This window comes from Bos grunniens, chromosome 18, assembly GCF_055505025.1.
Source record: "Bos grunniens cultivar Pamir isolate PY7600 chromosome 18, Bosgru_T2T1.0, whole genome shotgun sequence".
Taxonomy (NCBI): Eukaryota; Metazoa; Chordata; class Mammalia; order Artiodactyla; family Bovidae; genus Bos; species Bos grunniens.
In genome coordinates, this window is record NC_141182.1 from 28089678 (window position 1) to 28161766 (window position 72089).

Sequence of the window (72089 nt, forward strand, 5' to 3'; positions counted from 1 at the left end):
TTCAAATCTGGTTGTGGAGTCATTCTATTTCCAATTAAGCAGTGGGGGGATTCAATTACAAGCTGTGGGAAGCAAAGAGTTTGTGTCAATAAACCAGCAGTGGTATTAAGGGTGTCTGTCTGGTTTGCAAACATGAACAGCTTGAAACCTAAAGGCGTATGCTTTTGAAATTATCTGACTCTTGCTTCTCATATAGATGGGATTAAGAATACCTGAAAGAAACCCAGCCCTGGATTTCCCTGAAAAACATTGTCCCTTCTGGAACTCACAGCAACTTTGGGCATTAAGGTAGTATATGAAAGGGCTCATTGGGAGCTTGTTAATGAGGTGAAAGCAATTAGGAAAAAAAAAAAAAAAAAGTGTCAGAAAGCTATCCAGAAGAAGACAAAACAATTGGTTGCAGGTCTGGTTAGGGAGGAAAGGAGAAGATTCACTTAAAATAGAAAATTGTTCACTTAAAATAGAAGATTATTCCCCTGCAGGTCAGTGGTTAGGACTCTGTAGTCCCTATACAGAAGGCACAGGTTTGATCCCTGATTGGGGAACTAAGATCCCACATGCTATTATAACCCCCAAAACAAAAAAGCTCCAAAAAACAACAAAAAAAACAAACTGTATGAAAAGAATAGAAAATTGTTAGATATGAAAGGGCTTTTGGAAATGCATATATTAGATACAAAACAGGAAAGGTAAACGCATTAACAAAGACCTGTCAACTAACTAGGAAGATAAAATGGAGACCAGACTTGAAAAGTCCCTGGGCCAGATAAAACCATTTAAACCCCATAAGCAAAACTAAATCTAGCTTATTTTATGAATGCAAGTGAAATCTAAACTGTTTCTGATAATCGTGAATGAAACTTAAGTCATCTTCCTTGAATGATGTAAGATAATCAGTTTTAACCAATCTCCTGCCTTCTGGAAACACCGTTAAAAAACAGTCATGTTAAAGGTTAAACAAGTTTCTCATTTTTACTCCTTAAGCCATCCCATAATGTCGTGGCTCTGGACTTCACACCCGTTTAGGTTTGGAGTCTATGAACAGTTTGTTTCTTACCCAATGAAATAGTCCCATCAAGTAAAGCTCTCTGAATTATCTTTCAATTTAATTGACAGGCATAAAGTGCCTACTGTGCGTTCAGTCCACTGCATCAGATGCACAAAGAGAATAAGCCTTAATATCTCACCTTAAGGAATTTTTTTTTCTTTAGTTCTCTTAACTAACCTGAAACATGCAGGTCCCTGTGCCAAACAAGTTAATCTTCCCAATATTTCCATACTCTACTTTGTCACCTTTTTGGACGCCTTCTTTCACTGTTTTCCTACTTGGCAATACAACAATTTTAAATTGTTTCATTATAGTTGGCTTTGAAAGAAAATTTTCATTTCAAAGGACTCACAGGACTGGCTGAGAGGATTTAGACTTTATGTCATCCCTTTTGGGAAGAAAGTTTCCCTCTTAGAACGGGACAATTCCCCCCAGCCAATCTGAATTGTTTCCAAAGTGAGGGTTTTATCCATTTAATTCTCCATGAAGCTGAAAGTAATTTCAGCCTCTCCCAAATTACCACTCACTCTTCCCTCAGGGAAGAGATGCCATAATCCATCTGATGAGTGACTTCAGGAGAGAAAACCAGGGACACCCAACACATACGTGCATGTTAAGTCACTTCAGTCAAGTCTGGCTGTTTGCGACCCTATGGACTATAGCCCACCAGGCTCCTCTGTGCATGGTATTCTCCAGGCAAAGATACAGGAGGAGGTTGCCATGCCCTCTTCCAGTGGATCTTCCCAATCCAGGAATCAAACTCACATCTCTTATATCTCCTGCACTGCAGGCAGGTTCTTTATCATTAGCACTATCTGGGAAGCCCCATGCCCAATACACACAGCCCGTTTTTTCTCCTCCTCAGCTCATATTCGAAATAAACTGGACACATTGTCAAAGTCAGCTGCTATGGTCTTTTTCTAAGTTTTAATTTAGGAGTGAAGTGGTAGAATGCCCATTTGGTGTCAGATTTGAAATAAACCACATTATCTAATTATCCTTATGGAAACAAAGGTTAGATTTTGACCTCCACTTGACTAGCTAAAACCTTTGACTGTGTGGATCACAACAAACTGTGAAAATTCTTAAAGAGATGGGAATAACAGACCTGTTTACTGAGATACCTGTATGCAGGTCAAGAAGCAACAGTTAAAACCAGACATGGAACAACAGACTGGTTCCAAATTGGGAAAGGAGTACAGCAAGGCTGTATATTGTGACCTTGCTTATTTAACTTATATGCAGAGTACATCATGAGAAATCGCAGACTAGATGAAGCACAAGATGGAATCAAGATTGCTGGGAGAAATATCAATAACTTCAGATATACAGATGACACCACCTTTTGACAGAAAGTGAAGAGGAACTAAAGAGCTTCTTGATGAAAGTGAAAGAAGAGAGTGAAAAACCTGGCTTAACATTCAACTCAACATTCAAAAAACTAAGATCATGGCATCTGGTCCCATCACTTCATGTCAAATAGAAGGGGAAATAATGGAAACAGTAAGAGACTTTGCTTTCTTGGGGTCCCAAATCACTGCAGACTGTGGCTGCAGCCATGAGATTAAAAGAAATTAATTTCTTCCAATTAAAAATTGGAGGAAAAATTATGACAAACCTAGGCAGCATATTAAAAAGCAGAGACATTACCGACAAAGGTCCATCTAGTCACAGCTATGGTTTTTCCAGTAGTCGTGTATGGATGTGAGAATTAGACCATAAAGAAAGCTGAGTGCTGAAGAATTGATGCTTTTGAACTGTGATGTTGGAGAAGACTTTTGAGAGTCCCTTGGACAACAAGGAGATCAAACCTGTCAATCCTAAAGGAAATCAGTCCTGAATATTCATTGGAAGGATGGATGTTGAAGCTGAAGCTCCAAATACTTTGGCCACCTGATGCAAAGTACTGACTCATTAGAAAAGACCCTGATGCTGGGAAAGATTAAAGGTAGGAGGAGAAGGGGATGACAGGGGATGAGATGGTTGGATGGCATCACCGACTCATGGACACGAGTTTGAGCAAGCTCTGGGAGTTGGGGATGGACAGGGAAGCTTGGCATGCTGCAGTCCATGGGGTTGCAAAGAGTCAGATCGATTGAGCAACTGAACTGATGGATTAACTGACTGGCTATTGGTCTCTCAGTTGTTTATAGACTTAAGGAAGAGGAAAAGAGGATTTTATTGGACAGGGGAGAGGGTTATTGAACCACAATACAAATGTTGGGCTGAAAAGCAAATATGTAGTATCTATAGTTTAATACTAAACTCTTTTTCAAAGTCGAGAGAACCATCTCCGCTAGCTGGCCGCAGGAAGCAGTACTTTCCTGGGTGGCCAGGTACGAGATAGAAAACACAAATTTGCTCTTGTTTTTCTATCTTCTTTCAAAAAACCTGGGATTAGAAGGGAAAAGGGAAGGAAGTGGGTGATATATAAAATAAATTAAATCAGGGCTTAAAAATATTAATTCTATAAGCTAAAAGAGACTTGTTTTGGGGAGCTTCAAATAACTAGGGATGGTAGGGTGGACTTTTACTTTCACATTTTTCTCTTTATTTTTCTGGATCTTTTATAATAGGGTAGAGGTAGTCTTTGATGTATTAAAACATAACTGATATCTTTTTTTTCCCCTCCAAATATATATATGTACTCCCTTTTATTGATAGTTCAGGAGAAGTTCAAGTCTTTAAAATAGACTGTTACTTTCCAAGAATGGAATTGGGAGCTTTTTATGACTGTGATTGTGTGAATATAACTCTGTGTGTTTGTGTGTGTGTGCAAGAACAGGCACATATAGGCTTGGGTATATGAGGATGGAGAGAAGAGTTGAGAAAATGGGGAAAAAAGAACTGAGAATACTGTTTTCCTACCCTCTTCTCTTTTCCACTCAAGGAAAGAGTTGGTAACCTGAAATGGCTTCTATATGAACTTTAAGTGGGCTGAATAATGGCTCCTCAAAGACGTACACATCTGAATCCCTGAAACCTCTCAATGTAGACTTTGCAGATGTGAATAAATTAAGAATCTTGAGATGACATTTTTCTGGATTATCTGTGTGGTCCCAATGAAAGAGACAGGAGAGTCAGAACCAGAAAAGGAGATGGGCTGATGGCAGCAAAGACTGGAGTGATATGAGGATATGGATATGATCCAAGAATTGTGGGCAGCCTCCGGGAGCAGGAGAAGACAAGGATATTGATTTTTCACTAAAACTTTCATAACGAATGAGCCCTGCCAACTCATTTTATTTTATTTTTTTTAAATTTTATTTTTAAACTTTACATAATTGTATTAGTTTTGCCAAATATCAAAATGAATCCATCACAGGTATACATGTGCTCCCCATCCTGAACCCTCCTCCCTCCTCCCTCCCCATACCATCCCTCTGGGTCGTCCCAGTGCACTAGCCCCAAGCATCCAGTATCGTGCATTGAACCTGGACTGGCATCTCGTTTCATACATGATATTTTACATGTTTCAATGCCATTCTCCCAAATCTTCCCTCCCTCTCCCTCTCCCACAGAGTCCATAAGACTGTTCCATACATCAGTGTCTCTTTTGCTGTCTCGTACACGGGGTTATTGTTATCATCTTTCTAAATTCCATATATATGCGTTAGTATACTGTATTGATGTTTTTCCTTCTGGCTTACTTCACTCTGTATAATAGGCGATACCTAAACTTCAGAATTGTAAGACAATAAGTTGATGTTGCTTTAGTTGTTGTTGTGTAGTTTCTGAGTTATGTCTGACTCTGAGACCCCATGGACTGTAAGGCTTCTCCATCCCTGGGATTTCCCAAGCAAGAATACTGGAGTGGGTTGCCATTTCCTTCTCCAGGGGATCTTCCTGACCCAGGGATTGAACCCACGTTTCCACCTTGACAGGTGGATTACTTACCACTGAGCCACCTGGGAAGCCCTGGTGTTGCTTTCAGCCACAAAATTTGTGGGAAATGGTTGTAGCAGCAATAGGAAACAAACACAGAAATGATGGATGACTAAGTGATAAGTGAATCAGTGTTATTCTGGAATTTTTTCTAATTTCCACATAGTTGTATGGGAGTAAATATACACTTTCTTTTTGTACATGCAGGACCTTTCTTAAAGTTGAGGACATTTAAAAATGTAAGTTTTGTTGCCACTCCTTGTTCTATTGGGAGATTTTCAGGTGTTTTCCAAGCCTTTGAAGTTTCTGAAAAGCTGACTGCCAGGGGACAGCCAATACATGCTTCCTTAGAGAGAAGCTATGAAAAATTGGGAAGGAGAATTAACTCCTTTAATCTACTCTATAACCTTTTGGTGAACTATTATTATGAACAAGCTCTTAAACACAAAGCAGAAGACTTATGGCCTAGACCTAGGTTTAGGCAGAATAGAAGGCGGGGTTAATATGAGCAGTTCTTAGAACCTGCCGGGTTGCAAGTGTTGGGTTTCATTAATAGACTAAAAGCCTATTAAATACTGTAGAACCATTCTTCTCTAAGCCGTTCAGTTCACTTCTTACATAAGGAAATAAGTTTAATAGCTTATTCAGGAAATAATTGGATTTTTAAAACCCTAAAATTAATTATAGTACAAAATTATTGCATTTTTCCTTAAACAAAATAGAGTAGTAAAATTTTGAGTGTCTTAACTAACCCATCTCTCTTTTTCTATATAAACTTCCATTTCAAAGACATTCAGATTTTAATAGTTCTTAAAAGTCTCTTTTTTAAGAAACTTTAAACTTTGCTATTATAGTTAAAATTGGATTATAAAATCAATCTAATATAAAGTGAATCATTAATTAAGTCAATTTTAAAAGAAATAATTCAATTTCGTTAAGGAATTGTTACACAGATATTACAAAGTGAATGGATTCCTGTAATTAAAAAGCATTGAATTCCACATGACCATTTATCTTTCACCCTCTTTTCACCATTTTGGTGAATTTCTAAAATAGAATTTAATTAAATGCTGAAACAAAGACATAATTCAAAATTAAAATTCTATAGAAGAACTCACTAGCAAATCATCAAAGCAGTTCCCTGCTCTCTCCCAAATATTTTGAGGAACGATAACAAACATGAAGCGCTGTGTATATAACACTAGGGGAATGTATATAATAGGATCACAGCTATCCCACCAAGTAAAGGAATCCTTTTCTTAGTGTCTTAGACCCACGTATATTAACAGATTGACATTTTCTGGGAGTCTTCACCCCTTTCAGACTATATTTCCAGGTGTTAGAGTTGGCATTATTCACAACCATTAAGAAGAATGAAATAAAGCCATTTGCAGAAACATGGATGGACGTAGAGATTATCATATTGAGTGAATTAAGTCAGACAAAGAAGGAGGAATATCTGGGGAACCTAAAAAGGAATGATACAAATGAACATATTTACAAAACAGAAACAGACTTCCAGACTTAGAAAATGTGGTTCCAGAGGAGTGGGGAGGGATGACTGGGAGAAGGGATAGTTAGGGAGTTAGGAATGGGCATGTACACACTACTTTGTTAAAAATGAATAACCAACAAGGACCTACTGTCTAGCACAAGGAACTCTGCTCTATGTTACATGGCAGCCTGGATAGGAGATGGTGATTTGGGGGAGAATGGATACATGTATGGGGCTTCACTGGTGGCTCAGATGGTAAAGAATCTGCCTGCAATGTAGGAGAACTTGTGTTTGATCCCTGGGTTGGGAAGGTCCCCTGGAGGAGGCCATGGCAACCCACTCAAATATTCTTGCCTGGAGAATCCCATGGACAGAGGAGTCTGGCGGGCTACAGTCCATGGGGTCACGAACCATCAGACATGACTGAGCAACTAAGCACACACATGGATGGTTGAGTCCCTTTGCCATTCACCCGAAACTGTCACAACATTGCTAGCTATACTCCAATACAAATTTTTAAATTTTTTTTAAAGAGAAAGAAACCACACATTTGGAAGATCATAATTTTGAAGAAAGTCTTTGAGGTCAGAGAGATTTCAGCTTGCCGTTTACCTGTGGCGTTGAGATTTGCCTAACCATTAATTTTACTGAAGCTTGATTTCTTAATCTGTGAAGAAAAAAAGAAGAAAGAAACATCTTTCATGTGATAGTGTCATGAGATTACATGTAACATCCCTTGTCACCTGTCCACAAAAGGCCCCGGAATATAGACGATCAGTAAATATTAGTTTTCTTTCCCTTTTGCCTTATAAATTACAGAACTGTAGCAAGAGAGAAAATACTCAGCCTTCATTCCTTGGTATATGCAAGTGGGAAAGACCTTTTTCCACCTTTGCTTCAAAATTGTATTATATACCACAGTTTCTGTTAGTTGGATTAAGTGGATATGTTTTAGGTAAAATAAACCTATGATAAAACAGCTTTGATATCAGATTTGTAAACTATAAAAACATACACATATTTGCATGTAAAGTAATACTGTTATTATCTGCCTGTTCTAGAAATAAGTTTTAGCTTATGCTGTTTTCCCATTTTCTCTTTGGTTCCATGGGTTTATTAATTTGAATGACTTTCATCAGTGATTTCATGCACAGACCTGCATCTTTAAAGGGGCAATGACTAGGCTTCCTGTTTTGCCTCTCTCCAATAATTTGGACCACAGCAGCTAATTGCAGTGTCTAATTGTATCCTCAATTGGCTGATTGCACCCACAATTAACTAAATATAAGTACCAAGCGTCTTGGTACATTCAATTTTATGCCTCAAAGGGAGCCTGTGTGAGAGGGTAGTTGGCAGTTGGTTATCATAGGAAAACAGCTTCTCAGACTTGGAATTGTAGGTCTAATTTTAAAGCTTCCAAATATCTTCTCGTTGGCACACTCCATAAAGCTGGTGACTATCTTAGTACAACTTTCAAGGACATAAAATCCAGATGAATTGCAGACAGGCCATGATTTGAGAAGAATGTCAGTAGAGGGAGAGGGTTACGTTTCATTGGCTCTTTCCTTATAATATGCTTGAGCAGCTCATGGAATGGTTGTCCTGACCAGTCTGTGTGCAGTCAAGGCAGAAAAGAAGAACTGGGACCTTCATTTATTTTAGTCCCAGAGCAGGTTGGATTGCCATTCTTCAGCAATTTGAAAGACCTCTTTGAGGAGTTGGTTGCAATTATGCGTTTCAAATGCAGACGCTCCTGCAAAGCATGTACTTTAAGAGCTGACTGGGAGCCAACATAAATCCCAGTCTGGAAACTGGGCTGGAAACCCTATCTGCATGGAAGCTGATCACAGCCTGGGCTTGAACTTCCAAATTAGTTTGAGTTTGTCAGATGTACCAAAGATATTACTGGTGGATCCACTGCCTAAGGTAGAAATGAAAAACTAAGAGTTTTGCAAAGGTTATTCAACAGCTATTAGAATGGTGTTCTAAACATGAATCAAAATCCATAGATGTCTTTCTCTCTAGAATGAAAAAGTAGCAACAAAACAAAAGTTTGTCTTAAGAGTACTTAGAAATAGATTGGCTGGTCAGAGAAAAAGAAGAAAGATGTATGTGGAAGAAATTTTCAACCTTTGTTTACATCGCATAATTTTAGCCAGAGAATAACCTGGTGGATTAATCTGTCACCACTAAGCCCAGCATATGTGCATGCTCAGTCATGTCCCACTCTTTTTAATCCCATGGATTGTAGCCCTCCAGGCTCCTCTGTCCTTGGGATTTCCCAGGCAAGAATACTGGAGTGGGTTGCCATTTCCTCCTTCAGGGGATCTTCCCCACCCAGGGATCAAACCTATGTCTCCTGCACTGACAGGCAGATTCTTTTACCACTGAGCCACCTGGGAAGCCCATAGTCCTTGTTTAATGGTTTCAACAGCAGTCTTCAGTATCTCATAGGGTGTGGAGCTCCTAACTCAGAGATAATTCAATCCCAGAATAAGGACAAGACTGTGATTGCTAATTTCCAATGTGCAGATTAGTGTTCCTACCATATATGCAAGACTGCACAATTCTCTAATTTAGAGCTAAGCAAACACAGGTAGGCAAACATCCTCTAGAATTTATTCAGCTATTCAAACCATACACTAAGTTGGTTATTTCAGCTTTTAATGCATTGAACTCTCACCACCACCTTGTAATGGATTGGCCTTTACGTACGTTTCTCAGTTGTCTTGGTGTATGAGATGAGATTTAAAACAAATTTTTTTTTTCTTACTGGCTGAGCGATATCATCATGAAATGAAATAGCTTGATAACTGTGTTCAGGGTTGATATTCAGGGTAAGATGATTATAGAAACTTGGAGATTTAAAAAATATGAATGATGTATAGTATAGAGATAAATGTGTTATTCTCAAGTGTGAGTATTGGGAGTAGAATGGACAGAGAGAATGAGAGGAGAAAATGAAAGGAACCAGAGAAGTATGTAAGTGTAATGCATGATTGGGATTTTTGGCAAGATTAAGATAGGTTGTCTAAGATGGGATTTCTCATTCATTTTGGGTATGCAGAGCAGACCTCAGTAAGATCTACTTTGTTCATGGAAAAATATACGTGAATTGTGTGTGTGTGTGTGTGTGTGTGTGTGTGTGTAAACCAGTGTATTAAGTCAACGTCTAAATAACATGTTCAAAGGCGTGAACGCAGAAACAAGAGGGTCTCTGGAAAAATTAAGTTCCAAGGAACTTCCCTCAGTGTAGGTGAGGCAGTGGACTTCTCCACATCATGGACATGGGTGTTCTAAATAACCTTACCTAAAAACCAAGGAGCCAAGGGGATCCCAGCTAAGGTCTGAGTTATACTCTACTGAGGAATAATCCAAGTTCCACTAAAAACACAGAAATGCTTCGGAAATAAAGTTATTCCCATGAAATGCCTTCAACCTAGTAAGGGAGACTGTTGTGACAAACAGTGATGTTGCAACGTGATCCATGTACTATGAGGAATGTGTACAAGTTGCCATGACAATAAAGACAAAGTTCAAACTGGGACTAACTCTTAGGATGCTCAAAGGCTCTCTGCTTTAAGAGAACTCTACAGCATGAGCCCAGAGAACAGAGTCTATCCTGTGAGCCATAACTTCTGGGAGATGTTACACCAGAATTAGGTGCCTTAGGGTTTCTGGAGACCATGAATAATCAGCCTTTTCCTCGAGTATCCAGGATCCCTTTGAACAGTTGTTTTTTCATGCCCATTTCTTATCCTGTTGGACCTTTCTGTCAGAGCTTTTCTAGATAGGCATTGATAAAAGCTTGTTATTTTTAAGAATGTGGAGTTTTAGAGAGTTTAGAAAGTTCAAGTGAGGTTTGCATGGCAATTTACAATTCTGAGTACTTTATCAGAAATGACGTGAGACTTTGAGATCCATCACCAAAGGAACAGCCTAAATGGCCCTCATTTACTTTATCTTACAAGTGATTTTCTCTTTCCATCTACGGGAGAAAATATTCTGCCTTTACCAGTAAGCAGGCAGCTATCATTTACTTTTTGGCATAATTTAAAGCCCTCTAAACGCTTATTTTTAATTTTAATAATTTTGGAGGTGTTCACTTGTGCATTAAAATTCAGGAAGCCAGCATAGCCCTCAGCTTACCTTCAGGGCAAAACTGTGTGCAAGACATGCTTCTGTGAGATAATTTGTTTCCTAATTGGCATCCGTTTGCTGAAATACAATTAAAGTTATTGCTTTAATATTAACATCAACATCTTGATTGCTCTATAAAACATGAATATTTATAAATTTTTTTCCTCCATGGCAGCTATCTCTTAGGCACTTTTTTGGTATTGGCAGTTTATTATTTGTGGAGAAGTTTCTTACAGAACAGTAATAACATAAAGAGGGCCTGGGTAGCTTGCTGAGATTTAATATACTGCAAGGTTAGACCACTTTGACTCTAGACATTTCAGAAGTGACATTCCTAAGAAAGTGTATTTGGATTCTGGAGCCCAGTTGACTTGGAAACCTGAGAAGTGAATCATCTCCTCTACTCACTACACTGTTATGATAACCACATGAGCTGGGTGGTTTAGTTCCCCTTTAGAATAAAAACATTTGCATAGGTCTTTAGAATTTACTGTAGACATTGCATCATTCTCAGCAGTGACTGATTTTAAAGACATGGTATTTCTCTACTAAGTCTTAGAGACATCATTTGCAAATGTTATTATCTCTCTTTCTTTTTCTTCCTCTCTTTTTGAGAGTGAACTGGCACATTCATAGTTGCTTAAAGCCGAAAGGTAAGAATCAGATCAGATCAGTCACTCGGTCGTGACCGACTCTTTGCGACCCCATGAATCGCGGCATGCCAGGCCTCCCTGTCCATCACCAACTCCCAGAGTTCACTCAGACTCACGTCCATTGAGTCAGTGATGCCATCCAGCCATCTCATCCTCTGTCGTCCCCTTCTCCTCCTGCCCCCAATCCCTCCCAGCATCAGAGTCTTTTCCAATGACTCAACTCTTCCCATGAGGTGGCCAAAGTACTGGAGTTTCAGCTTTAACATCATTCCTTCCAAAGAAATCCCAGGGCTGATCTCCTTCAGAATGGACTGCTTGGATCTCCTTGCAGTCCAAGGGATTCTCAAGAGTTTTCTCCAACACCACAGTTCAAAAGCATCAATTCTTCGGCGCTCAGCCTTCTTCACAGTCCAACTCTCACATCCATACATGACCATGGGAAAAACCAGAGCCATGACTAGACGAACCTTTGTTGGCAAAGTAATGTCTCTGCTTTTGAATATGCTATCTAGGTTGGTCATAACTTTCCTTCCAAGGAGTAAGCGTCTTTTAATTTCATGGCTGCAGTCACCATCTGCAGTGATTTTGGAGCCCAGAAAAGTAAAGTATGATACTGTTTCCACTGTTTCCCCATCTATTTCCCATGATGCCATTTCCCGGATGCCATGATCTTTGTTTTCTGAATGTTGAGCTTTAAGCCAACTTTTTCACTTTCCACTTTCACTTTCATCAAGAGGTTTTTGAGTTCCTCTTCACTTTCTGCTATAAGGGTGGTGTCATCTACATATTTGAGTTTATTGATATTTCTCCCGACAATCTTGATTCCAGCTTGTGTTTCTTCCAGCCCAGTGTTTCTCATGATGTACTCTGCATATAAATTAAATAAACAGGGTGACAATATACAGCCTTGACATACTCCTTTTCCTATTTGGAACTAGTCTGTTGTTCCATGTCCAGTTCTAACTGTTGCTTCCTGACCTGCATACAAATTTCTCAAGAGGCAGATCAGGTGGTCTGGTATTCCCATCTCTTGAAGAATTTTCTGGTTTATTGTGATCCACACAGTCAAAGACCTTGGCATAGTCAATAAAGCAGAAATAGATGTTTTTCTGGAACTCTCTTGCTTTTTCCATGATCCAGAGGATGTTGGCAATTTGATCTCTGGTTCCTCTGCCTTTTCTAAAACCAGCTTGAGCATCAGGAAGTTCACGGTTCACATATTGCTGAAGCCTGGCTTGGAGAATTTTGAGCATTACTGTACTAGCGTGTGAGATGAGTGCAATTGTGTGGTAGTTTGAGCATTCTTTGGCATTGCCTTTCTTTGGGATTGGAATGAAAACTGAGCTTTTCCAGTCCTGTGGCCACTGCTGAGTTTTCCAAATTTGCTGGCATATTGAGTGCAGCACTTTCACAGCATCATCTTTCAGGATTTGGAATAGCTTAACTGGAATTCTATCCCTTCCACTAGCTTTGTTTGTAGTGATGCTTTCTAAGGCCCACTTGACTTCACATTCCAGGATGTCTGGCTCTAGGTCAGTGATCACACCATTGTGATTATCTGGATCGTGAAGATCTTTTTTGTACAGTTCTTCTGTGTATTCTTGCCATCTCTTCTTAATATCTTCTGCTTCTGTTAGGTCCACACCATTTCTGTCCTTTATCGAGCCCATCTTTGCATGAAATGTTTCTTTGGCATCTCTGATTTTCTTCAAGAGATATCTAGTCTTTCCCATTCTGTTGTTTTCCTCTATTTCTTTGCATTGATCGCTGAAGAAGGCTTTCTTTCTCTTCTTGCTATTCTTTGGAACTCTGCATTCAGATGTTTTTATCTTTCCTTTTCTCCTTTGCTTTTCGCTTCTCTTCTTTTCACAGCTATTTGTAAGGCCTCCCCAGACAGCCATTTTGCTTTTTTGCATTTCTTTTCCATGGGGATGGTCTTGATCCCTGTCTCCTGTACAATGTCACAAACCTCATTCCATAGTTCATCAGGCACTCTATCAGACCTAGGCCCTTAAATCTACTTCTCACTTCCACTGTATAATCACAAGGGATTTGATTTAGGTCATACCTGAATGGTCTAGTGGTTTTCCCTACTTTCTTCAATTTAAGTCTGAATTTGGCAGTAAGGAGTTCATGGTCTGAGCCACAGTCAGCTCCTGGTCTTGTTTTTGCTGACTGTATAGAGCTTCTCCATCTTTGGCTGCAAAGAATATAATCAATCTGATTTCGGTGTTGACCATCTGGTGATGTCCATGTATAGAGTCTTCTCTTGTGTTGTTGGAAGAGGGTGTTTGTTATGACCAGTGCATTTTCTTGGCAAAACTCTATTAGTCTTTGCCCTGCTTCATTCCGTATTCCAAGGCCAAATTTGCCTGTGACTCCAGGTGTTTCTTGACTGCCTACTTTTGCATTCCAGTCCCCTATAATGAAAAGGACATCTTTTTTGGGTGTTAGTTCTAAAAGGTCTTGTAGGTCTTCATAGAACCGTTCAACTTCAGCTTCTTCAGCGTTACTGGTTGGGGCATAGACTTGGATTACTGTGATATTGAATGGTTTGCCTTGGAAATGAACAGAGATCATTCTGTCGTTTTTGAGATTGCATCCAAGTACTGCATTTCAGACTCTTTTGTTGACCATGATGGCCACTCCATTTCTTCTGAGGGATTCCTGCCCACAGTAATAGATATAATGGTCATCTGAGTTAAATTCACCCATTCCAGTCCATTTCATTTCGCTGATTCCTAGAATGTCATCATTCACTCTTGCCATCTCTTGTTTGACCACTTCCAATTTGCCTTGATTCATGGACCTGACATTCCAGGTTCCTATGCAATATTGCTCTTTACAGCATCGGACCTTGCTTCTATCACCAGTCACATCCACAGCTGGGTATTCTTTTTGCTTTGGCTCCATCCCTTCCTTCTTTCTGGAGTTATTTCTCCACTAATCTCCAGTAGCATATTGGGCACCTACTGACCTGGGGAGTTTCTCTTTCCGTATCCTATCATTTTGCCTTTTCATACTGTTCATGGGGTTCTCAAGGCAAGAATACTGAAGTGGTTTGCCATTCCCTTCTCCAGTGAACCATATTCTGCAATTCTATATTCAGAATTAAATAACTTTTTATCAAGAAAAATACTTAGATTACATGTATTCACCCATTAAGCTCTTTTTACATATCTTGTAAATTGGAAAAGTAATACGTCATCCATGTTAAACATATCAAATCATAAGAGGGGCTAAATGCCAAAAATTAAAAGCACCCTCTCATCTTGGAAAACTTAATCCCCCTCTCTAGTGGGCAAGTGCAGTGAAGACATCTTTAGTTCTTCATCTTTCTTTTCTTTCTCTTTCATTCCTAGATGATATGCAAAATTATTTGATAGTGCCAAATAAGACAGACATTCTAAGAATGTAAGAGGTTCTTCAATACTCCAGTGCCCTTAGTAGAGTCACAGCAAAATCAAGAGGCTATCTGTGCCAGGGGTAGGGAGTCTGCTTGATGTGGAGGTAAGAGCAGGAAGAGGAGTAGAGGGTTTGTACACAGGGCACTGGGAAGGGAGAGCAGGAGCCAAGATGTGATGACAAACAGGGTCTCTGTCATACACATGAGTGATGGGGAGACCTGAAAATAAATCGCTTACTTGTAGATTACTGGTAAATAAGTAATATATTAATTATCCTGAGGACCTGGAATTTGCATATCAAAGAAGGATATGGGCATTTTAGGGTTCCTTTGTGGCTCAGCTGGTAAAGAATCTACCTGCAATGTGAGAGACCAATGTGAGAGGGTCCAATCCCTGGGTAAGGAAGATCTCTTGGAGAAGGGAAAGGCTACCCACTCCAGTATTCTGGCCTGGAGAATTCCATGGACTGTATAGTCTGACATGACTGAGCGACTTTCACTTTTATGGGTATTTGAAATGCGAAAAGGGAGAAAACTGTGATTAACCCTAGTGTTGAATTGGAAGATGAGATATTGACATGAACTTACAATTTCAATAGATAGAGGGAGATGGAGATTAGATAAAAATATAAATGTGAGATTTGTGTGCATGTGTCTGTGTATATGTGTAAATAGACACATTTCTAGCCCTATCCACTAAAACAGCCTATAACCTCTGACCACCAACGAGCATACCTACTGACCAGATTGTGTTTTCTGAATATATTATTTCGATTAATCATGGTTTCTAAATAGATATTATATATTTCTACGAGATGGAATCAGGGCTCCTTGGAGAAAAGGCTGATTCCAAGACTGGAAAATGTAAGCCAGAAAGTGTGCCAAAACATAAGAATGATGAGGGCATATAAAAATAACAGAGATACTAGCTTAAACGAGCTTCACTGGCCAAAGCTGGATAAATTTAAGCGTCACATTAAATAATGGAATTAGTGGATTAAACTCATGGAATAAAAATAATTTATAAGATCATAGCATAGTGGCATAAATATATGACTAGATTGTTGAAATTTTGATGAGGAATGGGATTTGCATACTCTCCTAATACCTCCACCTTCAATACTTAGTATTTATCATGGGAAAATGACTTTATAGTGGAGAAGCCTAGACAAACTTCCTCAATCAAATGATCAAAATTAGCATTACCAATAATAGAATATCTTGAAATTCTGAGAGTGCCACCTGAGAGGTTGCAGTGAAAGCCCAGCACTGCTGCTGTGTTATTATTGCCAAAGATGCATCACCTAAATCTAATCATAGGGAAATACTAGGCAAACCTAAATTGAGGGAAACCTTTCAATGTCACTGGGCCATAATCTTCAAAAGAAACATACTCATTAAAATTTTAAAAAGACTGAGAACTGCTCTAGATCAGAGGAGACTAATGAGGGGATGACAAATGCAATGTAAGACTCTGGATTGGAAATTTTTGCTATGAAGGATATTTGTTCAGACCACTGGCTCAAGTCTAATAGGGCATTGGTAAAACTTGATATGTCTGAAGATTAAATGGTAATAAGATAGCAAAGTTAATATCTTGATTTTTATCATTCTATCATGTTATATAGGAGAAGTGTTCTTGTTGTTAGAAAATAATTTTATTTATTTTGGCATTTGAGGTAATTTACACTTAAATGTTTCCTGCCCTGGTGGTTTGGACAGTAAAGAATCTGCCTACAATGCAGGAGACCTGGGTTTGATCCCTGGATGGGGAAATGGCTAACCACTGGAGAAGGAAATGGCTAACCCATTCAGTATTCTTGCCTGGAGAATCCTATGGAGAGAGGAGCCTAATGGGCTACAGTCCATGGGGTCACAAAGAGTTGGACACAAATGGGCAATTAACACTCTCACTTCTTTCATTCTGAAATGAATCAGGGAAAGCTCATTTGTATTTTTTTGCAACTTTTCTCTGAGCTTCAAAACAAAAAGTAAAAGAAAAAAAATTTTAATTGTGTTTCTACAAGTATCATCTCCATATCAAATTAGTCATGACTATGTAAGTGCTTGTTTATATTTTCTCATACAAATAAGAGAATGTACATGTTATTCTCCACTTGGCATTTTTCTCCTAGGGGTGATCTCAGCAATCACTATATATTAACATATGTCCCAGACATTCAAAAGTATGTATTCATTTTTTAAATGGGAAGTTAACCATCTGTTTTCTTTGAATCAAAATTCTGAACAAAACTCTGTGGTCATATTCTGATCTCAATAGAGTCATCTCACTGCTTGTAGTTTGCATGTCTTTCTTGGGTTTAGATATATGTTACTTCCTTATGTGTAACTGTTAAACTTGATTTAATTGAACTAATTACAAATCACCTTTTTCTGAGATAAATATAGTTTGTGTGTGTGTGTGTGTGTGTGTTTGTGTATGAGACAGGGTCAGGGAGAGGAGGGAAATATACCAAATTTTATTTTAAGTTAGGGTATAATTGCTTTACAGTGATTCTGCTGTACAATGAAGTAAATCAGCTATATGTATACATATATATCCCTTCCCTAGTGGACATTCCTCCCACTCCCAACCAACTGTCCCTCCCATCTAGGTCATCACAGAGCACCAAGCTGAACTTCTTGTTCTATACAGCAGGTTCCCACTAGCTATCTATTCTACACATGGTAGTATGAATATGTCAATCCTAATCTCTCAGTTCACTCCATCTTCCTCTTCCCCTCCTGTGTCCACACGTGTGTTTTCTATATCTACATCTCTATTCCTTCCCTGCAAATAGGTCCATCTGTACCATTTTTCTAGATTCCACATCTCTCTGAATTACTTCTCTCTGTAGGACAGACTCTTCATCCACCCATGTCTCTATAAATGGCCGAATTTTGTTCCTTTTTATGGTGAGTAATATTCCATTGTATATATGTACCACATCTTCATTATCCACTCATCTGTCAATGGACATTTAGGTTACTTCTGTGCCTTGGCTATTGTAAATAGTGCTGCAATGAATATTAGAATGAAAGTGAAAGTCACTCATTTTTGTCCGACGCTTTGTGACCCCATGGATTATACAGTCCATGGAATACTCCAGGATAAAATATTGAAGAGGATAGCCTTTTCCTTCTCCAGGGGATCTTCCCAACCCAGGTCTCCCTCATTGCAGGTGGGTTTTTTACCAGCTGAGCTACCAGGGAACCTCAAAAATACTGGAGTGGTTCCCTTCTCCGGCAGATCTTCCCAACCCAGGAATCGAACTGGGATCTCCTGCATTGCAGGCAACTTCTTTACCAACTGAGCTATCAGGGAATCATGAACATTAGGAGGTATGTGTTTTTTGAATTATGGTTTTCTCAGTGTATGTGCCCAGTAGTGGAATTGCTGGGTCATATGGAAGTTCTATTTTTAGTTTTTTTAAGGAAGCTACATATTGTTCTCCTTGGTAGCTGTATCAATTTGCATTTCCACCAACAGTATAGGAGGGTTCTCTTTTCTTCACACCCACTCAAGAATTTATTGTTTGTAGATTTTTTGATGATGGCCATTTTGACTAGTATGAGGTGATACCTCATTGTAATTTTGGCCTGCATTTCTCTAATAATTAGTGATATTGAGCATCTTTTCATATGCCTCTTGGCCATCTGTATGTCTTCTTTGGAGAAATATCTGTTTTTCAAACTTTTATGTTTGGTATCACACAAGTTTAAAATATCTTTATGCTTATCTCTAATTGAACACTTTCTTTTAGGAAAAAAAAAATTGAAATATTCTAAAACTACACTGTTGAGGATAAGATACTCTTTGAAGTGTATAATTGATTCTTTATGATGAGCATCCTTCCTCAGTACACCAATTCCTGATACCTGTTTTGTCATAAAACTCTAAATGTGGCTTGATAAACTGAGAGTACAGAGTGACCACAATGAGGAAGTCCATAGTTCTAGAAGAGGTAGGTTAATATTTGCTGCTATTTGAGTAAATTGGGATACATTCTGGGAGTTAGAGATTAGGACTAACACAGAAAAGAGGGAAGCAGATACGGAAGACTAGTGAGTACCTAGCATGCCTGTGAGTACCTAGCATGCCTGTGAGTACCTAGCATGCCTGTGAGTACCTAGCAGCCTTCCCTGGTGGCTCAGACGATAAAGCGTCTGCCTACAATGTGGGAGACCCGGGTTCGATCCCTGGGTCAGGAAGATCCCCTGGAGAAGGAAATGGCAACCCACTCCAGTATTCTTGCCTGGAAAATCCCATGGGCAGAGGAGCTTGGTTGGCTACTGTCCATGGGGTTGCAAAGAGTCGGACACGACTGAGCGACTTCACTATCACTAATAGCATGCCTGTCAGATTTCACTGTATGTACCCTCCCACTTGCCAGAATCCGCCTATCAGGTGCTGCCTTCTTTCAGCACCACGGAGAGCTGCTTAGCTCCATTCCACATCAGGCCGAAAGTGCCAGGGAATTAATGCCATGCTGGAACAACCTTCACCCTGTGATCTACAGTACAGGTGTGTAAATACTTCTTTTTCTTTTTTTACTCACATGGAATGCCTGAAGCCTGAGTTTTCATCATCACCCAGAAATTCCCTTCTGAGATGAATCTCCAGTTTCCCACAGGTAGCTGGCTTAGTAACGTATTCTTTTTCAGCTGCCTTCTCTCCCTAAGTCACTTCTTTACTTCCTGTCGATGTTCTTTGAACTTGCCAAGCAAATTGCTTGCAACTTGGATCCAGTCTCAGGGTCTTCTTCTAGAGGATTTCTTGCTAGAGTGTTGTTAGCAGTAATTGATGGTATGCAGATAATGAAGAAAAAGATCTCATATATGCATTTTCTTGTAGCTCATTATGACATTATTTTTCTTAGAAATAAAGAATGATAGGATTTCAAATCCTAGTAGGTGTACCAAGGTCATCCTGTGGCTCCACAACCATCTGAACTTTGACTTTCCAACAGCATGTACATTTCTTACTTTCAATGACCTGGAATCAGCCTTTCTTGAGTTACAGATTACTACTCATTAGGATACTCCTTTTGTTTGGAAAATGAATCAGATTCTTAAATTCTTCAATCATCTACTGAAGACACCACATAATTCCAATTTCTTCTCTCAAACCTTCCAATATCTGAAGACAATCATTGCATCTTCTCTAAGACATCTCCAGACTAATTTTTAATACCTTCAATTAATATTATGCAATGTTGTGTGAAGTCACTTCATGATATCTCAGTGTCTGTCTGCTGAAATGGCATCAATGGGCCAATGCTGTTCTGTCATCCCTAGAGTGAATGTGATAAGTAGTCCATGGAGAATACTGATTGCTTAGAAGTAAAGCAGGACTCTTACCTATATTCTGTACATTGTACAATCTGAAGTGAAGCCAAAGATACTAGTTTTTTCTGCCACTGTTTGATCTGGAGACAATTTACTAAGTCCTAGCCTAACCCCATTGATCTTAACTGTTCAAATAACCACTCAGATGCCAGGCCATGGCTATGTCTATATCATCGTTGCAACTTTGCAGGTGGGCAAGTGATACAAATATAGCCAAGACATCTCACATTAGCCCAGTAAAAACCAATATAATTAAGTTTTTCTTTGCCTAACAAGCTTTGGAGACCTGTGATTTTTCTAATCCCACTGGTTACAACAAAGTCAAGGGAGCAGGAGGGACCATATAGCCGTGTGCACTGTGCATTCCAGCTCAGTCCTGTCAAACCAGGAGAGCAACTTGTGAAATGAAGCCTCAACCAAGGGATCAGAGAAGGCTGCAGGATTCTTTCTCTCCCTATGTAAAGTTTCAGGATAACGTCATCTACATAGGCCTGTGGACAGGAACACAATAATATTTTATTTAGATTAAGTTGCAATCCTTGCAAAAACTTCAAGACATCAGTAATACTTTCTTGGCTAGAGGTTTAAGGGCAACTTTTAGAAATAGTGCCTGTGAGGATGGCATCTGAAAGATGCAAGAGCAGGAAGCAGTGAAGTATTAGACAGGTGAGGAGAGGTTAGTGGGGTAGTACCAATGGGATGTGTCCCATTGAGCCTACGTGGCTTAATGAGGTTTTAAGGAAGGGAAAAAAATAGACAGGTGATGTTTCATATTTTGAGTTTAATTCCTGTGAGAGAAAGACAACAAAAAGCCCTGCTTATACACGTCTTTAGAATACATGAAGTTATTTGCATTTAAGAAAATGTTCCCTAAACCATTTGAGTCTTATAGGAAGTTTCCCTTTCATTCTTCACTTACAGCTGCAGTATCCAGAAGAAAATAAAGACAATTACCTAGTCTGGGTCAACTTATCGGCACAATATAATAAAAATGTTTTAAAAATTAATTGATGGCATCTGCCTCTCCCTCATATCTACAGGATTCTTGAGTGTGGGGATGGTTTATTGTCCCAAGCAAAAAGACTACTTTCATTCCATATAGAAGGGACTCAGTGAATGTTGATTAAAATCTTCTTTGCTGCTGCTGAGTTGCTTCAGTCATGTCCGACTCTGTGCGACCCCATAGACAGGAGCCCACTAGCCTCCTCTGTCCCTGAGATTTTCCAGGCAGGAATACTGGAGTGGGTTGCCATTTAGTGGAAAGTCTATTGAGAGCTACCAAATTCTTCCATTGGCATTTTGTAAAATCATTCATCACAGCATTTATTTCACTGCTTTGGGCTTCTTTTTCACTTGTTGATCTCCCCTACCAAACCAGGGGATTCCCTGAGGGTCCTATGTCATGAATGAATTACTACTAACAGGTACATGGTAATCATTCAATAAAGATTTAATGAAATAATGAATGAAGGCCTACTAACATTTGACTGGGGCCTTCAAATAAATACCTTTGGATGGTTTGTTTTCAATTTCTTTTTATCATATTTTAAAATTTTACACAGTGCTTTTAGGCTAGCAAACAAAGACTGCTTTATGCCTTGCTGTTCAAAACCACTTTTCTTCCAGTAAGAAGGAAGTTTGTATGAGAGATATGGCAGAGTTACATACTAGAACTGAAGAGACTTCTAGGGCCAGCCAGTTCCAGTCGGCTCCTAGATATTGAGAATGGCAGGTACATGAATAAATGGCATCTTTGCTAATTCATTTCCCCCACTGTCCCCTTTAGCTGAACTGGTTTCTTCTCCTAGTGTCAAACTCTCTGAAATACCTTCCTTGAGAATTGAGACCTTACTTTATCAATGTAATTATATTTGTCAAACTCACCTGCCAGTTTGTCAAAAGAATGCTTCTACGATCTCTTTGTTAGTAGCTGAAGTAGTCCCCAGAAATATGTGGCATGGTAACTACAGAATCCTATTTGGAAGAATTGTTAATTGTACTGCTTATTTTTTAGTAGCCTCCAAGTGCATATTAATTCCAGGACTGTTAACATTTGCATTTGTCTACATTTGTGACAGCTAAGTTCAGAAATATGTCATTATCACTGGGTTGAATATAAATCCCATAAGAACAACTGTCCTGAATCAATAGTAGAGTTCTTCTTTGATCTGGAGTGCAACCGTCCTTCAATAGCTGTGAGACATGTTAGTTGAATTATCTGGACCTTTCTTCATGCTTCATCTCATTTTATTACACATCCATCATGTCCCAGGAATTTTAACATGTTAGTTTTGGAAAGGTTACAAGAATTTTGTCAGAAACAAAAATCTGGTATATAGCAGAACTGTATTTTTTTTTTTTCTATTGCACTTACCCATAAAGCAGGTTTATTTTAAATTAAAAAAAAAAAAGATCAAATGAGATACAGAACTGTATTTTAAATTCAGGCTTGTGTAACACCAAAGCTTGCCTTTATTTCCTCAAATCATGCTGACTTTGTATATGTGTGTACACTGATGTTTAAGCAGATGTTTATTATCATGCATTGACATATTCTTGGCTATATATGAGAAAACTTTATGGAATATATAAAATACAATACTGCATAAACACAGAACAATTTTATAGGTAACTGATTTTCAAGTTTTAAAAAATTAAATATGTACATATTTCATTCATCCTGACAAACTCAGAGATGCTTCTTGCATTGTATCCGTTTTCTAACATTCTTTATGGTATTACTTCATTGGATTAGAAAAAAAAAAAAGTCAAAAAGGCCAAGGCAGTCCCAAACAATCTATGATCTTTTATTTTTTTAATTTAAATTTATTTATTTTAATTGGAGGCTAATTACTTTACAATATTGTATTAGTTTTGCCATACATCAACATGTGTCCTCAGTATGTGTCTCAGTCTTAAGCTGTAATGAAGAAAGATTGTAAAAATCATTTCACAATGCATACATGAAACCATCAAAACATTGTATTGTGCATTTTAAATATATTGCAATTTATTTGTCAATTAAAGCTCAGTGAAGTTGATGAGAAAAGAAAAATTCTAGGTATTTGCTTGCAGCTCCTTCAAGATTTTGTTTCTGTTCTAACCAGGCTTTACCAATATTTCAGTAGAGGTGAATGAATCACTGAGAAATCCAGACTTTGAGTCTGTTTGTACAGTATTGCCACCCACGTATACCAGTCATGTTGTTTACAATTCAGTTTAACTTACGCTTAAAAATGATAGCCAGAGGGAGGAGGGAGGAGGGTTCAGGATGGGGAACGCGGGTATACCTGTGGCGGATTCATTTCGATATTTGGCAAAACGAATACAATATTGTAAAGTTTAAAAATAAAATAAAATTTAAAAATTAAAAAAAAAATGATAGCCAGTGCTTGCAAAAACATAGTGAAACAATCACTCTTTTATAAAGCTACATTTTTGTTATTCATTTAGTAAGCAACTTGACTATATAAGCCAGAGCTTAAAAGTATTTACAAACTTTGTCCTAATAAATGTGCTTCTGTGAATGTAAACCAAGACAAATATCCTGAATACAGAAAGAGTGTGAGGAAGAAGGAACACTGAAGTGCGAAGAAGTTTAGGATAGCATATTTTACTACAGTAAAAAAAAAAATAGGGGAAAAATATGCATATCTCTATTTGGGAATTAGTTAAGCAGTGCATCCTCTTTAGGGACTCCCCTGGCAGTCCAGCGGTTAAGACTCCATGCTTTCATTACAGGGGACATGGGTTCAGTCCCTGGTCTGGGAACTGAGATCCTGCATGCTGCACGGTGCCTCAGAAGAAAAAAAAGTACTTCACTTTTTAAAATATTACAGAGCCATTAGAAGTATAATTTTGAAGATTTTATAATAACACAGAAAATGCTTTGGATATCATATTAAGTAAATTTACTTTGCTTTAACTGCACCTGTATCTCTAATCCCTTTATACCAAATCTGCCATGCTTTTGTACCTGAGAAGCAGTTTGCAGGATTTGAACTCATATTTCTAGCCCCATGGCTCCCTCCACAACATGTCTTCATTAAAATCTAACAGCCTCTCAGGATCCTAGGGGAGAAGAGCATCTAAGTAAAGATGTAAAACCGATACAGGAGGGACGAGGAGCCTGCAGATGAACAATACAATAGTTTCAGTCTCGGATGAAATTCCGTGTCTTATTTTTCTCTCCTTTGCTTCCTGAAGATCCTTTAAAATCTTATTTCTCAGTGAGTAATTTTGTCTTTATGGTACAAAAGGTAATTCCCATACCTAATATTGTTTCTAAGCACATGTGAGTACCCTGCTGAGTTATATATGAGTTTTTTTATGAATATGACACAAAATGAAAATTCCATTTCTCGAATTGAAAAAAAATGTAAATTGACTTTCACGCTCAAGTGAGTTGCTTCAGGGACGGGAGGTGGGGGATAGATTCGGTGCATCGTCTACTCTATATTCATATGTAATTGATGTAACTTTTAGTGATTGTTCTATGTTCACAAACTTCATATTCAGAGGAAAGCAACAAATGTTATTGATTTTAAACAGATCTTAGGTTGTCCTCATCAAAAGTTGTCTACTCTCGAGTAAAGGCATTAGCAGTCTCTTGAAAAAAAATTGTAAACTGCTGAGCACCGTTTCAGTTGTTTGTTGTTCAAGTTAGATTCCTTGATATTGTGCATTATGCTTACTATGTAGTGAGAAATGGGCAGCTGGCATTCTAGCCACTGTCATTCATATTTTCTTCAGTTTTTAGGCAACTGTGATAAAGCTCCTTAGATGGATAAACAATGCTGGCATGAGGAACTATTTTTAGTGAGCCTAGAAGGTCAACAACAAGGATATCATTCCTGTCAGAGCAAGCAGAGTTGTGAGTAGACACACATTAGTGCTGAATTGTGAAGTTTCTAATGTGCAAAAGGTTACACAGAGAAAAGATAGTAAAATGGAAAATGCATACACATTGGTGATATTAAAAACCGTTTGTTCAAATTATCAGTATAAAGCATGACGTTCACATGTTACATAAAGGAATTTTTTTTTACCTATCTATTTTTTTTATTTTTTATTTTTAAATTTTATTTTATTTTTAAACTTTACAATACTGTATTGGTTCTGCCAAATATCGAAATGAATCCGCCACAGGTATACATGTGTTCCCCATCCTGAACCCTCTTCCCTCCTCCCTCCGCATACCATCCCTCTGGGTCGTCCCAGTGCACCAGCCCCAAGCATCCAGAATTTTCACAGGCCAAATGACACTGGTTAGCCATCCTCACAGTCCACGTGTCAGATTAGGTTCCAAGTGGATTACTAAACAAAGAACATTTAGCTCTTCAGGATGGAGTTATGAGATCAAATAAGGTCATGTGACAGAAAAATCTTCCACTATGTCATTACATAGCAGGAATGCACCCTTGGAAAAATGTACACATATATTCATGTGAGCATGCATGCACACACACACACACACACACCTCTCTTAATGACCAATATCAGTTAAGTTTGCCTATCTCTTAGTCCTTAAGGAAAAGTTTTGCATCTTGCTAACTGATGTATCTCTAAAACTTATTACTGTGCCAGGCATGTAATCAGTTGTCAATGAATATCTTTTAAATGTGTGAGTGAGTGTATATTTGATCATGTATTTATAGTGAGAATATGTCGAATCTTCTTTAGGTATGTTCTAGAAAAATGCTTTTTATATTTTTCAACTCAAATAATTCTTTGACTGAATTAAACATTTTTTGGTCCAGTCAGTTGCTGCTGCTAAGTCACTTCAGTTGTGTCAGACTCTGTGTGACCCCATAGACGGCAGCCCCACCAGGCTCTCCCATCCCTGGGATTCTCCAGGCAAGAACACTGGAGTGGGTTGCCATTTCCTTCTCCAATGCAGGAAAGTGAAAAGTGAAAGGGAAGTCGCTCAGTCATGTCCGACTTTTAGCGACCCCATGGACTGCAGCCCACCAGGCTCCTCCATACATGGGACTCTCCAGGCAAGAGTAATGGAGTGGGGTGCCATCGCCTTCTCCGGGTCCAGTCAGTAGTACAAGGTAATATCCACATATTTCAACAGAGGAGAGTTTAAGAAATAGAGCTAAGTGTATTGATATACCTGGTGGAAATATAAAGTTCTCACTTTATGATGGCTCTGTTTTTAATAAGCATGTGCTGGCAGAACTGTGAGGATAGTGATTGTTCTAGACTAAGTATTATTACTTTGTTATGCAGAGATCATAAATATAAATATGTCAAGGAATTCCAAGTGCAAGCTAATTTCTCTAAGTGTCTTTAAAGGCAAACTTCTGAGGTCATTGACTATTATTTGTAGTATCATCTATACTTCCAGAAAGGAAATATAGCACTTATAGGAAAGAACACAGACTCCCATATAAAAATTAAACAATGTGTTTCACTGATAATGTGGATAAGAAGTATTCCAGCAAGCTCTATTATAATAATTAGAATTTGGGGGTGATTCTGATTTCAGTACACTGTTCACTTACACAATTAAGTACATCATGTGCCTATATGATGTACTTTTGAGAATTGTAAAAATATTAATATTAGAAAATACTGGAAGATATCTAGCCAACCTCCTTATTTTTAGGATAGCCACAAAAATGTCTTGAATTCTTCTACCATAAGATGTCTCTCAATGACATCAGGAGACATAAAACTTACATTTTGAATGAAGGATTCTGTATAGAAATCCAGTCACATAACTTCACTGTAGATACTCAATTTACATGATAGAATACTTCAGTAACAAAGTTTGTTCCTAGGGAAATTTGAGCCTTTAACCCTAGATGCGTTGAAAACTTAACTACTCTTTTGTGTTTCTCACTTGGGCCTGCAACTGGTATATTTATTTGTTGATTTGTTTTTTGCATTTGAACTGACTACTGCATGAGTTTAAATATATACCTTTAGTTGTATTAGTTTTACTGTTTCCATATTTATTTAATATGGCATACTTTTAACTGAAAAGTTAATAGCTAAACTGACATTTGTGAAAATATCCTTAAAAGAAGACAGCTTTTCATGAAGGAGAGAGAATGACTGTGTTATGTCATAGTAATAAAATTCCTTGAGAATGTAATGTCATACTTTATTTTTTATGGCATTCTTAACACCCTTTCTTGCTAAGACATTTTCAAGGAAAAAGAAATAAAGAGAAGGCTAAGGTGAAATTTTAGGCATACAGAGAAATCACCCAGTGAGCATGAATTAGAGAAAAGAGTCACAAATATTACCAACCGTGAATGGTCGGGGTTATTGAATACAGAATTGCTGAAAGAGTCTAGTTCATTGATCAAAAAAGCAATTTGGCCATTGAATCCTTGTTAATATCAGAAATGGGATTTTAAAAGTGATGGTATTTGTATTATATGTCCCATCTCAAGATACATTTAATGTAAATCTCTCGAGAATCCTCTAAAACCCAAGAACAATGCTAATGCTGACTAGACAAGGATCAGTAAGGCTAATCTTACTGAGGCTAGTAAGCAAGGCTAATGAGCAACTCTATTTGGTGAAGTCACCACCGTGTATAAGTATCTGAAAGATATACACACATTGTTAAAAGCAACGAAGCTAAAAGCATGGTTTCCCCTATGGAAATCAAGAAGGATAAAAAGAGGTAATGGTTGAGTAGGGTTTTTTTTTAGAAGGAGGTAGAATTTCATGTAGATAAGCAAGATGGAAGCAAATGTTCTTGACATCATGGGCATTACATAGCAAGATACTCCTTCAGGCATCCAGGCAGTTATTAAAGAGAGGTTATCAAAATGAATATAGGAATCATATATTCCTGAGGTAGACCCCCACTTCTTGCCCTCCGTTTCTGGACTTGGGTCTTCCATTACCTGTGTCTATCTTATCTTGCATGTCCAGGTTATAAACCATCATTTCCAACTTTTCAAGCCTACATTTTCCATGCTGATTGTCAGAACATGGATTTGAGCACAGAATCTTCCAAATCTCCCAACAGAGCTGTCAGATACCAGGTGCCACATCTCACATTGTACTTATTACAGATGTGTGTGTTTGATATGAGAGTTTTCTGAAAGTGAAAGTCGTTTAGTCGTGTCTGACTCTTTGTGACCCCATGGACTATAGAGTCCATGGAATTTTCCCTTCTCCAGAGGATCTTCCCAACCCAGGATCGAACTCAGGTTTCCTGCAATGCAGGCTGATTCTTTACCAGCTAAGCCACCAGAGAAGCCCAAGAATACTGGAGTAGGTAGCCTATTCTTTCTCCAGGGGATCTTCCTGAATTAGGAATCTAACTGGAGTCTCCTGCATTTCAGGCAGATTCTTTACCAGCTGAGCTATGAGGGAAGCCCTGAGAATTTTCTGAATGTGGTACCAAATGGTCTTGAGAAATGAATGCCTTATTGCTAACTCCCAAAACATTCTATAGATGAGGCTATTCTTGCCGCCAAGATCCCTCACATTCCAAGGAAGTAGTTATACCATCAGGAACCTCAAGGTCAAAACTCTTACTGGAACAAAAAGATGTATCAATATCTTTGGCTGGTCTGAGAAGTATCCTAATCTTCATTGGGATAGGAAATTTATATCTCCTCAATAAATCTTTGCCTTGTTTTCGCCACCTAGTAAATACTGGGAGAGCTGTTTTCATAAAAGGGTCTGTCTTGTGTTTAGAAATATGTTCCAATCGTGAATATATTCTTACATAACCACATGCAGCCGCCATCTGTGTCTTACTCTAGGTGGCATATAGAGGGTCCTATAGCATTGGGTCTGAATAACTCCCTTGAATCTGTATTTTATATTACATCTTTGTCCATTCCTACTTACAAAACATTCTCTCATCGAAGAGAGTGACTCAATTTTAAGAGTGCTATTTAATACTCTTTCCCCAGTTTTAAACAACCTCAGCTGCCCTCTCATAGTGTCTGGGTTTTCTTCTAGCAGACCTTTCCTCGCTCCATTTAGTTGAGCCTTATAAGCAGAAATAGGGCAGGTGCCCAAGACATAACTATCCACAGACCAAAATGCTTTCCATGTGGAGTCATTTAGTGTGAGAGAACATAGATGGGTATTTTTATTGAACATCAACCTCTATATGAAGGGAAGTATTTTCCCTTGAGCAAGCCATGGTTGGAGCTGGACCTGGGAAGTCTCATACCTTCCAGGGAGGATGTGATTATTTTCAGTGTATCTATAATGATACACAAATATTCAAGACCTGGGCTTTCATTATTTGTATTGCTTTTTCTCCTTATTCTTCCATGCATCATTTTACCCCTGTTGGTTCTGCTTCAAGATGCTATCATTTTCTGAAAGAAAATAATTTTGATCAGATAATTTGCATTCTTTACAATATTCCCAATCACTGCTCTCAGAACTCACATGAAAGGCTGGTTATGTCTCCCTTTTTGGGTGAGATACAGTGGCTGCTACCCGAGAGAAATACAAAGCCAGACCATCAAGATTGGGACATGAGGCATTCATGTGACAATCACATAATGAGTTGTGAAATCAGGATTTTAATGAAACTCCATTGTCTGCTCTGCAGATTAGAGTGTCATCCTCCTGAACAAGCAGAAACATTTCCAGATTGATTGAACCATCTTTATTGAAGCAGTATCTCCATTTATTTTACTGGGACCTTTAACCCCTAAGAATAGTAGCTGATTGTAATTGCATAAATGGCATAATATTTTAGAGACCTATGGAGAACTTGTGTGGAACCGAAGTCTTTTTTTGAGCAGAGCCTGCCATTGTACATCATTCTTATTCATTTTCCTGATTTCGTTAGTGAGGGTATTTGTATGGAAATGGATTAAGGTTTGTAGGTTTATTTTATTGTGTTGTAGACTCTGCTGTAATTATACCACTGATGGATTATATTAAACTGCTTTGCGGGAAGCTTTCAAAACACATCAGACTCTGGAAGTGCTTTTGATCTACAAAATCTGCTTTTTTCTTGTCCCACCTAGACATACTGAGAGATTCTGCCCCAACTTAGCTCATCTACACCTTTGAATGCATATCATTTTTCTCTTCATTTTTAGGCTTAATAGGTATTAACTTGACTGTGGTAAATATACTTGAGATGCCCTCCAATCCCAAGTATACACATGTTTATAACATAACAAACAAGATTGAATAATAAGAAGAAAGAGAATAAATAATAAGTTTAGTTAGTTTTACTGTATTATTTTTTTTATACTTACCTGTGATATTTTGAATAAGAAATTCTCTGCGACTCGATGGATGTGAGTTTGAGTGAACTCCAGGAGATGGTGATGGATAGGGAGGCCTGGCATGCTGTGATTCATGGGGTCGCAAAGAGTCGGACACAACTGAGCGACTGAACTGAACTGAACTGACTGTGGTAAATATACTTGAGATGCCCTCCAATCCCAAGTATACACATGTTTGTAACATAACAAATAAGACTGAATAATAAGAAGAAAGAGAGTAAATAATAAGAGTAGTTAGTCTTACAGTATTATTTTTTTATATTTACCTGTGATATTTTGAATAAGAAATTCTGTGGGATATAGGGGCGTTCTCATGAATGCTTGGATTATAGAGGTGTAAAAGTTTTGGTGTGAACTCATTAATTTATTTCTAAGGAAGTCTGTGACTTCTAAGGAAATGAGAAAGGACAATTTGAACAGATATCATCTATCAAGAAGTCATATGAGGGGCTTCCCTGGGAGTCCAGTGGTTAAGGCTCTGCTCTTTCACTGCAGGGGATGTGAGTTCGGAACGTGAAGAATTCTTATTGGTGAGGCCAAGTAGAATTCAGTAGGGAATAGGGGATAGTCCTCTCTTTTGATCATCAAATTTGTAGATCCATTGCCTGTCTCATGGTTCCATTTAGATATCAAACATATATCTAAAATTTAACCAGTTCAAAAACTATGAAGATACCTTGATTTCTACACAAAGACCTGCTCCTACCTCCATAACCCTAGAATCCTATTTCTTCTCATGTTTGTCCCATCTCAATAAATGGCATCATCGTATCTCAGGCCAAACATACCCCAGTCCATCTTCCATCACTCTCTCACAGATATTTCATCCAGGCCAAAACTGAGTCCTCTAGGCTTTAAGAGAAAAACTGGTATCAAACTGACAGAGTTTCCTAGCTTCAGAATAGACATCCTAGTCCAAACAGCAATTTCTCTTCTAGATTACTGAAGTAACTTTCCTCCCAGCATGTGTTTCCTCTTGTATGTCTATGGTATATTCTCCACCAGGAAACTGGAGCAATATTTTTTTTAGGAATTTTTCTTTTCGATGTGGACTATATTTAAAGTCTTGATTGAATTTATCATCATATTGCTTCTGTTTCATATTTTGGATTTTTGGTTGTGAGGCATGTGGGGGTCTCAGCTCCCTGACCAGGGATCAAACCCACATTTCCTGAATTGGAATGTGAAGTCTTAACGATTGGACCACCTGGGAAGTCCAGGAAGCAATCTTTTAAAATTGAAAATCAGAGCTTATTATTCTCATGTTCAGAGCCTCTAGTGGTGGGCCATGGTAGCCAGAATTAATTCAAGACCTTGCCCTGGAGGCTGCTCACTTTCATTCTCTTCTTGCTCTCTCAGCCTTCCTGATGGCATCCTCAATCCTTTCCTGCTTTGTTTAATCTTCCTCAGAAACACTATCACAGCTGGAACATTCTCGATTCATCTGTGCCACAGATCAGACCAGATCAGATCAGTCGCTCAGTCGTGTCCAACTCTTTGCGACCTCATGAATTGCAGCACACCAGGCCTCCCTGTCCATCACCAACTCCCAGAGTTCACTCAGACTCACATCCATCGAGTCAGTGATGCCATCCAGCCATCTCATCCTCTGTCGTCCCCTTCTCCTCCTGCCCCCAATCCCTCCCAGCATCAGAGTCTTTTCCAATGAGTCAGCTCTTCACATGAGGTGGCCAAAGTACTGGAGTTTCAGCTTTAACATCATTCCTTCCAAAGAAATCCCAGGGCTGATCTCCTTCAGAATGGACTGGTTGGATCTCCTTGCAGTCCAAGGGACTCTCAAGAGTCTTCTCCAACACCACAGTTCAAAAGCAGCAGTGTATATATTTTTGGCTGCACTAAGTATTCATTGCTGTGATTCTTTTTTTTTTTTATTGTTGATTAATAATTAATTTTGACTGTGGTGTTGGAGAAGACTCTTGAGAGTCCCTTGGACTGCAAGGAGATCCAACCAGTCCATTCTGAAGGAGATCAGCCCTGGGATTTCTTTGGAAGGAATGATGCTAAAGCTGAAACTCCAGTAATTTGGCCACCTCATGCGAAGAGTTGACTCCTTGGAAAAGACTCTGATGCTGGGAGGGATTGGGGACAGGAGAAAATTGGGATGATAGAGAATGAGATGGCTGGATGGCATCACCGACTCGATGGATGTGAGTTTGAGTGAACTCTGGGAGTTGGTGATGGACAGGGAGGCCTGGTGTGCTGCGATTCATAGGGTCGCAAAGAGTTGGACACGACTGAGCGACTGAACTGAACTGAATTTTGACTGGAGGCTAATTACTTTACAATATTGTGGGGTTTGCCATACATCAACATGAATCAGCCATGGGTGTACGTGTGTCCTCACATCCTGAACCCCCCTCCCACATTCCTCCCCACCCCATCCCTCTGGGTTGTCCCAGAGCACCAGCTTTGAGTGCCCTGCTTCATGTATCAAACTTGCACTGGTCATCTATTTTACATAGGGTGATGTACATTTCAATGCTATTCTCTCATATCACCCCACCCTCATGGAATATGAATTCTTAACCACTGGCCCACCAGGGAAGTCCCTACTTTTAAATTCTTATTCCTCATAATTAATTGTAAAATGCCAGAAGGACGGAGGCTTTGTCTCATTTACTGGTGGTCACTAGTCTTAGTAAAGTGCCTGCCCATGATAGGTGCTAAATGGATATTTGATGAATGAATAACTAAATCAGTGAAAGAAACAAAAAGAGGCTAAGACTGAGTCCTGAGCAACTTGAATGTTTAAAAATCCAAGGAAAGATACAATACAAAGGAAGGACTAGGAAGATCTGAGAAAAACCAGGCGAGCTACTAAATGTGGTCTGCCCTTGAATTCTCTTCCATGAATATGTATTCCAGTGAGATAGTCAGTGCTTTGAAAAGAAACAAGTCATCAAACTGGCATCTGGGAATGGAGGGAAAAGTGAAGGAGAGATGGAATAATTTAGAAGCTGCAGACTGTCCCTTTAGCAAATGACTGAATGCTAAATTTAATTGGATGTGCTTCACTAGAGAAAATAGTCTACTCATTAAAACATCAATACTTGAAGTTCCAAGCAATCTGGCATCTTTTTTGAATTACAATATGTGCAAAAAAAAAAAAAAAAAAAAAAAACTTGTACAATATTTTATCCCAGTGATCGTTTTTATCCATAAATTTGTATTGAGTTTGCAATCTGTGGAGATAAGAATTTTCTAGACATTGATCATCTGCTTTGGAATCAATGTTAAAGCGTATTCATATTTGTAAAACTGATAGAATGTTATCTTCTAGTCCCTTGAGCTTAAATCAATCCCAGACACATATTTTCATATCCTTTTCATTTTGATTTGGAACTTGAAGTAAAAGATCAGTTTTATGTTGTGGAAATAATCTAAGCAGTGCAAAAGTCTGAGTTGTTTTGTCCTGGACTTAAACTTCCATAACTCCCTAGCCCTCAGCCGATCCTTCAAATTAGGTTTGCAGATAGATTAGAGATTGCTCCCAGGTCTGCTTGGAAGATCAAATGATAAAACATTTCTGCCTGAAGTTTATAAATGTTAAGATAGCATTAGGAGTATTATTACAATAAATATTAAAGATTATACAGAAGTAATCTTAATAATTTTGATTTATGTGTCAATTTGTCAGTAAAATACAAACTTTGTCTCCTGGTCTTCAAAATCCTATAGTAACGGGCTCTTGATTATTGCTCTTAACACACTGATCTTGCCACACTGGTCCTCACATGTCATGCTCAGTCTCACCTTGAAGCTCCCCATTTGCTGTTCCTTCTTCCTAGAAGTTTCTTTTTCCAAATGGCTTGGTCCTTTGCCAAATATAAGACACAACTTAAACAATATGTCCTCAGGAAGACATTACTTGGCAATTCTATACAATGAATGATACCCTTCATACATACCTTCACAAACAGATGCTTACTGGCAAATTTCTAAATTGTGTTGAATTACCAGTCATTATGGGCTTTCCAGGTGGCTCAGTGGTAAAGAACCCACCTTCCAATGCAGAAGATGTGGGTTCAATTCCTGGGTCGGGAAGATCCCCTGGAGAAAAAAATGGCAACCTACTCCAGCATTTTTGCCTGGGAAATCCCACAGACAGAGGAGCCTGGAAGGCTAAAGTCCATGGGGTCACAAAGAGTCAGATACAACTTAGCAACTGAACATGCACTAGTCCTTATACATTAACTGGATTTAGGTAATTATGCATTTCTTTATTTATGTATTTATTTATATTTTGTCATCTGTTGTGCTTCATTCACTCTGAAAAGGAATGTAAGTTTCTTGAAAACAAGAACTCTTATTCATTAGTATAGCCTTAGTCTAAGATTCATGGCTATAGAAGGAAGGAAGAAAGGAAGGAGAGAAAAAAAGCCCTAAAATTTAATTGGAAAGTTTTTGTGAAGAATTGATGATGTTATTTGGCATATAGTTAATGCCTAAAAAATAATGGATGCAATGGTTATGGTTATTTTTGCTCTTGTTGTTAGTATTATATATATTTATTCCTCAAGGGATCAGAAAACAAATCTTAAGATTTGGCTTGGGCATCTTTGTTCCTAGGAAATTCCTCGGAAGAGTCACTGCCATACTTAATACTTTGTTCTTACCGAGTTACCAGTGGAATAATCAGAAGTGTCACGAGCAGCAACATGAGAAGCAGCTGGGGGAACTTGTACCTGATATTTGAAGAAGAAAATTAAGTTATAAAACCCAGAATTTCTGAACCATTAAGTCAAAGTCTAACCCTTTGACTTTCAAAATTGTAAAATATGTTTGTTTCTTTTAAGTATTTCTTGGCTTATGTATTACAAATATATATTGAGATTATTGTGTTATTTCAGTTTAGTGAAAGATCTATTAATAATCAATCATCAGTGAGATTGTTTTAGTGTTTCCATCCCTGGAGAAACTTCAGATTCATTTGTTTTTTGAAACTTCATATTGACCACTAATCCCCTAGTTGTTTCTGTGTGCATTGAAAGAAAATATTTCAAAAATTGTATATTAGACATCAATTTCTCACACTTAACCCATGAATAAGGCATTACAAGATTTATGGCAAAAAACTTTATAATGTGTAGAAGGGATAATCAGATAATAGAAGTAAGTAGAATCTAGTAAATAAGAGTCTGATTTTCATATAATAATAATGATGAAAATAATTATTTAAAATAATAATTACCATCAATATTATTATGATGATGTTGATGATGCATCATCTTGTTTTAGAAAATTGAAAGTGTTGACCAGAGAGATATTTGATAACAATCAGTTCCATGCTTCTCATGTAATCCTATTACAGGCATGCATGACAGGCAAAAATATGATTAAAAATTAAGAATAAAATAAATGCTTATTTATCAGCATTGATTTATTCAAAACTCCTTTATGTCTCAACAGTTTAGTTTGTTCTGATGGCTCAGTATAGGCTGAGGTTCAAGATGTATTTTAATAGGGCATGTCTAAGAAGTAGCAATTTGCAAATGATATACTTATTTTAAGTATTAGATTTAATTTTAAAGGAAACTATTCTTACTAGCGTCATCTTGAATCATTGTATTGTAGTGCTAAATGTATTGTATGTATTTTCAAACTAATTAATAGCCCAATTAATATTGAACTTCCTGAAAATTCAGTTCTGATGACTGTAATCAAGATAAGGCCTGTGCAAGAAGTACTTCCAATGAAGTCAAAAGAAACTATTCCTTCATGACTTACCCTTTTTAAGCTGTAGGTGATCTCTATTCTACTGATTTGCTAGTTAGCATTTAGCTTCTCTTTTGTCAATTACCTCCATAATTGTTTTTACCTTTCAATGGCTTCCTTCTTTTGTCAAGCTTCTCTATTCCAAAGATTTCAAAACTTTAAAAAAAATCATTCTTGAATAAGGCCGCAGGAGATCCTTAATTCATCCTTTCACTGTGGTTAATTTTTATTGTATTTTTCTCATTAACAGTCTTCTTTACGCTTTGGATTGAAAGAACCAGGTGTATTATTCCATATGACCTCATTAGTTGGGACTCAGCATTTGAATGTTAATTAAATTTGACTTTCGGTTAGAACTTTGGTTTGGTTTTGAAAATTTCGTGTTCTTTTATAGGATCTATTCAAAAGTTCAAAAGACTACGACACTACACACACAAAATGGACATTTTCTAAATTCTCTTTAAGGATAAACAAGGTCACTAGGTTACATACACAAAAGCTAGCCTAAGCACTCAATTGAAACCAAATCCAAGAGAATATCTATTGTTTTGAGTTCCAAAAAGTTTAGTGAGAGGATGGTAGGTTTCAGTATTTCTTTCTTGATTTGCAATTTTTTGAAGCCATAAAATCTCTCATTCATGGAACCTCTGTGTAAAAACAGTATCAATGCAGTGTTATTGCCTGCTACATATTTTTGTAGTGAATCAATTTATAAAAGATTTGAGCATATGTGGATTCTTTAGATGTGTGAATTTACCTGATGATATAACAATAAGGCCTCAGTCAGGCATTGATGACACATGCTTACACTACCAAGGATTTATTTGTAAATGTGCATCCCTCCATTTGTACATGGATGCATTCACTCCTTTTACAAATACTAAGCATTTTGAGGAATAGTATCATGAATCTCGATAGTCCCAGCAACAATATAAGTCAGGAACAATCTGTGTGAAAACAGAGTTTGACACATGGGATTATAGGAGTGGGGAAGAAGGCATTTTGGACAAACTGGAATGATATGTCATCTGAGCAAAGTCTTGAATTCGCACTTTAATAACTGGAGATAAGAGGGAAAGAGAGATAGTCAGGCTGAGGGCTTAGGATCAAAGGCATAGGATATGAAACAAGCCTGTACCGGAATATACCAGGAGCTTCTCCCACCTAACATCATGAAGTTGGAACACTTTAATACTATTTCTACTATTCATTATTTTAATTTATGGCCCTTGTTCTTTTCTTAGTCAAATAGGTCCCATATTGTTTTCGTTTTTTAAATTTATTTATTGTTTTTTTTTCTAAATTCCATATATATGCGTTAGTATACTGTATTTATGTTTTTCCTTCTGGCTTACTTCACTCTGTATAATAGGCTCCAGTTTCATCCACCTCATTAGAACTGATTCAAATGTATTCTTTTTAATGGCTGAGTAATACTCCATTGTGTATATGTACCACAGCTTTCTTATCCATTCATCTGCTGATGGACATCTAGGTTGCTTCCATGTCTTGGCTATTATAAACAGTGCTGCGATGAACATTGGGGTACATGTGTCTCTTTCCCTTCTGGTTTCCTCAGTGTGTATGCCCAGCAGTGGGATTGCTGGGTCATAAGGCAGTTCTATTTCCAGTTTTTGAAGGAATCTCCACACTGTTCTCCATAGTGGCTGTACTAGTTTGCATTCCCACCAACAGTGTAAGAGGGTTCCCTTTTCTCCACACCCTCTCCAGCATTTATTATTTGTAGACTTTTGGATCGCAGCCATTCTGACTGGTGTGAAATGGTACCTCATAGTGGTTTTGATTTGCATTTCTCTGATAATGAGTGATATTGAGCATCTTTTCATGTGTTTGTTAGCCATCTGTATGTCTTCTTTGGAGAAATGTCTATTTAGTTCTTTGGCCCATTTTTTGATTGGGTCGTTTATTTTTCTGGAGTTGAGCTGTAGGTGTTGCTTGTATATTTTTGAGATTAGTTGTTTGTCGGTTGCTTCATTTGCTATTATTTTCTCCCATTCTGAAGGCTGTCTTTTCACCTTGCTAATAGTTTCCTTTGATGTGCAGAAGCTTTTAAGGTTAATTAGGTCCCATTTGTTTATTTTTGCTTTTATTTCCAATATTCTGGGAGGTGGGTCATAGAGGATCCTGCTGTGATGTATGTCGGAGAGTGTTTTGCCTATGTTCTCCTCTAGGAATTTTATAGTTTCTGGTCTTACGTTTAGATCTTTAATCCATTTTGAATTTATTTTTGTGTATGGTGTTAGAAAGTGGTCCAGTTTCATTCTTTTACAAGTGGTTGACCAGATTTCCCAGCACCACTTGTTAAAGAGATTGTCTTTAATCCATTGTATATTCTTGCCTCCTTTGTCAAAGATAAGGTGTCCATATGTGTGTGGATTTATCTCTGGGCTTTCTATTTTATTCCATTAATCAATATTTCTGTCTTTGTGCCAGTACCATACTGTCTTGATAACTGTGGCTTTGTAGTAGAGCCTAAAGTCAGGTAGGTTGATTCCTCCAGTTCCATTCTTCTTTCTCAAGATCGCTTTGGCTATTCAAGGGTTTTTGTATTTCCATACAAATTGTGAAATTATTTGTTCTAGCTCTGTGAAGAATACTGTTGGTAGCTTGACCAGGACCAGGAAGAAATAGAAAATCTTAACACACTCATCACAAGCATGGAAATTGAAACTGTAATCAAAAATCTTCCAGCAAACAAAAGCCCCGGTCCAGACGGCTTCACAGCTGAATTCTACCAAAAATTTAGAGAAGAGCTAACACCTATCCTGCTCAAACTCTTCCAGAAAATTGCAGAGGAAGGTAAACTTCCAAACTCATTCTATGAGGCCACCATCACCCTAATACCAAAACCTGACAAAGATGCCACAAAAAAAGAAAACTACAGGCCAATATCACTGATGAACATAGATGCAAAAATCCTTAACAAAATTCTAGCAATCAGAATCCAACAACACATTAAAAAGATCATACACCATGATCAAGTGGGCTTTATCCCAGGGATGCAAGGATTCTTCAATATCCGCAAATCAATCAATGTAATACACCACATTAACAAATTGAAAAATAAAAACCATATGATTATCTCAATAGATGCAGAGAAAGCCTTTGACAAAATTCAACATCCATTTATGATAAAAACTCTCCAGAAAGCAGGAATAGAAGGAACATACCTCAACATAATAAAAGCTATATATGACAAACCCACAGCAAACATTATCCTCAATGGTGAAAAATTGAAAGCATTTCCTCTACAGTCAGGAACAAGACAAGGGTGCCCACTTTCACCATTACTATTCAACATAGTTTTGGAAGTTTTGGCCACAGCAATCAGAGCAGAAAAAGAAATAAAAGGAATCCAAATTGGAAAAGAAGAAGTAAAACTCTCACTATTTGCAGATGACATGATCCTCTACATAGAAAACCCTAAAGACTCCACCAGAAAATTACTAGAACTAATCAATGACTATAGTAAAGTTGCAGGATATAAAATCAACACACAGAAATCCCTTGCATTCCTATACACTAATAATGAGAAAACAGAAAGAGAAATTAAGGAAACAATTCCATTCACCATTGCAACGGAAAGAATAAAATACTTAGGAATATATCTACCTAAAGAAACTAAAGACCTATATATAGAAAACTATAAAACACTGGTGAAAGAAATCAAAGAGGACACTAATAGATGGAGAAATATACCATGTTCATGGATTGGAAGAATCAATATAGTGAAAATGAGTATACTACCCAAAGCAATTTATAGATTCAATGCAATCCCTATCAAGCTAATTTATTTATTTTTAATTGAAGGATAGTTGCTTTACATAACTTGTTTTCTGTCAAACATGTTGTTTTATATATATATGTATATATATATATATATATACACACACACATGTATGTTTACCTATATTTACTAATGTATGTGTAACTTGCTTTCCACTTTATTTTTTCCATTATCTCGGACCTCTTACCTGACATTTCTTCTGTGTGAAAAACTTGCTTTAGACTTTCCCTTGAAGAAATTCTGATGGTGATGCATGATCAATTTTTGTGTGCCTGGTATGACTTTTTTTTTTTAATCACTCTTTATTCCTTAATTGAAAGGGCTTGTGTTTTTATAATTAATAGAATCATTGATCTATTTGATTATCATGTGCTTTCTATTTATTTGACCTATCCTAGGCCTTCACTTTCTTTATCTCCCCTACCCTCTCTTGCCCTCTCAACCTCTTGATTTTGGTTGATTGAAAATGGCTTCAGTTGGTTTTCCCTCTACTAGTGTGATATTATACCTTCTAATTCTGAACTTTCAGTGAGTAACTCACAAGTTAAATATTCATCCTTAATTTACTAATTCTAAAGTCAATAGGGGCCATTATTTCCCTCCTGAATAACATGGAAATTTTATATAATTTAAATATTTTATTCTTCTCCTAAAGTAAATGGTGTTCCTTTGTGTATTTAACTAGAATTAATTTATATTCCACAGGATATTATTATTTTGCAGTAATAGTCAATATTTATATGCACATTAATTATCTAATCTTTGTTCCATTCTGAAACTCTCTTCCTCTGGGATCATTTTCTGTCTGACTAAAACATATTTTTCAGAAATACCTTTAGTGTAGGTCTGAGGATGAAGGATTCTCTTTTTGTATATGTGTGTCTTAAATGCCTTTGCTTCTGAAGAATATTTTTACTGAGAATTGAATTCTAAATGGAAACTTGCTTTTCTGCTTTATGTGTTTGTTTGAATTGAAGATACCATTCCACTTTCTCAGGCTTCCATTGTTCCTATTGAGAGGTTAGGTGTCAATCAAACTTCTGCTTCTTTGAAAGTAGTGTTTTATTTTTCTCCTGTTCTTTTTAAGATGTGTTCTTCATCTATTTTCTATACTGATTTACTATGTTGTGTCAGGTGGTGGACTTAGATCGAATTATCTTGCTTGGAAAATTTTAAGGTTCTTAAAACTGAAGATTAATATCATTATTTATTATTTTTTGCTCTGGATCAGCTGAGATCTTTTCAATATTCTTCTACTCTTATTTTTTTTTAATCTTTTTCTTCTAGTATTATGAACTTTGTTCACTTCATTTTCTGTGTTTCTCTTTGAGTTTACCATTTCTTGTCTTTCCATTCTGAATTCCAGATACTTCTGATCTATATATATTCCAATTCACTAATTATATTTTATCCTCTGCCTAATCTACCATTAGACATGTCCAGTGAGTTATTAAATTTAAGTATTTTTTTATTTCTAGAATCTCTATTTACTATGTCACCTCATATTTTCCTACTCCCTGTACATATTTTAAAGCTTGTTGATTTAAAAAATATATACTTAGCAGTTTTCTGTTTTTAAATAATGTTGGTTTTATGATATAAAATTCAGGTCTTTATTAAGGCTTTCTCTCTTCTGCTGGTTTTACTCATATTGTCTTATTTCTTTTTGTCGCAGGGTAATCTTTGTAAGCTGGTCCTTGCCTCTGAAAAAAGTGTGCAAATTTCCTGAACCCTGGAATAAATATGCCTTTTTATAGAGAGATGTTAGGTTTGATTCTGCTAGGTGTCTGGGAGAACTTATTTTTGGACTACCTGAAACCAAGTTTATGACTTGAAGTTCCCTGTCTGATCAAGATTATACATAAGCCAAAAAAAAAAAAAAACCAAAACTGTACTGTAGCTAAAACTTCTCAAGATATTTTTTGTTTGTTTTCCTTTCTTCTCATGCTGGTCTCAGCATCCAAAAATTCTTTTCATTGGTTCCTTTTTTAAGATGGGGGAAGGAGAAGCATAGTTATGTTTTTGCATCCCTGAAGTTCTAACTTAATGTAAGAAGTGTTCTACAAGACTCTTACTTTTGATAAGGCTGCCCTTCTGTTAAGTAATTCTCACTTGGTAAGAATGACCCATCAAAGTACAAGAGTGTGATATTGACAGATACCACCCAGTAAAAGTGATCTTGTGCTTTAGTACTTCAGCATCCTAACTGTTTTTTCAGATCTTCAAATCATTTAAGGTGATTACTTATTTTTTATTCTAACATTTATGCTGCTTTCATAGGAGAGGTTATTAGAATGATCTCACTTATTGTAGTGCATTTTTCCTTGACTGCTCACTCTTTCATTTCTGATCACCATTTCTATCATTATTTTTGCATATTATCAAATTCTGTGAAGTTTCCTCTTACTTCTGGTTCCAGATTCTTTACCAGAAGAAAACAATGACAAATAATGAGCTCTATTGAGTAATGCTGATACTGTTTGTATTCCTTTTGTCAGTATTTTGTCATGATTTTCTTTCCTCTTAACAGTTGAATGACTAATTTTCATGAATTCTTAAAAACCATCTCTTTCTATTATATCACTTTTCCTCTCATGAAATGGGGCATATCTGTGTAACTCATAAGTTTTCACTGGACACTAATGTACAATTTTTGACACTAATATTTGTTTTGAAATGCCAAAATTGATATATGTATATTGCAGGCACTCAGAGCAATAGAGAGAAAGAAAAACAAACAAAAATCTATGATATTTAAGCACAACTGTTGCTATAATTTTAGAGTATTTCTTTTCATTTTTAGTGAACTTTTCATTACAAAGCATAAAGTGATATATAGTTCTCTTTGTTTTAACATGGGTAAATGTTCATTTAATAATGTTATTTCAGCTGGTTTATTGATGACATTTATTAATGTATAATACAATATTGCATTAGCTGGTAGGCTTAAGTTAAAAGCTAATACTTTGAAGACAGTTCATCTGCATTTGACTTCTAGATCACTCATTTACATATAAATCACTCATTTACATCTAAATCACTGTCTTTACCAGCTTTTCAAATTTTTTAATAATTCATATATTAAATAAGGATAATAATAGTAGGGCTTACTACATAAAATAATACTTATAGAACACATAGACATGTTTGTAGCATGTGTTCATGATTCTATTTGCCACTTTTAAGATTTAAAAATTTGAGAAAGATAGGATATACTATGGACAGAATTTTGTTCATATTTTTGATTTGGAATGTTATATGCATTATTATTTTCAAAATGTTATATGCATTATTACTTCCATTATTATTCATGTTGAAAACTAACAACACAAACCAGTTGAAAGTCTTCTTTTTCTGGAATTTTATGGTGCATCAAATTAAGAAAGTTAGACTCCTCACATTTAGAACAGAAATGAAGTTGTGCATGATTGGGAGGGGAATGTTTTCATACTGCCATATGATTCTGTTTCCCATTGCTTCTCAACATTGGTTCAGCTAACAATTGGGAAGACTTTTTTAATGTTATACATAAAATCTATAGTGATAATTAATTAAAAGCATCATCACACATTTATGTTTATAAATTTGGTCATCTTTCTCCATGTGTAGCTGTTAACTGTCTTAGTACATACCACTTGGACAGACTTCTAGAGACTCTCCTAGACTTTAGAGACTAGAGTCTAGAGACTCTTCTAGAGATGCCACTAGAGACTCTTCTCACAAACAGTACCTGCTCTATAGAACTGTCAACCCTGGATTTTATCACTTTACTAAAGGAGCAGCACAAGGTGAACAAGGGAGCCTCTCCCACACATATGGATCAGTAGATGATCACAGCTGGAAAGCATTCCACAGGCCATCGATTTTTTTCAAGTGATGAAATGGAGGTTCCTAGGTTGAAATTAAAAGATGCTTACTCCTTGGAAGGAAAGTTATGACCAACCTAGATAGCATATTCAAAAGCAGAAACATTACTTTGCCAACAAAGGTCCATCTAGTCAAGGCTATGGTTTTTCCTGTGGTCATGTATGGATGTGAGAGTTGGACTGTGAAGAAGGCTGAGCACCGAAGAATTGATGCTTTTGAACTGTGGTGTTGGAGAAGACTCTTGAGAGTCCCTTGGACTGCAAGGAGATCCAACCAGTCCATCCTAAAGGAGATCAGTCCTGGGTGTTCTTTGGAAGGACTGATTCTGAAGCTGAAACTCCAGTAATTTGGCCACCTCACGTGAAGAGTTGACTCACTGGAAAAGATTCTGATGCTGGGAGGGATTGGGGGCAGGAGGAGAAGGGGATGACAGAGAATGAGATGGCTGGATGGCATCACCGACTCGATGGACATGAGTTTGGGTGAACTCCGGAAGTTGGTGATAAACAGGGAGGCCTGGCGTGCTGCGATTCATGGGGTCGCAAAGAGTCAGACGTGACTGAGCGACTGAACTGAACTGAGGTTATTTTCCCATCAGGTTAGTGAGAGCACACAGGTAGTCACACACAACACTTGGAAGAACCAATGAGCCCTTATCATGACATAATCTTGTTTTGTTATTTTGTGTGTCTCATTGGGCTGTCTCATCAGGGATTCAAAGGACTCATCATTGCCCTGGATCTTGAATTCTGAATCATAGTAACTTTCCCATGGTACTTAATCCTTTGAAGACTGTTCAAGTTTTCCTAAATTCTTCTCAAAATTTCTACTGCAGTATACTCTTATTTCTGTAATTCATGAAGGTATGCAAACAGTTGTAAAACCTCAAAATGTGAGTCTGATGATAAAAAAAAAAATTTTTTTTAATTTTCCATTCCAAAGACTATTTGGATTAAACCCACTTTGAACTGCCCTCTAGATGTTCATTTTCAGTAGTTGTCTTGTAATGACTTTTTTGGTTTCCTGCTTTTGTTCACAGACAGGCCACAGATATGAAATTTGGCTGCACCAATTAGAAAGACTTTGCCAGCTAGAATGAGAATTTCACTTTTTAAACTGACTTAAATGAAAAGGGAATAGAAGGAATATGTTACCTCACAAAGCAAGGTGTCTTACTGAAACATGATGTATTAAGTAGAAATAGGTTAAGCTGTTGAAACAATGAGACCCAGAAATGCAATGGTTAAACAAGGTAGGATATCTGTTTCTCAAGATGTAGGTGGACCATATGTCTGAATACATTTGTAAATGGGACATATGTGGGTGGATTATTCTCAGCCGATGTGTCATCCCCCCAAATTTATTTCTCCCCTTTAACTCCAGTGTCCCATAGAATGCTATCAAAATTTTCATCTGTTCATTTTTCACTCTTTGGACCCATATGCATGTTCTAGTCATAGAAGAAAAGGACAAGAAAAAGTACAGAACAAGCAAGTTCCTTTCAAAGAGGCAACGTGAAAGTTGAAAACAGGGCAGTTCTGTTCACACTCTGTTTCCAAGGGCTCATTCTCAAGGTCATGCCTAGCGTGAAAATGGTTGGCCTAATAAAACTGAAGTGAATTGTATACTGAAAGAAAAAGTGAAGAGTAAGTAGGAGGGGTGTTTGGGCCTGAGATAGGAAGAACTAACAGCACAGCCCCAGGCAAGTTTCATAGTGCATTGATTCAGCAACTCAATTATGTCAACTTTTCTCTTTTCTTCTTTTTTAACATTGACAGCATGTGAATCTTCCCTTACTCCAGTTCCACTCACTGTCCCAAGAAAGCCACAGATGATCTAAGTTCCCAGTCGAGACATGAGATATTCAGGGGCAAAAAGGACTAGTCTTTTTCTGGGATTTTATATCACGAGTGATTTAACCTTACCCAGAAATCCTGCAGCCAGCTCTCACAGGGTTACCTGCCCATTAGTGCATCCATAAAGAGAATCAGAGCACTACTATTACTTGCAACAGTCAGCATTTACTGCTGAGCTGGGACTGGGTCTTGACCTCTAAGTCACAGAGGTAAGGGATAGATGCTTGAACAAACCTGAAACTCTGTTTTCAAAGAGAAAGGAGGAGGATGGATAAAAAGATAACCACTGCTTACTGAACAGTTCTGTTTTGAGACCAATAAAATGTGCAGCTGCTCAGTTTAACATGGTTCCAGAAATCTTATGATCACCTTTTTCCTCCCCAGCCAAAGTTCAGATAGTTTAGAGGACTTGCACAAGGTCACATAGCAAGCTAATGGTTGAACTGTATATTGCCATTCTTCCAAAAACTTCAAAACAAACAAATGTGCATATAAATAAACAAAGCAACCCATTTTTCCAACATACGCTTATGTTGATAAAGCAACAGCTATATAAGTTTGTACACATGAATGAGCAGCTAGAATTCATTGCCACATTTTCTCGATGGGGCCTTAAAAATAACCACTGTCTTTAAGTTGTAATTTTCCACTTCTGGTCTTCAAGAAAAGCAAGTGTTCTTTCTCTCTGTGACTTCCATTAAGTCCAAACACTGAAACGGTATGCTGATTTAAATCAAGCAGTGTTGATTCTGCAATAATTGTATAATAACTACTTTTGCATAGGGAAATGAAGTTGGGGAGGGAAAAGAAAATGTGAGAGACAAGAATTCTACATGAAGAAAGTGGAGGCATATAGTTACTATGGATGGTAGAGAAAAATGAGAAATCAGAATAGAAGTTATGGGCTGTAGTATAGAAAATATTTATGAAGTAGATGATTTCCAGTTAGCATAGTTTTTTTTTTTTGCCATGTGGACCATTCTTTAAGTCTTCATTGAACTTGTTATAGTGTTGCTTCTTTTTTGTGTTTTGGTTTCCTAACCATGAGGCCTGTGAGATCTTAGCTCCCTGACCAGGGATCGAACCCACACCCTCTGAACTGAAAGGCGCAGTTTTAACAGCTAGACCACCAAAGGGAGTCCCAAGTTAGCACAATTTTATAAGAACAGACTAAGCCTCAGAATAGAGGTGTCCCTGTGCAATACACAGAATAACAAAGATGAAGAGAGAGGAAGAAGCATTAAGACAAGAGGACATGAGAGGATGGGAAACTGGCCTTATGAAGTGGGCCAGAGAGTTGAAAAGGGCACACAGGATACCCACTGGGCTCATTCAAGCCTTCCTCGGGTTCTTCTCTGAGTTAAAGTTTGAGCTTCATTCTGAAGAGGGAGGGAGACCTTTATAATTTTAGCAGGCAATGAAAATTGTATCGTTAGAAAAGATGAACTGGACATGTGTGCACTTGATAAATTGAGAAGTGGAAAGCAAGAAAGCAGTGAAACCAGTGATGAAACCACTGTAGTAATCAAGGAACAAGTTTTTGTCCTTTTTGTTTGCTTTTTTGGTAAAGGTGTAGACTACCTTGACAGGAATAGTGGGAAACAGAACACAAAGGCAAATAGGTTTAAAAGGTGAAAGTAGCAGGTCATGCTGTATCTCTGGAGGCCGTCGTTTGAAGAGATGTGCGGACATACTTCAGCTCAATCTAAGACAGAGCTCTTTGATAACTAGAGCTTTCAAAATCTGAAGTCAGTCACCTCGTCAGGTAGCAATTCTCTGACCACTGAAAGTCATCATTCTGGGGTTGGAAGGACAGCTGGGAAGGAAAGTATTAGCTTCTGTATTCTGTGTGGTTGAGCAAAAGGAGGTAATTGATTAAAAAAAAAATCTTGTTTTCATCTCAATCATGCAAATATTTCATGATTGTATTCTGGAAATGAATCTTCAGATGAAAGATAATAAATGTCGGAAAAAAAAGTATTTATACAAATCAATAAGAAAACACTATACAGGTTTACCAAACGAGAGAGAGAGATGCTGAGAAAGGGAGAGAGATTATATAAGGTAGATGTAAAGTGTATATATTTTAAAATCAGTAGTTCTCAACTGGGGCAATGCTTTTCCCTACAGATCATTGATTAACTCTGGAGACACTTTTGGTTTTCCCAGCTGGGGAGGTGTCTAACAGGGAGAGACAGTGGGTGGTCCCTAGTCTCCAATGCAAAAAAAAAAAAAATCATCTGGCTCAAGATGTCAGCAGGACTATTGAGGTTGGAAACCCTGTTTTAAATGAAGAGGTACACTGGCTACTCAATCCACCTTCTTGTTTGGTGTGAAATTGTGTATGCTCTTGGTCATATCTTGTGTTGATTTACAGACACACGTGTAAGGGAGGCTGAAACTGGCTAATTTCCCTGGTGTGTGATGTAAGTAAAGCATCGGAAATAAAAAGTGTCTGAGATATTAGAATCCAACTGCATTCTCCTCTCTGTGAATGACTTCTTACTCCATTTCAGTATTAAAATAGGTTCCTCTTCTGAGAGACATAATATTACTTCAGTGTGACATCTCATTTAAAGTTGTCCTTGAGAACAGCAGATAATAATATTGTACCTGGCTTCATAATTGGACTCAAAAGCTAAAAACCGACCAAATTTGTTCAGCATTTTATTTAAAATTGGTTAATGTGTGAAAAAGTCATACATTAGAATGACACCTTTCAAAAAGACCTATTTAAGTCATATTACAATAAAAGTGTGCCTTAAATTCAACAGCAAATTTGCTATTAATAGAAACCTTGTCGACTATTCAGTGAAAAAGACTTTCTGACTAGGAAGATTGCCAAATGCCTAGAAATGACTATGGAGCAAAGTAGAGGCTTTCCTTGTGGTACATTCATTAGAAAAGACCTTAGAAATCACTTGGTTTGTAATGATGAAACAGAGCTCAGAGAAAAGAAGTCTCAAGACTCACATTTATTAATACATGTTTATTTGCAGCCCAGATCCAGATATTCTGGCTCCCACTGCAGTGCTCCTTCCAGGGCCTCAGGATATCTCAGGTTTGCCTTGCCTTTTTTAAAGCAAACTAAAATCTTTTGCACAGCAAAGAAAACAATCAATAGAATTAAAAGGCAACTCAAAGAATTAGAGAAAATAGTTGTGAACTACATACCTGATAAAGGGTTGATTTCCAAAACTTATAATGAATTTCTACATCTTAGTGACAATGAAACCAAACAAAACAGAATAACAAATAGCAATTAAAAATAGGGCAAAAGGCTTGAGCAGCTCTTTTTCCAAAGAAGATACACTAATGGCTAACAGGCATATAAAAAGATGTTCAGCATCATTAATTATCAAGGAAATGCAAATCAAAACCATAATGAGATACCTCCTCAAATCTGTTAGGATGACTGTTTTGTTTTTTTTTAATGTCATGATTAACTTTATTTTTAATTGGAGGATAATTGCTTTATAATGCATTAGTTTATGCTGTGCAGTAATATGAATCAGCCATAAGTATACATATATTCCCTGTGAAACCAGTAAGTGTCATTTCCAGGGGGCTTCTGAAGAGCTCAGGCACCATAGTTCTTTATGTTTCAGTGCAGAGAAGAATTCAGTGAAAAAGCAAAGTGCTACCCGTAGATAAGAAATGACTTATTAGAATAGGACACTTGTGAGATTTACAAGTGGGCGGGCGAGAGTGAAAGGTCCCACCCTGAGAACTTATTGGGCTACAGTTTTATAATCAAAGGAAAAGTGGGGAGAGGGAGAAGACCTTTGCCTTTGTTGACTAGACATCATGTTTCCATCATCAGTCCTCCCCCCAGGCAGGGCAGGGAAGTTTACTTGTCTCTATATGGTTAGGTCAGGACTAAAATATATCACTTTAGAAAAGTTTCAGGTTTTAGTACAATGAAGGTTTTTTTCTTCTTGAAAAGTCATCTTTCCATAAATGATTATTTTTTGTGTGCACAGAGCCTGTACTAGGCGTCATTAACTTGTTGAGCTCACTGGACAGGATGTGGGGCTCATGCCACCACTGTTTTATTGTTTGGGGGCATGTCTTGTGCTTCTGTTGCATGCTTTTGTTGCTAACCAAGCCTGCCTGGTTTTGTGGTTAAGCAAATCTGCTTTCTCGAGTAATCAGTAACTTACAGGAGTCTCCCATATTTTTCTACTTACAATCCCCTAGTGGGATTAACTATTTAGTCACTTATTTTGTCCCTTCATTCTGTCCCTGTCAGTTGTGAGCCTCTCTCTCCTCTCCCCGCATCCTACCCCTTTAGATCATCACAAAGCATTGAGCTGAGCTCCCTGTGCTACACTCAGCTTCCCACTAGCTATCAATTTTACATAGGATACATAGACAGTACAAATGTCAGTGCTACTCTCAATTCATCCCACCCTATCTCAGTTTGGAGAACAGAATCATGTTTTAAGGGATTATCTACATTCTTCCTAGGAGACTACTGTAGTCACTGGAACTAAGAGAGACCCAAAAAGAAAAAAGAAAAAAAAATTGCATGGCCAAATAAGACTTGGAAATTTCATGCTGCACCTCAAGCATGTATATTCTTCACATTTGCACATGGAGAATATCTAAATTTGTTTCACTTAAAAGCTTAGTTAACTTAAACGGCATTCAACTTGGTCTTCAATAACTTAACAATGAAATTATGAGTTCATGAAGCACAAATTAATGTTATCTGGCCCACAGCTTCTTGCAAAGCATAAAAATCAGCCAATCTTTCCTTTGCTGAATGTTTTAAGACTGGTCCTTCTGTCTGAAGTGATTCTTTAGCTCTTTCTTTCTTGGACTAACGCCTCGTTTCCCTGTATATTAAGTGTCATCTCCTCTGAAAAGCTCCTTTACCATCCTCTACTTAAGGTAACACTCCTTTCCTAACAAGCATCCTCTGAAGATAAGTTATACGATATTTCACCGTTGAGTTTGTAATTGTGCTTTCTTTCTCTCCCACTGAGGAATAGCATCCTTGACTGGCATTTGCTTCCATCTTACATCAGTGTTAGAAATAGAGTAACTGCTTAATAAATGAAATCTCAGTGAATGAATTTTATGATTTTTCTTTTTATTTATTTATTTTAATTTTATTTAATTTTTAAACTTTACATAATTGTATTAGTTTTGCCAAATATCAAAATGAATCCATCACAGGTATACATGTGTTCCCCATCCTGAACCCTCCTCCCTCTTCCCTCCCCATACCCTCCCTCTGGGTCGTCCCAGTGCACTAGCCCCAAGCGTCCAGTATCGTCCATCGAACCTGGACTGGCATCTCGTTTCATACACGATATTTTACATGTTTCAATGCCATTCTCCCAAATCTTCCCACCCTCTCCCTCTCCCACAGAGTCCATAAGACTGTTCTATACATCAGTGTCTCTTTTGCTGTCTCGTACACTGGGTTATTGTTACCATCTTTCTAAATTCCATATATATGCGTTAGTATACTGTATTGGTGTTTTTCCTTCTGGCTTACTTCACTCTGTATAATAGGCTCCAGTTTCATCCACCTCATTAGAACTGATTCAAATGTATTCTTTTTAATGGCTGAGTAATACTCCATTGTATATATGTACCACAGCTTTCTTATCCATTCATCTGCTGATGGGCATCTAGGTTTCTTCCATGTCCTGGCTATTATAAACAGTGCTGTGATGAACATTGGGGTGCACGTGTCTCTTTGCTTTCTGGTTTCCTCAGTGTGTATGCCCAGCAGTGGGATTGCTGGGTCATAAGGCAGTTCTATTTCCAGTTTTTGAAGGAATCTCCACACTGTTCTCCATAGTGGCTGTACTAGTTTGCATTCCCACCAACAGTGTAAGAGGGTTCCCTTTTCTCCACACCTTCTCCAGCATTTATTGCTTGTAGACTTTTGGATCGCAGCCATTCTGACTGGTGTGAAATGGTACCTCATTGTGGTTTTGATTTGCATTTCTCTGATAATGAGTGATGTTGAGCATCTTTTCATGTGTTTGTTAGCCATCTGTATGTCTTCTTTGGAGAAATGCCTATTTAGTTCTTTGGCCCATTTTTTGATTGGGTCATTTATTTTTCTGGAGTTGAGCTGTAGGAGTTGCTTGTATATTTTTGAGATTAGTTGTTTGTCAGTTGCTTCATTTGCTATTATTTTCTCCCATTCTGAAGGCTGTCTTTTCACCTTGCTAATAGTTTCCTTTGATGTGCAGAAGCTTTTAAGGTTAATTAGGTCCCATTTGTTTATTTTTGCTTTTATTTCCAATATTCTGGGAGGTGGGTCATAGAGGATCCTGCTGTGATGTATGTCAGACAGTGTTTTGCCTATGTTCTCCTCTAGGAGTTTTATAGTTTCTGGTCTTACGTTTAGATCTTTAATCCATTTTGAATTTATTTTTGTGTATGGTGTTAGAAAGTGTTCTAGTTCCATTCTTTTACAAGTGGTTGACCAGATTTCCCAGCACCACTTGTTAAAGAGATTGTCTTTAATCAATTGTATATTCTTGCCTCCTTTGTCAAAGATAAGGTGTCCATATGTGCGTGGATTTATCTCTGGGCTTTCTATTTTTTTCCATTGATCTATATTTCTGTCTTTGTGCCAGTACCATACTGTCTTGATAACTGTGGCTTTGTAGTAGAGCCTGAAGTCAGGTAGGTTGATTCCTCCAGTTCCATTCTTCTTTCTCAGGATCGCTTTGGCTATTCGAGGTTTTTTGTATTTCCATACAAATTGTGAAATTATTTGTTCTAGCTCTGTGAAGAATACTGTTGGTAGCTTGATAGGGATTGCATTGAATCTATAAATTGCTTTGGGTAGTATACTCATTTTCACTATATTGATTCTTCTGATCCATGAACATGGTATATTTCTCCATCTATTAGTGTCCTCTTTGATTTCTTTCACCAGTGTTTTATAGTTTTCTATATATAGGTCTTTAGTTTTTTTAGGTAGATATATTCCTAAGTATTTTATTCTTTCCGTTGCAATGGTGAATGGAATTGTTTCCTTAATTTCTCTTTCTGTTTTCTCATTATTAGTGTATAGGAATGCAAGGGATTTCTGTGTGTTGATTTTATATCCTGCAACTTTACTATAGTCATTGATTAGTTCTAGTAATTTTCTGGTGGAGTCTTTAGGGTTTTCTATGTAGAGGATCATGTCATCTGCAAATAGTGAGAGTTTTACTTCTTCTTTTCCAATTTGGATTCCTTTTATTTCTTTTTCTGCTCTGATTGCTGTGGCCAAAACTTCCAAAACTATGTTGAATAGTAATGGTGAAAGTGGGCACCCTTAAGAAAAAAATCTCAAAGCTTCTTTGCAAATATCACCTTTCCTTTTAGAAAATATTCTATTTTATCTTTTTTAGGACTTCCTAGTATTCTGTCCACAAAATATATGCTCAGTTAATTGTATCATAGAGTTGTTCTCTGGTGTCTTTCATATATACATTTAGAGATATATATGCATGTGTATATGTGTGAATACTTATACTCATGCATATAGTAGATGGGAAAAAAAAACCCACATTCCATTTGTAGATTATTACATTTGGTCAGGTTCAGTATATCACTAATTAAATATGTGAAGCTCTGAAAATATATGAAATGATAATATTGATACTGTTGACAGATGAATATCATGTTCAAAAAAGTTTTTAGATATTTATAGATTTTTACCCCTAAATCTTGCAGCCACCTTAAAAGTTAGCTAGAGAAATAGTAAAGGATACTTCTTTGAATTTACTCTTGGCTTTGAAATTTTGATCTTGAATTTGGATTCTGCTTTTGATGTTCTTAGGCTTCACTGGTGGCTCAAATGGTAAAATCTGCTTGCAGTGTGGGAGACCCAGGTTCAGTCCCTGGGCAGGGAATATCCCCTGGAGAGGAGAATGACAACCCACACAGTATTCTTGCCTGGAGAATTCCATGGACAGAGGAGCCCGGCAGACTATAGTCCATGGAGTCACAAAGAGTCAACACGACTGAATGACTTTGACTTTACTTTCACTGATATTCTTAAACATCAGTGCACTCTTAATAATAATAACAATAGTAAGAGCAATATCAAAAGGCTATCGGAAAAAAATAAATGAAATAATACTTTAAAAATCCTAGCTTATGGAGAGGCATCACCATTTACTTGATTTCCATTTAATTGTTTTTCATTATTATTGTTATCTAGAGAATCTAAAGCCGAAATTCCTTCTCTCCTAAATATTTCACACCTGAGCCAAATAAATCAATTTTCAGTTAATTATGTATTTTACATAAAATTTAATTATGTAATTTAATTTCAGTTAATTATGTATTCTACTTTGCCAAATATAATAGGGATTAGAGGAGTAGTTTGGTTCACTTTAGTTTTGCTAACCTGTTTCTATTTCTTTTCATGAAGCAGTGATCTGGTCAAATTTTGTCAAATTTACAGTTCTTTGCAAAGATAAGTGTTCCTAATCCACCTCCCTCTTTGTGTGAGCCTACAGCACTATCACTCTGATCCTGCAGTGCTTTGACAGCTTGCAATCTAGGAATGAAATGACCTAGGAGAGATAGGACGGATATGCTCAGTTCTGTAAACACAGGGATAAGGAGAAGCATTGTGGCTATTCCTTCAATGCAATAAATTTCAGTAGCTTGGTTTCGAATGTATTATTTTTAATTATTTCTAGGTTGAGTCAGGTTAAAGTAACTTTCTCTCTGAAAGGCATTTTCTCCTCCAATATACACAATACCAACAAGCTGACTCATACTGTAACACTAAAGGCTGCGACATGAAACATGAACCCAGACCCTGGACTTGTCCGCTGGGCCAAGAGCTCACCCATACACCATCACATGGATGTTCAATTATCTCTCCCTTTTGCTTCACTGTTTGTGCTGTGGTTTGAGCAGACATGTTTGAGAATATGTGCATTTATCACAAATTTTAAACTGTGGCTCTTGCCCTTGCCCCAGATTCCTCCTTTGACCCCTGGCTCTCTCTATTTGGACTCAGCTTGTTCTCTCAATCAGAGTGCTCTTGTTTAAAATACTCATTATATCCAGCCCTGGGTTATAGTCTCACTTTAGTCCCTACTACTGTAGGAAATTCCAAAGCATCACCCAACAGTCTATCACATTTCTCTGGGTACAATGTTCCAGGACAACAATACACAGGTGGAAACCAATTATATTTTTAAAGACCCTGCTCAACCCTTTAAAAAAAAAAAAAAAAGAAATTAACAACTTCCCCTGGAAGCCCCATTCAGTATTTATCTCTCTTCCTAGCTATCACACATCTCCTTATCTCTAGTTTCAGTCTTTTCTTTAACTAGTGGCCCTCTGTCATCCTTTAAAGGAAATTGGGAGGAAGAAAGTAAGAGGCAGTATAAAAGAGAAAGTACAAGGCAGCAGATTTCTAAATGTGGTCCTGGATCAGTAGCAGAAATACCACCTGAGAACTTGTAAGGAATGCAAATGATTGACTTCCACCCCAGACCTACTGAGTCAGATTTAGCACTCTATTTTTGAAAGCTCACTAGGTGATTCTAATGCCTGCTGAAGTTTTAGAAACACTCTGAAGTGATTATAGATTCTTTAGTCATATAAATTGGTCCCACTAATTGCTAGCTATGTGGCAGTGAAAAGATATTAAACAACTCTCTACTTTTATTTTCTCATGAAAGATGTAAATAATGCAAGTGACACTGTAAGGGCTGTGAAATATAAATAATTAATACAGGTAATGCATTCAAAGGTGTCTTCCACATTGTAGTGTTTAATAATGATAATTATAGCAAAGACCAAAAGAAGGCATTGACAGCATATTCCAAATATTGGGGAGGTGCATAAAATTCCAACATTCCTGAAATAGGTTCACATTATTATTATTTTCAGTGGTTCTGCTCTGTTGTACCTTTTGCCTAGAGTGAGATACTGTGGTTAGCGTTTTACTTGTCAGATCAAACTGCTTCTTGATTTCAAGGTGAGATTCGAAGGAGAAACAAGTGTGTGATTTGTTCCTTATTAAATAAATATTAGTCAGTGTTAGAAATGAAAAGTAAAAGTGAAGTGATGAAGTGCGGGGTGTCATGGAATCAAAAACTTTTCCCTTTGGTAGCACTTCAGAGATCAACTATGGAATAACTTGACAAACACTCGAATTTCCTCAAAAGTTTCCCTGACGAGGATTTGTCTGAATACACTCTCCATGAGAGGAGTTTCAGCCCCACTTCATTTGTTGTCGTTGTTCAGTCACAATGTCATGCCTAACTCTTTGTGACCCAATGGACTGCAGCATGCCAGGCTCCTCTCTGTCTGCCACTATCTCCCGGAGTTTGCTCAAATTCGTGACCACTGAGTCAGTGATGCTATCTAACCATTTCATCCTGTTACCCTTCTCTCTTCCTGTCCTCAGTCTTTCCCAGCATCAGGATCTTTTCCAAAGGGTCAGTTCTCCACGTCATGTGGCCAAAGTATGAGAGCTTCAGCTTCAGCATCAGTCCTTCCAGGGCATATTCAGGGTTGATTTCCTTTAGGATTGCCTGGTTTGATCTTGCTGTCCAAGGGACTCTCCAGAGTCTTTTCCAGCACCACAATTTGGAAGCATCAATTCTTTGGTCACTTCATTGGCCTATTTCAGTTGTCAGAATGAAGGAAAACTTTCCTTCTCTTTAGACCCTTTCATGCACAGGCTGTAGCACAAACTACACACTAATTAACCTGTGAGCACCTCTGAGTCTCTCCAGAAGGGAGATAAGCATGTCAGTCTAGCAAATACATCCTCAGGATTCAGCAAGGAGACACCCGTACAGCACCAAGCACTGGGATGTTGCTCAACTCCAGATGTCTTCCTGAAGAGAAACTTGTGCAAAATAGGAGTAGGCTAAGACTGATGGGGCTACATGTCTCCAATGTCTCTACTTCTTCAAGATAGATCATTGCCTTAGACATGATTTTAATACAGGAGACAAGACATGGAAAAGGAGTTGTGGTCTTACCAGAAGGGAGGTCTAAGTTGCAGAACAAGTCTGTACGGACAGGTGCATATTTTATAGCTTCTATGGCTTTGGAGCCTGCTATTTGCTGACAGTTCTTTCTTTGACAGCTTTCATTGTTATTTACGAGTTTCTCTTACTTTTGGCACTATTAGAATGTGATTTCCAAGTTTGCCTGTGTGTTTAATCTTTCCTACTCCTTGATATAGCTCTTCCCACTTGTGTTTGCATGTGTTGGGATGTCACCCTTTTGTTAATTAACTCCTTTCTCTTTCCCCAGTCTCCTTGTTGTGTTACTCTGCAGGTTTCCTTTTTTGGTTTCCTAGTGACAGCTTCTTTTCCATTCTTCTCTGTTTGCCTCTCCTGAGAAGGAGCCAGTGTCAAAATGTTAGCTCAGCTGGGCTTCCCATTACCAGCTCTGCAAGTCCCCAGGCCCCTCCTGTATTTAGCAGTCTAGGAACCATTATGGCCCAAACATCATTTTCAAATTGTCATGTAAATAAATTCACAAGGCTGAAGAAAATAGGAAAAATACAAACACCTGTGAAATAATGATTACTCTTGCCTTACCTCATGCCCACTTCATGTTAGATTTATCCAAATTCTTGCCTTGGAAGCTGAGATAGCTATGCTGTAACTGTGAAATTAATTATCAGCTAGTAGGGTTAAGGGCTTAAGGTGTGAAAATTGCTGGTTGACAAAAGTCGTGGCTCCATTACATTTTAAAACTGAAGGAGATAAAGTGAACTAGTCTCAAAACCTTAAGTGTTCTTTGTCTGTTAACAAATACCCCTGGAAGATGTACCACAGAGAAGAATTATTCAAGTAATAAAAAAAACCCAAATATAAACAGGCAACTTCTAGATACAGTATCTTCTTGGACCTTGAATGTTTTAAAGCAGATGCCTGGGCATTAATTATCAGGTATTCATTTATCAGGAAGCAGGTTGGGTTAGATGAGATGGAAATATGTGATCCAACCTTTAAGGAGTTTATATTGTGTGAGCAGTTTTCTTATTTCCATTGACTCTCCTGGTCTCAATTCAGTTCAGTCGCTCAGTTGTGTCTGACTCTTTGTGACCCCACAGACTGCAGCATACCAGGCTTCCCTGTCCTTCAAGTCAGTGATGCCATCCAACCATCTCATCCTCTGTCAGCCCCTTCTCATGCCTTCAGTCTTTCCCAGCATCAGGGTCTTTTCCAATGAGTTAGTTCTTTGCATCAGGTGGCCAAAGTATTGGAGTTTCAGCTTCAACACCAGTCCCAGTGAATATTCAGGACTGATTTCCTTTAGGATGGACTGGTTGGGCCTCTTTGCAGTCCAAGGGACTCTCAAAAGTCTTCTCCAATACCACAGTTCAAAAGCATCAGTTCTTCGGGGCTTAGCTTTCTTTATAGTCCAACTCATCCATACATAAATACTGGAAAAACCATAGCTTTGACTAGATGGACCTTTGTCGGCAAAGAAATGCCTCTGATTTTCAATATGCTGTCTAGGTTTGTCATAACCTTTCTTCCAAGGAGCAATCATCTTTTAATTTCATGGCTGCAGTCACTATCTATAGTGATTTTGGAGCCCTGGTCTATCCTATGCTTATTTCTCTTTCTGTAGGCCCAGCACCAAGCACCAGGGGCAAAACATTTTAGCCAATTGATATGGTTTAAACTGAACCTAACTCATTGTTAAAATGTGGTAACAATTTGTTTAATGTCTGCCTTTCTCTCAGACTTCAAATCCAATGAAGATCTTGTTTAGTTCATCCACCTTTCCATGGTAGCTTGACATGTAGGAAGTTCTCTAGTCAGTCAGAAAGAAGCTTTGCACATTTCCTAACAATTAGAAAGGTGAAAGTGTTGTAGAAAAAGTGGGGCATGAGAGGATGGTCATATTCCTGGTCTTGGGTGAGTCCTTGGGATAGGCTGCCAAATGAGGTCCTTGGCTTCACACAGGAAAGAATTCAAGAGTGAGTCATACTAATTCACATTATTGTACAGCAGAAACTACTACAACATTGTAAGGCAATTATCCTCCAATTAAAAAAAAAAAAAGAGTGAGCCATAATAAAGTGAGAGAACGTTTATTTAAAGAAATACACTTTTCATAGACAGAATGTGGTCCATCTCAAAAGGCAAGAGAACCTTGAGGTATGAAGGTGGTTAGTTTTAATGGGTTGGGTAATTTCACAGGCCAATGAGTGGGAGGAATATTCTAACTATCTTAGAGAAGGGGTGAGGATTTCCATGAATGGAGATACCACCCACTTTTGGGGTTTTTATTGTGGGCCTTGGAACTGTCATTGTGCCTATGGGAGTGTAATTTAGCTAAAGGCATTAGAATGAGCGTATAATGAGACTCAAGGCATACTGGAAGTCAGATCTTCCACCATCTTGGGCCTAGTTGGTTCTAATCATTTTTTTGTGGGATCCTGTGAACACCCACTCCAGTGTTCTTGCCTGGAGAATCCCAGGGACTGGGGAGCCTGGTGGGCTGCCGTCTATGGGGTCGCACAGAGTCGGACACAACTGAAGCAACGCAGCAGCAGTAGTTCTTAATAGTTGTGTCATTCTTTTAGTGCTTGTGATCTGCCCTCTTCCTTCCTGTCTCTGAAGTATTTTATCTGGGACTGTTCCATGCCCATATTAATCATGATATGTAGACATTGATCTAAAAAAAATACCAATAGATCATGATTATCTTCAGATATGGTAAATAAACCAGTATATTTTTCTGTTTGTTGGGTTTTCATGTAAGACTTGTATCTCTTAGACTTTAAGTGAAAGAGAAAACATAACCATTAAAGGAGGGGAATACTTCTTTTGGTGCCATCCTTCATTCTCTCTTTCTCTCCTTTCCACTTGGGAAACCTAGTGAAGAATAAGATCAATGAATTACAAAAGTTACTCTTCATGGTAAAGTCATATCTAAGTTAGATATGATTTTATTTCATGTTCATTCTATACATATTTCTTTCGTTAACCTTATCCATAGACTTCCGAAAGTTCCAGTTTATCTCAGCAGAGCTATCAAAGCCATTAAAGAATAGATAATTAGTGGGGATTTTGCCTACTCTTAAAGCAGATCTTCAAAAAGTGCACAGAATATGAAAGAAGACAGTAGTGTTCAAGAAGTAGGAAAGAAGGTAAGAAACGATTTGAAGGGAAGGAGATGTTGAGAGCCAGGAAATTTTAAACTTCTGCTCCAGCTTTTCTTCCCCAAAGACATTGCTCCTCAGCTACTAATGCTTAAATTTTTAAGTTTTATATTATCAAGAGATACATATGCCTGATGATATTATTTCTATAGGCAAGGATCAGCAACTTCTCATTCCTGATTAATTTATGCATCCATTCACCAAATAAACAAACATTGAGTGCTACCTTAATGCCAATTAAGGGTATAAGCATTGAGATAGTGTGATTAACAGGTTAAACGTGGATGCTTACCTCATGGGGTTTAAATCTTAAGAGGGAAAAGGCTCTGCAAATAAGTAAACACACAAATAAGTAGTCTTTCCTTTGAGTATAAAAATACTTATTGCATAATAAAGATTACATGCAAAATGGGAGAGGGCCCCCACAGGATGTGATATTTCAACTAACTTACAAAGGATGGGGAGACATCAGTAGTTTCACCAGGCAGAAGGGGAAATTTTCAAGACGAGATCTCAGTAAGGACAAGGGCACCATCATAGCAAGGGGAAATGAAGCTCAAGAACCAAGAGAAAGCCAAAGTGCCTACAGCACATCTGCAAAGGAAGTTGGCATAGGTGAGTTTGGAGACATCATCCATGAGAAGCAAGACCTTTCATGGCTTTGAAGACCTTGAGCAGAGCTTGATTTCAATCAAATGTTAACATGAAACATTAAAGGTTTTAAAAGGGAGAGTGGAATAGACTGCATCTTAGTCAGTGGTTACTCTGTGGAGGATGGTTCATGGTGGGAGAAGTGGAAGAAGAAAGATGTGAGTTTCTTGGTTAAGAGTGAAAATGGATCATAATGGATGTATGTTTTTCAGGGAAGCTTCCCTGGTGGCTCAGATGGTAAAGTCTGCCTACAATGCAGGAGACCTGGGTTCAATTCCTGGGTCAGAAAGATCTCCTAGAGAAGGAAATAGCAACCTACTCCAGTATTCTTGCCTGGAAAATCCCATGGTGGATGGAGGAACCTGGTAGGCTACAGTCCATGGGGCAGCAAAGAGTCGGACACGACTGAGCAACTTCACTTTCTTTCTTTCAGATATTATGAGTTCAGTAATATCTATCGTCCCTTTTAAATCTAATCTAGAACCATTGGAAGTTTCTCAACATTAAAGTGTATCCATATAAGAATAAACAGTACATTCTTATGTATTTGGACAAGGTCTTAGGTAGATACCAACTTTTGCAGAAACTAGTACACAACTACCTAAATAATTGTTCTTCCATCAGTATTGATGATATTTGTCCATTTTTTTGGGAAAAATAAGAATTGCCCCTATGACATCAGATGCTAGGCTTTTAATTTCCCATCTTGCAAGGTGGTAGAAGTATGAATCTATTGATAGAGTTCAGTCCTAAGACTAGCTCCTGCTTCTACAAATATACAGCCATATCTGCCATCTGCATGGGATGCTCTATGCCAACTTCCTACCCTCAGAATCCAGGCCTTTCATCTCTGACCTGAGATTATACAGGAACTGATGGGTACTGACTTCTAATGGCATTGCTTCCAATGAACAACAACTGTTTTTAAGAGTTATAATCCAGTTCACAGTTACCCTGACTCCACTTTCTGCTGCTTGTCCCATCCCTTCAAGGGCTCTGACCTCAGTCCATTTTCTCCAGTTGTTTTCTGTAGCTCACAGTCCCCCAGCACCACTGAAGCTGATACACATGAGATCTTTGCACTAAGATTCTTCCACTTGAACACTGATGACAATTCTGGCCTCACAAATGAATTAACTACTTATTTGTATTTCTTCTGGATGTTACCTTTAAGTCTCAAGTCTTCTGAAAATCCTTGGTCTGATCCTGTTCACTTTGCTCTGTTGTGTCTGAGAACACTTCCTGAAGTTTGTTTACTGTTCAGATGTAGGTGGTGACAGACTGGCCTTTCTACAAAGAGGTTATTTGTAACTAATATAAAATGTACAGTTGCTGCTAAGGCATAATTATAAAAACAGACACAAAACAGTTTATCCCTGATGTTCACATTTCCTTCTGGTGTCTCAGGATGAAGCATTCTTCTACTTTTTTGAATTGTACACAGCCATAATTTGTTTTTCAGAATCTCTTCTAGTCTAGCCTAATATATGTCCTTCTTACTGATGGAATGTTTTATGCCTTGGCCAGATGTTTGAAAAAATATTCATCATATCAAGCCATCTTCAGAGACTTCAAAATCATATTAAAGATTTGGAATTTATCCATGACATAAGAAACCTTTAAAAAGATAAACCAAAAATGAGTTTAAGTCTCTCAAAAGTGTTCTTCTTACTTTGTCTCTGTTCACCCCCATGAAGTGAAGTGAAGTGAAGTCGCTCAGTCGTGTCCAACTCTTTCCCTGTGGACTGCAGCCCACCAGGCTCCTCCATCCATGGGATTCTCCAGGCAAGAATACTGGAGTGGGTTGGCATTTCCTTCTCCAGGGGATCTTCCCAACTCAGGGATTAAACCCAGGTCTCCTGCACTGCAGGCAGACTCTTTAACCCCTGAGCCACCATAAGGATTAAATAACTACTTGTGATCACTGACCTAGAGCCAGACATCCTGGAATGTGAAGTCAAGTGGGCCTTAGAAAGCATCACTATGAACAAAGCTAGTGGAGGTGATAGAATTCCAGTTGAGCCATTCCAAATCCTGAAAGATGATGCTGTGAAATTGCTGCACTCAATATGCCAGCAAATTTGGAAAACTCAGCAGTGGCCACAGGACTGGAAAAGGTCAGTTTTCATTCCAATCCCAAAGAAAGGCAATGCCAAAGAATGCTCAAACTACTGCACAATTGCCCTCATCTCACATGCTAGTAAAGTAATGCTCAAAATTCTCCAAGCCAGGTTTCAGCAATATCTGAACCGTGAACTTCCTGATGCTCAAGCTGGTTTTAGAAAAGGCAGAGGAATTAGAGATCAAATTGCCAACATCCGCTGGATCATGAAAAAAGCAAGAGAGTTCCAGAAAAACATCTATTTCTGCTTTATTGACTATGCCAAAGCCTTTGACTGTGTGGATCACAATAAACTGTGGAAAATTCTGAAAGAGATTGGAATACCAGACCACCTGATCTGCCTCTTGAGAAATTTGTATGCAGGTCAGGAAGCAACAGTTCAAACTGGACATGGAACAACAGACTGGTTCCAAATAGGAAAAGGAGTTCGTCAAGGCTGTATATTGTCACCCTGTTTATTTAACTTATATGCAGAGTACATCATGAGAAATGCTGGACTGGAAGAAACAAACTGGAATCAAGATTGCTGGGAGAAATATCAATAACCTCAGATATGCAGATGACAGCATCCTTATGGCAGAAAGTGAAGAGGAACTAAAAAGCCTCTAGATGAAAGTGAAAGTGGAGAGTGAAAAAGTTGGCTTAAAGCTCAACATTCAGAAAACTAAGATCATAGCATCCAGTCCCATCACTTCATGGGAAATAGATGGGGAAACAGTGGAAACAGTGTCAGACTTTATTTTTTGGGGCTCCAAAATCACTACAGATGGTGACTGTAGCCATGAAATTAAAAGACACTTACTCCTTGGAAGGAAAGTTATGACCAACCTAGACAGCATATTCAAAAGCAGAGACATTTTTTGCCAACAAAGGTTCGTCTAGTCAAGGCTATGGTTTTTCCTGTGGTCACGTATGGATGTGAGAGTTAGACTGTGAAGAAGGCTGAGCACCGAAGAATTGATGCTTTTGAACTGTGGTGTTGGAGAAGACTCTTGAGAGTCCCTTGGACTGCAAGGAGATCCAACCAGTCCATTCTGAAGATCAGCCCTGGGATTTCTTTGGAAGGAATGATGCTAAAGCTGAAACTCCAGTTCTTTGGCCACCTCATGCAAAAAGTTGACTCATTGGAAAAGACTCTGATGCTGGGAGGGATTGGGGGCAAGAGGAGAAGGGGACGACGGAGGATGAGATGGCTGGATGGCATCACTGACTCGATGGACGTGAGTCTGAGTGAACTCCGGGAGTTAGTGATGGACAGGGAGGCCTGGCGTGCTGTGATTCATGGGGTCGCAAAGAGTCGGACACGACTGAGTGACTGATCTGATCTGATCTGATCTGTGATGAAGCAATTAAGAATACAGCAGTCAGCAATTGTGTATTTTAAGAGAACAGCTCTTGGTATTTGTTATGTACTTTAATATTCATTAACGTTCAGTTGTTTCTTTGTACATGTTATTTATGTATTTCAGCCCTTTAAATTAAACTAATCAAGAACTCTTTAGCCTCATTTTGATCTCTTCAAAGCTGAGAAAGCTATATTAAAGTCATGTTCCATTTTCAAAGAGCATTTACTTAATTTGTTTTGATTCAATACTGTGTTGCATAATGATTTATGACTCTTAACTCCATTATGAATTGTGTCTTTTATCAATATGAAATGATGTTTTCCCTTCCACTACAGCTGTTTAACTTTGATTTTCATTTAGTCTGAAATAAATAATATCTCAGAATTATTTGCTAATCATTTGAAAATTTTTGCAACTATATTGATTATAGTATATATATGGGTTGGGAAAGTGTGTAATCTGAAAACGCTTATTGCATCAGGGATCTTTATTGCCATAAATGAATGCTTATTGCAGTAGGGATGTTCAGAAACCATTTCCATCTATTGTCATAATTAATTCAGATCTCCAGAAATTGGGCCAAAAGTTCTAATATATACATGTGTAATCACATTGTTTCCTTGTCAGTAAGTGTTCTTCTGTTATAGTTGTAATCCTAGTGATAATTGAGCTAACCAAGATATTTGTGGGTTGGTTTAGAACAACTGGGACTTCCCTGGTGGTCCAGTGGTTAAGACTCTATGCTTCCACTGCAGGGGGCACAGGTTAGATCTCTGGTCAGGGACCAAAAACAATTAATTTTTTTATTTCTGTGTTAGTTAGAATAGGGTATGTTATTCTTTAGTAATAAGTGGATAAGAAAGAAAGGGAAATGAGGGAGGGAGGAAGTAAGGGAAAGGAAGAAAGATGGAAGGAAAGAAGGGGAAAGGGAGGAGGAAGGAAGGGAAAGAAAGAAAGAGGAAGGAAGGAAGAAAGATGGAAGGAGAGGAAGGAAGGAAATAAGGGGACAGGAAGGACGGAGGGAGGAAGGGAAAGAAAAGGAGAAAACTCAGTGGTTTAACACAATAAAGAAATTTGTGGTGGTTGTTCTTATTATAACTCAAATATTTCTTGTTTCCTCTCTGAGACAGTGAGGAAGAAGTGACTCAGAGAGCCAGGCTGTTTTCTTCTTACAATCCCACTGCCTGGGCTGTGTGGCCTCCGGGTTGCTACAGAGCTGTGAGGACTGTATAAGACACAGCACTTTCACCCACCTTTCTCCTCTTATATTCCTTTCACATTTTTGTTTATTTCTTGGGATGGTTTCTTAGTTTGCCTTCTACGTTATTAATCCAATTTGATGCCATGTCAGTTCCATTTACTGTCTGTTTGCATATAAATTCTGCTGCTGCATTTTCAGTTCCCTTCCAATTTTTTTTTTTTTTTTTGTCCCCACCATCACGGAGCTCTTTTTCCCCTCATAATGGCACATTGTTATCCATAGACAAAGTGCTGAAGAAAGAAAAATGATTTCATAGAGACCAAGGCACTTTGCATTCTTTAGAAAATGCTAAATATTTCCCTCGATTTTCTTCTCATTTTAACTGCAGTTTGGTTCCACAAGAGGATCAGCTGAGTCCTCAGGATGATGTGCTATTCTTTTTCACAAGCTCAGAGGGTTCACTTTTTCCCATCAAGTGGCTCTGTAGGGATTGTGGAGTGATCTGAATTGACTCAATTGTGTCTACAGGTGAGTGGGTCAACCTTGATCCTGATTCCATCCAACGATTCTCTTGCCCTGCCTCATTCCTTCACCTCTGATTCCAGCCCAAGATAATGTTCTACGTGGCCCTGGCTCACTTCACTCTGATGGCTTCTAGCCTCACTCATGAGTCTTGCTGCCTTTCTTTGAGCTTCTTTGATGACAACACGTGTCACCACTCAGAACGATGAGGCAACTAACACTCTCTAAGATAATGTTCAAAAAAAAAAAGGGCGGGGGGGAATAAGAGCCAAAGGACTAATACTACACCCTCCACTTATCAATTCTGAGAGGATTTCTTTGAGTTCTCCAAAAGATCCTAGATATGCTTAATGCTTACTTCTTAGTTTAATTGGTTCCAACCACCGTATAAAATACTCCTCCATGTATTCCTTCTATGGATGTCCCAGGTGGCGCTAGTGGTAAAGAATCCACTTGCCAGCGCAGAAGACACAAGAGACACAGGTTCAGTTCCTGAGGTGGAAGATCCCCTGGAGTAGGGAATGGCAACCCACTCCAGTATTCTCTCCTGGAGAATCCCACGGACAGAGAAGTCTGGTGGGTTACAGTCCATGAGGTGGCGCAGTATTGGACATGACTGAACACTCTCACTTATTCCTTCTAAACATTCCCTTTTTATTTCCTCCCTCCCTCCTTCCCTCTCTCCTTCTTTCATTCTTTATTTCTTCCCTATTTTCTTCCTTTTCTCTCTTTCTTACCCTCCCTTCCTCAGCTGTCCTCATGCTAACAAAGCTAATGAAACACTTGCATTGCCTTTTTTATTTTCCATATTTCTTTTCGCAGCCCCTTGATGTTTTCTCCCAGATAAAATTCATATACATAATTCCCTCCATGTTCAAGTCCTACTTTTGGAGTGAACTGTGTCAGAACACTGGTTGTTGTCAACTTGATTATTTCTACACTCTCCTCTTCCTTTTCTGATCTAAGATAGTAAGAGTTACTGGATTATAAACAAAGCTTTTTCCTTTATCATTTATCACTTTATTAATTAACCAGTTGGGATAGATTTTACACATTAAAGTATAGTATTATCCTAAGTTATATCCTGGTTCAATAAAATGTTCAGCTAAGGATATATACACAGTAAAATCCCCAATCTTCATTTTTACCTGAGATATCCGTGCCTATAGTTTATTTGTTGCTTTTCTATTTTTCAGTGTGATGAGCTATCATCCATCTCCCCACTTAACGATGTATTATTTTTGGTAATTACCAGTTCATATTTTTATGTGGAAAAAAAGGACAGTCAGTCCAGGAAGAGATAATATACTATAGTCATATTAAAACTAGCAATTATATCAAAAAGACACAATTAGAAAAAAATTCTGATAGGTACAAACTGGGAGTCTCTGACTCAGGGGGACAGAGTGAGTGGGAGACAACTAAAATATCTGTTTTCTTTTCAAACTCCAGGGTTTGCCTACAGCGACGAAGCAGGAAAAATGTATGGGCCATAAACCCAAGTTCCAAAATGAGCCATAGAGTCGTTAGGCAAAGTTTACAAGGATCTGGGTTGAAAGAATTTTACAGTGTCTGCCTTAACTTTTGATTGTGTTATCAGTTTAATGTGTTATGCGTCTTCACAGGAAATAGGAAAGTTGAGATATGCAAAATAGGGATTGCTGTTTAGATGCTGCACTAAACTTTGAGCACCTGTAGTTATATTCTGGGGTAGTTTCTAACTCATAAGGAAATAATACTATCTTTCATTTTCCAGTTTGCTAAAGCAAATTAACTACATTGTTGACTTTTCTGTGGTCTCCCTTTGAATGGGAAAAGCAATAAAAGTGAAATAATGGTAATAATCACAGTTGCTGGGAGGTTTTCTCTGCAGCGTGTATGGAGAATAGAAGCACCCATAAATGAAAACCCATATGATCGGATCTCCTTCAAACAGGTCACTAATTAGCTGCTATAACTAACACCTTAATACAGTAGGGGGAGCCAGGTAATTATTTGATGCATTCTGAAGGTGAGTCACCTCAATTTAAGTAGCCATCATCCCAGAAATACAATTGCAGAATAACAACTTTTGCATGTTTCAAGGAGTCGTAAACGTCTCCAGCAGTTCTAAAGACAGCTGTATGAAGCATCTTTTCAACAAAAAGATTCTGACATAAAAGTTTTATCATTTGACTATGGTGTCAGTGAACAACTTCTTTGATTTTTTAAAAGACACTCATATTTCTTGAGGCAAGAGACTGAAACTATTTGAGGGTTTCTGGGGCAATTAGAATTTAACCCTTTCATTTTTGAAGTTGTCTTTAATGTATTTCTACTTCACAGCCTACTCAACTAGCATAGTATTTATCTATTCTAACTGCCTGCTTCCTACTCAGGAAAGACATGAGAGTTGAAGAGAGTAATGAAAGGGAAATTACAAGGGGGGCTTCCCTCGTCATCCAGTGATCGGGACCCTGCACTTTCGGTGCAAGTTTGATCCTTGGTCAGGCATCTAGGATCCCACTTGCCATGTGGTGCAGCCAAAAAATAAAAACAAAAATCTTACCAAAGAAAAAAAAGTGTTAAAAAAAAAGACAAATTATAAAGGATCAGAGTTCAGGTACTACAATCTATAGATTCACCAGAAGACATGAATTTTTTTTAATATGTTGCCTTCTCCTGAGATAAAATGTCCTTATTCTCAGTCTAACTTATTGAACTGTATTCTACATGTCTATCTATCAGTCTATTTGGAGAGGAAAAATTACATATGTGTACACATTCATGATCTTACTTGTTCAAGGTAATTGGATTTCCTATTACTGTTATAAGAAGAAAAATATTAGCTATTAAAGGAATCTTAACATAGGATGGAACTGGGTTAAGTATTTTAACTTTCTTAAATCAAATCCTTGCAAAATGTTACAATTCCTAGTCAGATTTTTAGACATTAATAGCTTGAGGTCAGAAATATTCATATATTCAAAGTAGTCAAAAGTATGACCCATTTTGATAAATTTTAAAAGACCACATGCATGGACAGGGAGGCCTGGCGTGCTGCGATTCATGGGGTCGCAAAGAGTCGGACACGACTGAGCGACTGAACTGAACTGAACTGAACTACATTACTGCTTTATCTATTATTGGTGTGATTTTGCCAGTAATATAATGTAGATTTTTTTCTTACAGATTAATCTGAGTAAAATAGCAGGGCACTGCTGTGCAGAGAAAGCCAGTAGTGCAGATAGTCAGATTTGGTTTCTGACTACTAGGAATGGGAAAACTATGGTCCGTGCTCCAAATTCAGCTAGCCACCTGTTTTTGCAAATACCATTTTATCAGAACATAATCATTCTCAGTCGTCTACATATTGTCTGTGGCTGCTTCACATTACAATGACAAAGTTGAGTAGCTGTGACATAGACCTTAAGGATCACAGGCTTAAGACATTTTACTCTGTGTTGCCTTACAGAGAAAGTTTCCCAGTCTTTGGACTAGATCATTACTGTCAGAAACTGTAGTGATATAAGATTTTATCAAAGCAGAATATATACATTTTATTCACATTGAATCCCAGAAACCCAAAAAGAACATAAAGTTACTTTTTTCCCATTCTGTGAAATTTTTTAGTGACACGAAAATTATTCAACTTTACTCTTAAAAGTGACAAGTATATTTTCTTAGTGTTTCCCTTTTGCAGTATATTCCTTAAATTGAATCCAAATCTGATAGTAGCACTTTGTGGTTACATTTGTCCTATCACAAACTATCTTTAAATAGTCCCTCACTTATACAATACTTAACTCTATTTAAAAATTCTGTGAGTTCTGCCTCTGAAATTTTTTTAAATTCAAGATCTCTTTCCTTTTCACATTTTCATCCTTATAGAATCTAATACCTTAAATACTCTGGTAAAAAAGTGAAAGTGTTAGTTGCTCAATCATGTTTGACTCTGTGTAACCCCATGGACTGTAGCCCACTAAGTTCCTCTGTTCATGGAATTCTCTAGGCAAGAATACAGGATTTGGTTGCCATTCCCTTCTCCAGGAGATCTTCCCTACTCAGGCATCAAACCTAGGTCTCCTGCATTGCAGGCTGATTCTTTACTGCCTGAGCTACCAGGGAAGAAACAATTACTCTGGTAGTCATCTTCTAACCTCACCTATCTCCGCTTCCTCAAAATATGTAGTATTATAATTTCTCCTTTCCATTAGTCATGACAATAATAATAGCAACAATAATGACAACAGCAAAAAAGCTTACATAGCACTTATTATCTGCTAGTCACTGTTTATGTGTACCAACCTATTTGATAGTCACAACTCCTTGATTTTTTTATTATCGTGATGCAAATCAGAAGATAGACAAAGAGGTGTAAAATAACTTGCACCAGAAAAACTGTTTGAGCTAACATTAGAACCTATGTGTTTCTTAACAATAATCTTTGTGTCCTTTGTCTTCTTTAAATTATGTCATTTCTTTACTGAGACCTCTGGAATTGATTGCCTGATCTTAGGATGGCTATTCTGATTTAGATTTTAGGTGTCCCCCACCCTCCAACCCATCCTCCAAAGTGTGATTTCCAGTCTCACTACCTTCATCCCTTTGTTGCCTGTAGTGGCATGGAGAGTGCCTGATGTGAAAGCTTCACGGAGTTTCTAGGTGCCCAAGTGCTCAGAAGGCATCCTTCCTACAATGTGGGCTCTGGACTAAGTGTTGGTTATTACTGTTTATCTCATTCTAAAGAGGAAATGTGTGTGTGTGGTGCTTTGTTTGTTTGTTTGTTTTGGAGTATAGTTGCTTTACAATGTTGTACAACAAAGTGAATCAGCTGTATATATACATTTATGTTCTGCGCCTCCCCCCCCCCCCGCCCTTATGGTCCTCCCTTCTATCCATCTCTCATGTCACCCATCTAGGTCACCAGAGAGCACCAAACTGAGCTCCCTATACATCAGGTTCTCACTAGCTGTCTATTTTGCACATGGCAGTGTATATATGTCAATCCCAATCTTCCAGTTCATCCCACCCTCATGCCCACACATGTGTTCTCTATGTCTGCATCTCTATTCCTGCTCTGCAAATAGGTTCATCTGTACCATTTTCCAGATTCCACATATATGAGTTAATATAAAATATTTATTTTTCTCTTTTTGACTTACTTCACTCTGTATGACAGACCCTAGGTCCATCCATGTCTCTACAAAAGACCCAGTTTCATTCCTTTTTATGGCTGAGTGGTGTTGGAGAAGACTCTTAAGAGTCCCTTGGACTGCAAGGAGATCCAACCAGTCCATTCTAAAGGAGATCAGTCCTGGGTGTTCATTGGAAGGACTGATGCTGAAGCTGAAACTCCAATACTTTGGCCACCTCATGCGAAGAGTTGACTCATTGGAAAAAACCCTGATGCTGGGAGGGACTGGGGGCAGGAGGAGAAGGGGACGACAGAGGATGAGATGGCTGGATGGCATCACCGACTCAATGGACATGAGTTTGGGTAAACTTCGGGAGTTGGTGATGGACAGGGAGGCCTGGCATGCTGCGATTCATGGGGTCGCAAAGAGTCGGACACGACTGAACGACTGAACTGATTGAATATTCCATTGTCTATATGTACCATATCTTCTTTATCTACTCCTGTGTCAATGGACATTTAGGTTGCTCCCATGTCCTGGCTATTGTAATCAGTACTACAGTGAACTTTGGGGGTGCATGTGTCTTTTTGAGTTATGGTTTTCTCAGAGTATATGCCCAGTAGTATGATAGGCAGATCGAAGTAGACATTTCTCCAGGGAAGACACATAGATGGCCAAGAGGTATGGAAAAAATGCCCAACGTAACTAAGTATTAGAGAAATGCAAATCAAAACTACAATGAGTGATCACCAATCAGAATGCCGTCACCAAAAATTCTACAAACAATAAATGCTGCAGACTGTGTGGAGATAAGGGAACCCTCTTGCATTGTTGGTAGGAATGTAAATTGATGCAGCCACTGTGGAGAACAGTATGGAGATTCTTTAAAAGCTAAAAATATATCTGGTCTTTAACACTTTTTGCTAACTGATTCTTACCTGCAATTCTAACCTTATCCTTCATTTCTTCTTAACCAAGCCTTATTCATTTCAATGCTCAGTGTGGTTCTTCAACTATGGTTTTCTAAATACGGATCTTGTAGCTTTCCTCATTTGATTTACTCTGTCTGGGCTGCTGTGTTGAATGTACATGCCCAGCCTTCACAGGTTCAAGGCTTCTATCCCACTCACAGAGCTCAGTAACCTGGTGGCCCTAAGGAAGAAACTTACGATCTTTGAGCATCAGTTTCTTTTCCTTGAAAACAGAAATAACAGTAGCTGCTTACCATAAAATGCTATTGTGAATACTTAATGGGATATGCCATGGAAAATACTTAGCATATGGACTGGTATGTAGTAAGCACTCAATCCTGGTATGAATACACACACAGTGTTCTAGAAAGAAAAAAAAGAAACAAAGATTCCCCTCTAGGATAATGGCTGACAAACTCTTTTTGCAAAGATCCAGATAGTAAGTAAGGTTTTTTGGGCAAAGAAACAAAATGGAGGATAATATATAGATATTTATATGACATTTAAAAATTTAAATCATTCTTAGCTCATGGACCATGTA